At 38.7% G+C, this 72,089-nt stretch overlaps 1 protein-coding gene across 1 annotated transcript; it reads left to right on the forward strand.

The window, feature by feature from the left end:
* The first annotated feature begins 8,520 nt into the window (after window positions 1-8,520).
* Window positions 8,521-32,896, forward strand: HDAC2 (histone deacetylase 2). Its single transcript, XM_027692871.1, has 14 exons — window positions 8,521-8,674; window positions 15,888-16,000; window positions 16,331-16,448; window positions 17,377-17,451; window positions 17,765-17,903; window positions 19,810-19,951; window positions 24,265-24,357; window positions 24,458-24,566; window positions 26,014-26,154; window positions 27,932-28,040; window positions 30,347-30,477; window positions 31,364-31,519; window positions 32,261-32,318; window positions 32,516-32,896. The coding sequence occupies exons 1-14, from the start codon at window positions 8,623-8,625 to the stop codon at window positions 32,544-32,546; spliced, it is 1,467 nt and encodes a 488-aa protein (XP_027548672.1). The 5' UTR covers window positions 8,521-8,622; the 3' UTR covers window positions 32,547-32,896.
* The last annotated feature ends 39,193 nt before the right edge of the window (window positions 32,897-72,089 follow it).

A 72,089-nucleotide genomic window follows, 5' to 3' on the forward strand; every position in this document is an offset into this window, starting at 1 on the left:
CACCTAAAAATCTGAATCCATGGACACTTCACAGGCAGTCTTAAGTCCTGCTTTAATTCAGGATTCCATGAAGAAGTAAGTAGTGGAGAATTAGGCCATCAGGTTATGTATGATGAGTAAGCTCAAGTTTTCATCTTGTCCAGGATAGAGTATTAAATATCTGAGTTGAAAAAAAGATATGAGATTTAGTTCTGTTATTTGTTTTTCATGTTAGAATTAGAGCCTTTGGTTTTTACTATATATTGCTTTTAAAGTATTAGTTTCTTGGGAGACTAAATATATATTTGGAACTGTTAAAAACTTTTGACACAAATACACTAGCAGAAATAACTACTCAGTGCTCTCAAAATAGGTTTGGCTATTTAAGTAAACTGCAGTGAAAGTAGGTAGTTTAGGGATCACTTGGAATGTAACTTGTCCAGACCTTCAGCTGGTATAATTAGCTTAGGTGCTAAACCAGCTGTTTGCATAGGCTTAAGTAAACCAAGTTTGAAGAGAAGGTAAAAAAAGATGCTTGATAGAAGCTAGCTAAAGCTTAGAATTTAAGAATTTAGACCCTGAACCAGCATTCTCCCTCTGCATCTCTCATGCCCTCAACGCATTTTTTTGACTTGCCTCATCTCTTCAGGCAGAAGTATCATGGAAAACCTAAAATACAGACATGACTGCCTACCAGGAGACTGGAATTTGTGATGCTGGGAAGAGTGAGAGACCACAGTTGGTCTGTCATTGGAGACATGAAAGAATCAGGCTAGATTTAGAGTCTGGGTATATGTAAAATGCAACTAATCACAGCCTCTCAGCTATAATCTTGCTAATGCACACTTTTTCCTTGTCACTCCTGATCATTTTAGAGGTAGCACTTCTATTAGTCTTACATCATTCCATTTACTTTTTTTCTTAGCTTTCAGCTTGATGGACACTGACTATTATTGTAATATCATATAAGTACTCCGCAGATGTGACACCATGTTGTTCTTCTCCTTGGAGAACACTGGTCCCAACAGTCTTCTCACTGGTGAAGCAATCTGAGGCACTTCCCACACACCTGGCTATCTGATCTTTGTCCACAGTGGCATTCTGGTGGGTATGTCAAGAGATACACAGAAGATACAAGGAAGAGACTGAAGAGATGAGGATGGTGCATAAAGTAGACGCTTTTCTTGGTCCAGGTTTTTGAGGTGTACAGCCAAATCTGGAAATCGGAAAGTGCTGTACGGTTCAGTAAGATAGATTATGGCCATGCCAGCTGTCAGACAGCCTTCTAAGATATCTGTTTATTTGATGCCTGCTCAGCTGGTGCTACGAAAAAAATCTAGGAGCCGTTTAGCTGGGGTGAGATAAGAAAGGGTTTAATTATGCCAAGGCAAAAAGATGTTATACGGCGCGCGCCGGGCTGTGCCCGGGATGTTACATTTATAACAATATCTGGCCAATCCTAAGTGTGTCCACCCTATAACTTTTGGCCTGGTCCACCCCCTGGCCCGCCTCTTGGAATTGGGTCTGGGGTGCTTTTTGGGACCCCCTCTTCATCATCTTCATCATCTTCAGGGTACAGAGAGCAGGGTGACCCAGTTCTTTGACTCTGTCCTGCGGTTTAGGCCAAGATACAAGCGTTCTCCAAACAAGACAGGCTTGCCTTGACTAAGAGACTAAACATCTTCTACTAGATATGGGAATAGGGTTGATATGGGGGTATGGAATGGGGTGAAAGGATTAAGGAATGTATAAACTAAGGGATACTACGGGGAGGAGGGAGAAAGGGGTTTATTTCTAAAATCTACTTCTATTACCCATAAAACTTATAAGGTTTACAAAATTAGAAAAATAAAAAGACATTAGGGGTTTAAGGCATCAATTTAACCCTGATATTAAATATATCATGGGCTAAAAATTATTAAAAAGCAAATAAAATGGCATGGGAAATTTGATGGGCAATAAAAACGTAACAGGAACTTTCTCCTTCTTTCTTTTTTTTTAGTTTGCTCCTTGATCACTTCAAAGCCAAGAAACATCCTTCATCCTGCCCTTCAGATGCTTTGCTCTCCCAGATACCACCCGCATGAATATGATATTCCTGAAGAAATCTGCTTATCAAGTGGAGTGAGGTGAGGAAACAGGAATATTAGCAGAGATGTGAGAGTACAGCCAGCACATCAACTCTGATGGCTCCAGGAAAAATGATGGCAGAAAGGTGTAAAGAATTTGCTTCCTTTACTAAAGGCAGTGCTGCATGTAAAAGGACACAATATGCACGGTATATATGATGCAGTATTTTCATCTGGATACAATGTGACACAATGTTAGGGACGGCTACCAATAAAGCACAGGTCCTAAAATGGAAAATTTATGTGGTTTCTAGAATGTAATATTGAGTCAGTGGGATAGAATGTATATTTTGGTATTTGGGAGAGAGAATAATTTTTTTTCCACTGGGCTTCCTGAAAAAAAAATAATAGATGCTTAAAAACTTCTAAATTATGACCTTTTTTGACTAGATTAAGAGAAGTAACAAGAAACCTTTGCTTACCTTTATTTCTGTTCTTTGACACCCTGCTGCAAAGAAATGTTGTGGTACACTGCACCTGTGATATATTCACTCTAACAACGGATGAGGAGAGAAGGAACATTCATGACTTTGCAATAGTGAGATTGATGATCCACAACCTGCTGGTAATTCCCTCACAGTAGAAATAAAGCCCAATAGAATTGCCAAGGATCTCATCTGCATGCTGACAACTGCACATCTCCTCAGACATATCAATCCTCAGATCACTCTTTCTGGTTTTAAACCTTGTATTGGTATGGCTAAAGGAGTAATAAGCAGTCTTGTCCTCTGAGCAGTGAACTGCCTATGGACTCCAGAATTCCATTTATTTTATCTGGTTTTGTTCATCAGCAATTTTTTTCATTGCCAAGACTCAGTCAGATAGGAAATTCAAACTGATAGATACCATTTCTATGAGAAGTTTGCCCCTGTTTACCTTTAATTGTTTTCTAATTGATACAAATAACTAGGTGGATGCTGCTTTATATCAGTCTCCAAAGATTAGAGTCAGTTTATATTGAAGCTAACCCACCGCTGTCAAATTGAAATAGTGTTTATACATGCTTCACAACAGTATAAATTGATTTTAAATTGGATTTAAAATAAATTGGCACAATTTTCTTATGCAGATATATCTTTATTTGATAACACTTCATGTGGTACACCTAATATGCAAAAAATATTAGGTACACCTAATATGACAGGATGTTTGCAGAGGTGGCCAGTGCTCACTCGTTTTTGCTTGCTTGAGATTTCAATGGTTAATCAAGGAATCAGGAGGAAGAGTGAATCACGCACAGACCAGAATGTCTTATCAGCTGTGACCTGCTCAGCTCCTGAGGTAGAGAAGAAATAAGGAAGTGATTTATAGGTTATAGCAGTTCAAGGCTCACTTTTCAGGATTTGCTGGAGAACTGTGATACCCTGCACAGTGCTCATCCATGTCCTCTGGGGATTTTCTAACAGCAGACTGTTTCCCACTAGCATGGCACAAGTTTCCCATTACTTACTGAAAGCAAAAACTTACCTGCCTATGTCCATACCAATTTCTGTTAAGTTATACTGTTCTAAAAACAAACAAACAAAATCCTAACAGTTTGTAAGCATACAGAGCTATTAAAAAAAGACTTATAGGTGAGAATAAAGTTTACTTGCCACCCAACTTCAGTGTTTAGCTCAGAAGTTGATAGGATAAAACAAAGTAAAGCACACACCAGCAAGTCACAAGTACTGTGTTTGATATGGAGGTATGTGGCTCTGGGAAATTGTGATGGATAGTTACTTTTTTAATCTACATTTTTTGAATGTCAAAAATATCTGTCCGAGTTTCTCTTAAAAAAAAAAGTCTATATTTCTTCAGGCATTACCAGATATAGAGAATATCATTCAGTCAACTCACTGAAAGCTAGTGTAAGTTAAACTGATCTGTCTTTGCAAACAATGAGCATTGGAAGACCAGGCACTCTAGCAGTCACCAAGAAACAGTATTTAAACTGAAAAAGCTAGTGACAGACATCAAAGTTCTTGTGAAGCTGAATGTATACCATTTTCTTTAGGTCTGTCAAAATTTTCAATACAAATAGGAAAGGTTATTTATATTACTCTCATTATACTATACCTATAGTTGCAGTTTGCTTCTAATCCATCTTCCTACTCCTAACAAATCTTTAAAAAGTAAGTTTTTAAAAGAAAATATTTGAATATTGATGCTTATAGCCATTTTTTTAAAGACAAGAATTGGACCTATTGCATTATATTATGCCACTTTGAATAAAAACTGCATCTGCATTTACGTACTGCGCACTGAAGACAGACTTTTCCTGGCTATTGGACTGCCAGGCACACAGCTGCAGGAGCAGGGCAAGTTCCCTCAGCTCCCAGACTACTGTACAGTATTAAAACAAAACCACTATTAGTATTAGCACTTTCCAGTAATGAGTAAGAATATTCAGCAGTCTACCCTCTTAAAATTCAAAAGCAGTTAGCAGATAGCAATATTGCCAGTGCTTATTGCATAAATAAGCAAGGGAGAAAATTTGAACCTCACAGGTAATTTTCTGTTTTAGTTCCCTTTATTTGTTCTTTAATGACTTTGACATCTGCATAAAGTGATTTCATTAGCAGGACACCTGCATGAAGAAGCATGTTTCCTTCTCAGGAAAGTGACTCCAAATCCATGTTTACACTTAGCCTTTCTAGAATTCTTGCAAGGTCCATCAACAGACAATAGAACAAGTCAATAATATTGTCTGTGACTTTCTCCTTACATTTGTGTATGTGCGATTACAAGCTTACAGCTGTGAATACTGCTAATGGGTATCGCCTGAAAATGCTTACTTTCACAGATAAAAAGAGTAGGGGGCTGTAGGGAGAGGAGTAGGGTTAGGGATAAAGCAGAGGGAATTGAGTTGTACTTAATGGTGTATGGGATGACTCTTCTATGAGGAGGTGAAGTAATCAGTATATTCTGTATGTATTTTTAAGTTAGTTTAGTTTGGGGTTTTGAGTGTATGGTCTGCAATGAGGTAGTTTCTGACCTTTGCTGGTGAGGAGACTCATCAGTTTTTAGGTGAACAATTTCCTTTTCTTTTTAAAGGCTTTTATTTGGTTAATGTTAGTTGTTGGTTGGTTTGGTTTTGTTATGGATTTTATTTGGGGTTGGGTGTGTTTTGGGTTTTTTTTTTTGGGGGGGGTGTTTGTTAACTTGGTTGGTCATTAAATTCTGCTAAAGTGAACCGAGGTAGCTATACCTGTATAAGTGTGCATGGCATTGTACAGTTTGGGAAGTAATGAGCTAGGTGATGGCAAGCTTTCAAGCTGTATCTTTCTGCTTCGAGATAATGCAAGGAGAGACAAGGAAGGTGATCTGCATGTGATTTCTGTGGTGTGTAATGTCACTTTTCTATAGCAACTGCTAAGAGAAAAAAATAGGTGTTGTAGATCCTCCATTTAAGCCCTCTGTTTTGTGGGGGTGGGGTAGACCTTCTGGATTTAAGAATTCTAGATTGCTTTTTGATAAGAAAAATAAAGGGATAAATCTTTACTTGTAGAGCATTTTGCATTCACTATTTGCATAAGCATTTTCTGAGTTGTCACAATAGATGTGATTTAGGAGAAATATGTAAGAAATAGTAATGCTTTCTGTTGCAATGCTGGCTGCAAATGTTGAAGCTGAAAGTTACTCTTCTGTTTAAAAGATCCTTATTGCTGCTTTTTTTTCCCCTAAGCAAATACTGTCTGAAGCTCAACATAAATTCTGTGTGAAAGAATGAGCTAGTATAATGATGCAGAAATAATGTTAAATAAATTCATTCAGTAACAGCAACAAGCAATTACAGGAAGGTATAAAAAAATCTTCATTATCTTATAAAGTGTCTGTATGTTGCAACATAGTAAAATGGGATACTTTGTTATATGGTCTTTTCTGGTTTTGAACTGGTCTGGGACTCAAGTAGCTGATGTACATGCCTGTTTAGGATGGGAACTGATGCTCCAGAGTTTCTTCCATGTCATTACCTCTTGTGTAGCATGGCTGCTATGCTATTTCCTTAACAAACAGGTTTGAATGTATTTGCAAAACTTGCATTTCTGGAAGTGAAACTAGGCTAGGAAGTCACCCTTGCACGGATATCTGTGAAACTTCATATTTAAGCATTGCTAACCTTGAAATCTAATAGTGTCCTTACTGTCATTCTGAATTAACTGCAAATTTGGTGAATGAATTCTTATCTCTTTGGCTAAAGGATAACTTTGTATGCTTGTTGATGCTTGCTCAATTCAGGAATGAGTTAGTATTCAAGGAGTTTCCCTAAATGAGAACTACACTTCTTAAATTCAGGTGTTAGAAGAAAATGTCTAGTCACTTTTACCCCAAAGCAACACAGTTTTTCTTGATTTAGCCCATTTAAACCAAAGTAAGCTATTCTTATATGAAGTTGAGTACCCATCTGAAGCCAATGGTATAACTTACTAATGAAATTATGATTTTGTTTTCTTCATATGAAGTCCCTAATAAGAACTTGGACAACATATCACTGCTTTCCTTGAATTCCGTATGTGGTGCAATAAAGGTATTCCTGATATTGAGCCAGCTGATGTGCTATTATACTGTTTGAATAGCAATGTTTATCAGGCAACTACAAAATACTGAATAACTTCATAAACACATTGAATTTCAATGGCCAAAGAAGCATAAAATACATTGGTTACCTAATAAAAAATAATGTATGAAGCTTCTGAAGTCCAATCTAAGTGTGGTCATGGGGTGATAGCATTAAGCAGGCTGAGATTAAAAGGAATTTAGTGGTAAGTGAATAATGTCATGCCTGATATAGCTTATGTCAAGCAGGTATCTTGCTGCAGTTTGCACCAAGAAGCACCCATCAGCAGTATGTTAAGCTGTAGAAATCAATTTTGTATGTTATTTCTAAGAGACAATTTCCAAATGGAATATGACAAAAGCTTTTTAAAAATACTACACTACCTGGCTATATGATAATATAGTATCCTTTTGCTACAATGGGGGGGTGTGTGTGTAGGAGGTGAAATCCAGAACTTTTTTCTTTGTGTGTCCTAGGTTTATCCTCAGGCTGTTGTGTGCATACAAATTTATTTTACAGCTGGCTTTCTCTAACAATATGAAATAATATTTTTTTTTCATCTACAAGGACACAGATTCCTGTTAGGTATCTCCAGGACTAAAAATTGTCTAATTCTGTGAACAAAGATCTAACCTGTGTTAGGGCATGTACTGGTTTTGACGTGTGACATAAATTATCTAAATGTCTACTTGTTATCAAGTAAAAAGGTACATGTGGCAATAATGAGGGATTTTAAGTACTTTTAGAGACTCCCATGAATCAATAAAGGTTTGCTCAAGACTTCTATGAGTGCAAGTCCCTAAATGCAGGACTTTCCTGTCAGTTGAAGAAACAGTAACCTTTAGTGTAACTGATGCGCATCCCGAGACATAGCAGACCTCAAGTTTTAAGTGTGAAGCCCCGTATAAATGCAAATACACAAAAGCTGTAATTACTGGCCAAGTATAAATGCGATTGTGTTAACTTTCTATATTTCTTCCTCCTGTGACTGTACCTGAGCTGAGGGAAGGAGAGAAGACTGCTAGTAGATCTCAAATTGAAATGGCCAAGATGTTACACCTTTCTTGTGGAGTTGATTTTTGGAGAAATTACTATGTGTTACTATGGAGTGTGCTTTAAACTCCTTCTAGAATAAGAATACTGAGGAGCAACAGTTGTCAATAGGGCCCGAGTACTGACTGTAAAGAACACTGAAAAAAAAAAAAAAAACAAAGTAAATCCCAACCACCATCCAACAACAACAACAAAGAAAACCGGAAACTGGTTTTGTTGTGGAAAACAGCAGCCTGGGTGAGTTCTCACTTGGGGAGGGGACACGACGCGACGCACCGGCATGTCAACCATCCGTCCCCGCCCCGCCGGATGTACCGGCCCCAGCGCGGCGGAAAGCGCTGCCCGGTTACCGACAAGGTAGCCCGGCGGCTGAAGGGATCCGCTGTGGCTCTGGGGCCGAGTAGGGCCGTGCCCGCCGTTGCCTGGGCGCAGGGAGCTCCCAGTTCCCGCTCCCGCCGCAGCCGCCATGTGGGACAGGGTGCCCGCTGCGCGCACGCGCCAGATGGCCCCGCTGGGGGGCGGGGATACACCCCGAACGCCCGCGGGGGACCGTACCACTGAGCACCGTGGGGGTGGACGAGGAAAGAGCCGCCTCCAAGAGTTCGCTTATGAGGAATCCCCGCTAGCTTCTGTCCTCAGCTGTGCGTGTGTGTCTACCTAAAGGCAGCACGGAGAAGGCGGCGGGAGCCTGTACTCGCTCTTGTGCGTCCTCTTCGCAACCTTCTGTCCCTCGCCTACCCCCGTCGGCGGCGGATTGGGCGCGCCCCACCAGCGGCCCCTCCCGCCGGCCCGGCCCGCTCCCGCTGCTGGCGGTCCCGGCGCCGCAAGTTCCCGCTCTCCCGCCCCCTCCCACCCTCCGAGCCGGCTCCGCGCTCTCCTCGGCCTCCCGCTCCCTGCCCTCGGCCCCGGCGCGGCAGCCCTATGGCGTACAGTCAGGGCGGTGGCAAGAAGAAAGTCTGCTACTATTACGACGGTGAGCAGGGCCGGCGCGTGTGTAGGAGCGGGGGGCGCCCCTCTAATGGCCGCCCGGGGCGGGCTTTGCCCCCGGGCCCCGCCGGCACGGGCGGCCCTTCTCCATCGGGAGGAGGTCCCCCCGTCCCGGCACCGTGGCGGCTGGGGTTCCCCGCCGTGCCCCGCTCCCGAGCCCCGGGGCCGCCGGGCAGGGGGCAGCGGAGGGGGGGCTTTGGGTGTTGGTGCGAGTCGGGAGCTGCCGGGCCTGCCGGGCTCGGTGGTGAGTGCTGTGTCTATTGTTACACACCCCCCCGAGAAAAAAAAAAGAGGAAAAGTTGAGACACTCCCCTCCATCCGCTGAGCACGGAGGCGTTGGAGTAGCTGCCTTGTCTGGCTCCTCCCCTGCAAAGAAAGTCCAGGCCATGTGTAGCTCCGGCACCTGGTGATTGTTGGGCTGAGGCCTTTCCCTTTCTCTGGCTTTCAGACCGAAGGGTGGGGTGCGGAGGGGCAGGGGGACTCTGCTCCCACGAGTTCCCCAAACTGTGGTCGCATCGAAGCAGAGGTCTGGCTCCCACGAGCTTGCCTTCCTGAAAAACGCGAAAAGTTGTGTGCGTAGGTGTTTAATAGTAGTGAAATTTTAGTTGCTTGCAGGCCTTCTGAATTAGAACGCTTGTCTGGTGGGGACACAAGGGATTGTGATCTGCGTTGCCAGAAACGGCGAAAAAGTACGTGAAGCTTGTGCTTGGTTTCAGATTTTTGCAGCAACTTATTTGAGGTTTTCTCTGGCCAAAGCAGCAAGAACTTTTTGTTTTCTTCTTGAGCTTCAGTTGGTTTATCCCTTTTTATAAGCTCGTTGGTCAGATTAGTTAAGAGAGTTTATTTTATTTTTTTTTTAATTGCCTCCTATTGTAACAATTCTGTGCAATGGCATTTGAGACTGATTTTGATAGTAGCCAGGAAACGGAGGTTGAGGATGTTTGGCCGTAGCGCTGTGGTGTTTTCACCATTTTGGAAATGAAGATGAGTGGCTAAACCCACTAAGATATCAAAAATGTCTGTTGCTGTAGCAAATCTGCTATTCTTTAAAAATGGCAGATCTTGTGGGGCCTGTCTTGGCTTTTTTTTTTTTTTAACCACACTAAAGGAGGCAGAGTGGTGGTTGCCGCCCCCTTCTCTTTGTTGCTAGCTCTGGTTCTTTGTTCCGCCTAAAGGGGAAAGGAGGCCCCTGTTAGGGATAATTTTGGTGAAGCTGGGATCTTACTTTTCATAGGGAAGAGTAATCACTTTTCGCTTTCTTGAAAGAAAGACAGCAGTGGTAGTTTAGAGGCTTTCTCTCTGCAAATGTTAGCTTTCTTTTTTTTTATGAGTTTGCTCTTTTTTTTTTTTTAATTAAGTCAAGTGGCTGTAGTTTACTAGATATTGATATACTTAGTTTTCCTGTGATCCCTGAATTTTGATACTCGATGCTAGGATTAGATTCACATTAACAGCCAAAAAGCTGTGCTAGTGAAGAGAGGGGAGAAACTGGAAGAGGAAGTTTGGAGGTGGCAGGATAATGGCATCTTAAGGCAATTGAAGCTCATGTGTTGCTTGAATATGTAGACTAGGATAAAAGCAGTTAATAATGTAGAGAAAATAGGATCTGTTGTGAAAGTGACTTAAAATAAATGCTTTATATATGACAGAAACAGCTTTAGAATACTTTTGATATCTCATTTAATTGCCAAATCCAACAGTTATTTTACATGTCTTTTGGAAATAGAGTTGTTAGATGAAATTTTAGAGTTAATACGTGCAGTAAATATTCCTGATGCTAGTGTGGGGTTCATCTGGCAATTCTGAATGTTTTATAACTGTATTGTACCAGCAAAGTCATTGAATCACAGCAAAGGGAGTATTTGAAGTCTTAAATAACCCAAAACAAAAAAATGCAAAGGTACCTCAAGCACACAACTGAGATAGTGGTGTCTCTCTAAAGGAATGTTATAACTGAAGTAAAATACCATTTTTTGTCATAATTGACCCTCCACACATACTTTTACTCTCTTTATTGCTAAGTATACACTAAAAAGTGTTGAAAAGTTCTAGAAGCATATACCCTTAGCTTCTGAGATGCAATAAATTTCTCCGTGCTTTTTGTGAAACTCAGTGTGGTTGTCATCTAAGACTTTTTTTAAATTAGCCTGTGTGTACCAAGTTTAAAAAATGCCAAGTTTTCTCAGAGTGTATTGCTGTTAATGGTTTTTTGATAATTAATACTTTTAATAGCATTCATACTGTACTCAGAACAAATAAACTTTGAGTAGACAAAGCTTGATTTCATTACCCACAGTTTGCTTGTAATAGACAGCCAACCACATCCAGTTTCCGGAATCTTCTTTGCTTGTAGTTGTGTTCAAGTCAGGAATTTCATTTAAATTTGAGCCAGTATACTACAGGAAGAACTAAAAATCTACAAATTAAAATACTCTGGTGATCTTATTTGAAATATTTTTAATACATGCTTCTAGTCTTAGTATGTGTATGGCCTCAGCTTAGCGAAGTGTATTCCTCACACTGCCTAGAACCATGCTAGATACGGGAGGATATCATAGCTTTTATTTTAGTCTCTTACCAAGTACCTTCAGGTTGTTGTCACGGTCTTGCAACATTGTGGCTCAGGTAGCTCAGCTCTTCCAAGGTAGGTGTATGTATTGTGCAGTTGACCATAGCAAGGGACCCAGATGGTCTTTCCAACTCTGTGCTCCTGTACAGCAAAGCACGGTTCTAGAGAATCACGCAGCAACTCACGTGGTTACAGTGAGTGAACATATTTATTCCATGCTAGTGCACTAGCAGTATTGTTTAGATCTCTGCTTGTGCAGAAGTTAGTGTGGGTGTTCAAAAGGCTCTACCTTCATGAAAAATTTGAGAGATCTGCATCAGAGTGTGGTTGGTTCCACCCATAAAGACAAGACTAAACCTGTTTTAGGAGGGCAGTATGCTGCTATAGTTGGACATTGTTTAAGTAGCATTTCTAGTTAAAGCTTACATCTGCAGATAAAATTAACTTAAACTGAAGTGTTTTCTGGAAATTCATCAATACTTTGTGCAGTGGCTTCCAAACCAGGTAGTGATGTCCAGCCTCTGCTCAGGGCTCAAAAGTCAGAGCTTTGCTAGTCTTCTGCTGTTGGCTTAATTTTAAAAATAGAATAAAACGCCCAGCCTTTCAGATACTAGTGCAGTAATTTTAGGCCTGTTTGAATAGCTGTTTGTTGGACTGGTCAGTCATTGGTGGTCTTTTTTACATTCATCTTTACATGAGTTTACCTCTTACTATCGCTGAAGTCAATTCAATGTAACTACTGCTATTAAGATATTTTTTCCACGTGGTTTCCATTTTTGCAATTAGGTTTCTGCTCATAGTGCAGTTCTGAAATACCTCATCATTCATGGCAACTAAAAATAAGCAGCAATGTGGTTGTGTACATAACAGTTTATCTGTTCAAAGTTATGAAGTAATGTAGCTTGCAAGTTGCAAAGTAAAAGAACAAGCATAAATGTCATATCTTGCCTCTGTTCAGGCACTTAAGACTGCTTTGTAATGGGTAAATTTAGTGGTGTTATTTTTCTGTATATCATAGTAACTAGAGAGACTACTATACTCTTTGGGGCACGTAGCAGCACGTAATTGCTCAGTTGTGTGTTTTTGGACACAATTGAAGTTCCTTTTAGGACATGTAGCCTCTTGTATTTTTCTATGTGTTAGAATATTATCTCTAGGCCTTGCTAAAGTCTCAGATAGAGAAGTGGGTGTCTAAAACTTATGTTCATCGAAGGAATCATGGTTTATTTTTATTTGTTAGCGCTCTTCATTTTGGCATGTAACTTGTATGAATTGAGAAACAATTTTTTTAATATATATATATTTGAACTTAGAACGTGACAGTATATGTAACAGTCTTCAGGTGGGTCTTCTGGTCACCTGCTGGTATCATATTTTGCATCAGGTGCTGAACAGTACAGGGCAGTAAACTCATACTAGCATTAAATGAGCACTTGGTTTGTGTTTTTAATTAAGGACTCAACTTTTCAGAGATTATGTGTTGCTGCTTCTCAATGAGAGCCATTTAGCTGACATTTTTACTGATATAACAGTAAATTTCAGTCTTCAAAGCCTTGTTGTGAAAGACTAATAGATTTGCAAACTTTCTACATATACTACTTTGCATTTTTTCCTTCTGCTTCCTCATTCAGTTACGTTCTTTTCTTTTGCGCTTTCTGTGTGTGCCCTCACTGGTAAGTGATATAAATGTGCTCATAACGCTTCTGTATGATTTTTACCTTTGTATTAATAAGTTTAGGCTCAAGTACTCATGTTATCTGCAGTAATAGTCTTGTGTGCTTGGCCTCACCATTTCTCTTATATAAGCATACCTCAGTCAGAGTTAGGCTGGCACAATGTGCAGAGCTTTTTAGCTCCATTAGTGAGGGCAGTGTCCCATCCTCACACACACTAGCTCTTGGTACACATTACTTTTCTCCCCAAAGTGCTCCAATAAGGCTGTCGTATATGAAGAAGAGATACATAAATTTCAGGATCAGTGGATGAAGTGTTTGTACCAGGAAGCCATCTTCTTTTTCACTGAGTAGAGGAGAGACTTTTGACACCTTTGCCTTCATCACAGGATGATGAGTCCAAGATGGGTCCATTTCATTGTGTGATGTTAGTTGAAAATCAAGGTGCTAATGAAGAAAAAGGAACTTCTTGTATATCTTTTCCTTCCCCACCCCTGCCTACATAGACATCATTACAGTCCCTTGAAACTTGATGGACTTTTTGTCCATATGTTTGAATTCCTTTTTTTAACGAGGCTAATGCCAAAACCCTTTTTTGTTGGTGATGTTGAGACCTGAAAGATATAAATGGTATTGTATTGTTTGTTGCTAAAGTGTATTATATTGATATCTATTGCTAGTCAGTACTGCGGACCTCTAATCTGGAAGGATCAATAAGCTTCTGCCAGATACCCACAGATCTTCTATTTTATTAAATAAACTCCCATTAAATTTACCAATGTGCCAATTATTTTAAAGTTCTCTTTTCTGGTGAAAAATAAAGTGATAGCTAAAAAGTATGCTTAATTTATTGATTTGTTTATTTAAGTGTCTGCTGCAGTGTATGGTATATAGAATATGCATAAATTTGAATCGTTTTAGTTGAATAATTGCAGGATATTGAAGGATATGTTGCAAGTATATTTGGGAAACTTGTTAACTTTATTTTTTCTCTATTACATATGGGAAAAGTAATGGATTCTACATTATACGTAAGATACAAAATAATTCTTAATTGTCTGGTTCCCTATCCATCAGCATTCTGAGTAAAATGTCAGTGAGGACTATATAAGCTGAAGTAGTTAAAAATGAAGTGACCTGTAAAAAAACCCATTCCTTAAGCGACAAATGCATTTGGAATGAAGTTTCCTCAAAAGCATCATATTATTTATAGTCACTATTGTCTTAAAAATTTCAATTTAAGCTCTTACTAGCTTGAAGGTTTTTTAAAATCTGGAACTTAACAGTAACTTTAAAAAACAAAGTAGAGCTAGTGAATTGTTGGTTTTCATCTTCTAGGCATTAGTTTCAAAGAGCTGTGATAGATTTTTCCTAAACACTAAATATAAAAGGTATTCTTTCATAAAATGCTTGGAAACGTTTTTAGCGGAAGGAAGGAGTTTGTTAATATTCTTAATACCTTTTGCTCTTGATCTGCATGTGACCAAACCTGCAGGCTTGCAATAAGTACCTGCAGACTCCAGGTTTTAGTAACTAACAGAAAGTGCTAACCTTCTACTTACATATCCAAGTTAGAAGGTCCAAGCTCTTCCAAGTTCTTAATGCTGAAACTTGGTGTTTCTTTTGTTATGGGATGGCAAAGAGCTAGGTGTTGAGGGGTTGTTTTTCCAAATACCTTCTTGTTATGTTACATTAGGTTATATCTGTTTTCTTAAGTATTCTTACTCTCCTTGTCACTTTGAAAAGTGAAAGCTTGAAGGATTTTAGAATGCTTTGAGACTTATAATCTTACTGTAATACTTGTTTTTCTTGGTAGTTGATGATGCTACCTTAAGCTGACATTTACCCTTCCTCCACGAAGCTCATGTTGAAGAGGTGAAACTAAAGCTGTTTTTGTAGTGATGCTTCTTCTTGCCTCTGACTGACCAAATTTGTAAAATAGTATGACATTGTGAAAATAGTGTTTCTTTTGTTCCCAGTGGACAAGGCAGAGCATGTTGAAGGATGTGAAAGAAAGTAAAAAGTTCAAGAAGGTAAAGTTCAGTAATCCTATCGGGAAATTTGGTCAAAAAGAAGAGAGGTGCTGTTGTGAAGAGTTGTTATAGAGTTCTCCAGCTGAAAGCCATTGACAACTGGACATAATTTTTAGGCTCGTTTACGTTTCCAGAAACTGTTCTGTTTAAAATGGTTCATGTCTCAGGAATATCAGTGCTCAAAATGGGGTTGTCTATGTTCTAACAGTACCCAAGCTTGGAAGAAAACTTACTACTAGCCCATGACAGCAGACATTCTTTTCCTGGAAATGAGTGTCAAATTTGTTTTTTTAATTGCGTGTCTAGTTGCTCTCCAATTTGATGGAGCCAGGATAATCTGGATTACAAGGTTCTTGTTAAACTACTGTGGATCTGTAGCAGCAGGTGTCTGAGGAATGTTTGTGCATGTGGTTGCCACAATGGATCTGAAGCTGACTTCTGGAATGTTAACTGCTAGTATTAGTAGTTCAGGACAGGCTGAGGATCTTAAAATTAGCTCCTGCAAAATGGTAGGTTTTACTACAGCCTCTGTTGTGGCATTATGTGGCAATGTCATCAGTAGTTTCTACTTCCCTGTTAATTCCAGTTCTGTTTCCCATTATTTATTCTTCAGTTCTGGCCCATTATTGGGCCGGAACGTCACTCTTGATTTGAAACCATGTCTTGTAGTTGTCTTTGCTCTCTCACTACTTCTGCTTGTAGTGAAAGTGTTAGATTCAGGCTCTTTTTTGCCCTCTGTTTCTTGTTTCTGACATACAACCGTTTGTTTTCCTTGTGGCCTTTTTGAAATAGACTATACTCCCTATACGGGGTTTGTTTGTTTTCTGGAATTGTACCTGTTTACTTATCTTCTGAGAATGATTCCTCTAAGTGGCAGTGAAATCTTGTAATATGAATAGCTATTCTTTTGTGTAATATTGACAGGTGATATTGGAAACTATTACTATGGACAAGGGCATCCAATGAAACCTCACAGGATCCGAATGACCCATAACTTGCTGCTAAACTATGGCTTATACAGAAAAATGGAAATTTATGTAAGTATAAGCAATAGAATATCCATTGAAGTGTTTTTAGTTATTTTTAAAGATCTTCAAGTATTGTCACACAAATGAGAGAGGTGAAAGTGGAAACAGAGAATACTTAGTGTATTCAGAGTTCTTTTATTTAAAAGTAAAGCAGTATTTAATGAAGTTGTATATTCACAACAGAGTAGCCCTTGCTTTTTATGTAAAACAGCACTCTGTCATTTTAACTGTTTTCATTTCAAAGTAGGTGAGGTTTCTTTCAAGTTGCCTGTTTTAGCCAATTGTTAGCTGATTTTGCGGAGTGTTCTGATTATTTCTTTAATTTGTTCTTGTTATCAGCGACCCCACAAAGCAACTGCTGAGGAAATGACCAAGTACCATAGCGATGAATATATCAAATTTCTCCGATCAATAAGGCCTGACAATATGTCTGAGTACAGCAAGCAAATGCAGAGATGTAAGTGTCAACATTAGGCTAAATTTATGTGCATGTGCTTTGATGGTTAGCATTGTTTAAAGCTCAATATTCACCAGTACAGAAGTTAGAGAAATACTCTTAACCAGAGTAACATGTGCCTGCCTTTAGCTACGCTATTTTGGACTTTTCCATTAAAACCAGCCATCTTGGGAAAAAATGTTCTTTAAGCATATGTAAGAATTTTTGCCTCTCCTTTCACAGGATATATTCTAGATGTGAAATACTACTACTAATAATAAGGCTTAATGCATAGATTAAACTTTATCTGTGAGCTGTTTATGAAAGTGCCTTAAAATCTTTCTGAAAAAGAATGGCTTCTAGAATAGTAGAGAAGTAAAAATTAATGTGTGAAAATGTGTTTAAGTCAAGAAAAGAAGTTATTTATTTCTCTTGGAGGGAGATAGTAAGAATTGTACATTTTTCACTGTTCACCCTTTCTGTTCATTTATTTTTCTAATTATAAGAATAGGCTCAAAGTGCTGTTAGGAATGCAGTTGACAGCTGTTATATCAATTTTAAAGGCAATATTGTAACCTCTTTATGATGCCTTATTGTCAGCAAATTATTTTTCTAAGTAATTGTACATTTCTTAACATGACCTATGTTAATCAGCACTTCTTCAAAAACCTAAAAATCATCGAACTTCTTGTTAATGAGTAGACAAATCTTCCCACAGAAACTAAAAAGAATTAAAAAAAGAAAAAAAAAAGAAAAAAGAAGATAGTTTGAAGTCATCTTATACTATAAAGGCTCTACATTGCTTTCAGTGTTTGAAATTTAGCCTGGCAAACGAAGTGGGGTGGGGGGTAAGTAGTTAAAATGCTGAATGAACTATGCATCTGTTATCCATGTATATATCAATGCTGTTGGAATGGTGTTTTGAAAAAGTAATACATTTCTTACACAGTTAATGTTGGAGAAGATTGTCCTGTATTTGATGGCCTGTTTGAGTTTTGTCAGCTGTCAACTGGAGGCTCTGTTGGTAAGTCTAGGTTGTTTGCCAGCTCTTTTGTAGCTTTAGTAGGTTTATGTCAGCAACTTAAAATTTTGATAGCGTATTTAAAACTGAAGCAAGTATAAGGGTTTTTAAATATATTTATATATTATTTATATATTACTTATATCACTTACAGACTGTAAAATATGAGATGCATTAAGTATCTCAGTGTTAATAGGAGATCAGTTCTAAGATCAGTTTATTTAAAAAACAAAATATGATTTCATGTATCAGATTTAAAGGCTATCAGAAATTTCTGACTCCTTTTTCTTTCAATCTTCTATGTGTCTTTTTACAGCTGGGGCAGTAAAATTAAACAGACAACAAACAGACATGGCTGTCAATTGGGCTGGGGGACTTCACCATGCCAAGAAATCGGAGGCATCTGGTTTCTGTTATGTCAATGATATTGTGCTTGCCATCCTTGAGTTACTGAAGTAAGTTTGTGATGGGAACAAGATAAAATTATAGAAAGTGTCAAATTTAAATATTTAAATTAAGTATTTAAATGTTTGAAGATATGGATTGTAGTTATTTCAGTGAGTTTTCATAGCCCATGTTGAACTTCAACAGTTTCAATTAAGAAGGCTCCAATCTCTGCCTGGTTTGGCTTCATCAAGATGTTCAAACTTAAATACAGGCAAGCTGAAAAGTTAACTAGTAGGAGATAGGTTTAAAACAGATATTTAGAAATAATTCTTTATGCAGAGGAACTTGTTGCCACAGGAGGCTTAAGGAAGCAGACAGCAACGAGGTTCAAAAGGGATTAAACGTAATCATGGACAAGAGATCTGCAAATGGATGTTAAAGATCCAAGCAACAGCGCACCATGTAAAACAGCATGTGCTATAATTCTAGATGGTGGGGAAGTATTAGAGTAGCAGAATTCAGAAAATGGATAGGCTTACTTGCTTTCTGTAAATATTAATCTACTCAGGGGGACAGAATAGTGGGCTAGATGGATCACTACCCTGACCCCTTAGGGCAGTCATTGTGCTCATAATCTTACATCCATGTGGTTTCACAATATACCTGCTTGTTTCCTATCACTTGAGTTGTTACTAACCAAACAGGAATGTTCAGGGTAGATCATGCACTGAGCTTTCCTGGATTATTACATGAATTAATGTGGCTGTTATGAATAAATAGTGAAATAACAGCTGTGCTTCTGTGACTGCAAAATAAAAAATGAGGAGTAATGAAAAAGTGATCATATAATTAACTGCAGTCATGTTTCACTAAAATTCCAAATCCTGAATGTTACTTTTACCACTTCAGAAGACTGTATCCCTTCTAATAACACATAAATCTCATTTATTAGAAGAAATATTCTAGGTATTTGACTCTTGTGAATGGAACAGCTGAGTTTGCTGGTGAGGAATGGGGGAAGCAGCTGTAATCTGGAAGTTTAGAAATGGAAAAGGTTTCTAAAGAGACAAAAATATAGTTAATATTAACATATTAAGACAACCTTTTTAATGTTCGGGAGCTGTCTCTGCAGTCTGTGAAAAGTGATATGATCTTCTGTGGTCCAGTCCTGAATTTTTTAGCTTAATGTGAATGTGAAGGAAGGAATCTTGCAAATAGCTATAGGTTATGTAACCACAGGAGACTGTCCCCAAAATTATGGCTGCTCAGACTCATATTCTACAGTACTGCACAAAGCATGATGAAAATGCATCTTCTGATGTTGACAGACTTTGTTCTTTATTAGAAAACATAGAGTTTAAGGGCTGATACTGTTTTCAGTACTCTAAGGCTTCAAACCACTGGTTTCTTTATCCATCTCAAACTGACCTGAAATTTGCAGTATTTAAGGAAATATTAAACAGTAGTGTAATAAATTTTTGCAAATAGAAAGTGTGATACACTCAAAAGTAAGAATGTCCCTATCTTTACAAGCTGGAGAGGTGAAGAAGAAAAGTCAATGAAAAACAAGTATTTAAGTTTATTTTTGGGGGGCTTATGGAACACAGACTGTTGATAATTAATTATTGACAAGGCAGAAAGAAATGTCACATGAAAGGGGTGAATTCAGCAGATGTGAACAACAAATGCTGTGAGCAGAAGCACAAGGTATAGCTTCTACAGAGTGAGATGAGTTGGGGTAAATACTAGATACATTACTTATTTTGATTAAGATAAACTTATTAATGTTGCTATTCAAACTGGACTGAGAATTCTGAGAACATATGGTTGCCTCAACCAAAATCATCAACATGATTGTAATCTTGGATTTTTATGTCTGGTTGTGGGTTTTTCACTAGTTTTTTTTCTTGTTCGGTATCAGTCTATTATAAATTTAACAGATAATGATGATTTCTCATGTTATTTTCTTCCTAGGTATCACCAAAGAGTGTTGTATATTGATATTGATATCCATCATGGTGATGGTGTTGAAGAAGCATTTTATACCACAGATCGTGTCATGACAGTATCATTCCATAAGTATGGAGAATATTTTCCAGGCACAGGAGACCTTAGGGTAAGGTTGAATGTGAAGTTTCATTGGTGATAAATTCTCTCTTACTCTCTTCCTTGTAGATACTGTTGTAGCACTAGGCTACAATAACTATGTCCAATAATGGTATATAGCAGTAAGTTTTCAGAAAATATGTTGGTCTAGAGTGATAGATTTGTTAAGGAATCCTAGGAAAAATAATACAGGATAGTGGGGACTTCTAAGTGAAATCAGCACCTTAATTTCTGGATAAATTGGCTGAATTTTTTGTTCAAATATCATTAGTTTAATGCACTCAGATTTTGGAGATGTTTCTAAGAAGACAGTCTGGTATATTTATAATTATCTATACATTTCAGTTCTGCATCTACAGTGAAAAGTAGCTGTTTGGAGATCACATGCCTTCAAAACTTATTTCACATTTTAGAATAACACATTTCAGAATAACACATTTCACACCTTTAATAGTCACAAAACTTCAGTTGCAATTTAAATTTACTGTGTTCTATTTGCCTAGTAATATGAGTTGGCTCATTTTTGGAATATTATGTCATGAAGTTTGTTTTGAATTCTCGTGATGCTCACTACCTAAGAACTTTAGCAAGCCCCACAAGCAGTTATGTACTGAGCATTATAGCAGCATGAGGGAGGGAGCATTTGCCTGTGAAGACATCATTTGAGCTGTTGTAGAATCTCTGGCAAAGCTGAGAATGGAAACCCAATTTTCCTGGCCTTTCATATTAATTTTAAGTTAGTCATTATTCATGGTAGACTTTTATCTATTAGAAGAGGAAATTGTTTTACTTCACAACTTGAAAGAGTATTTCAAGTATTAGGATTAATATATTCCTAGATTCAAACTCATAAATTAAACCTGTTTTATCAGAGGTACTCTCAGGATAAGTTGCGCCTCTGGTGTTAGGAACTTTGCACATCAGTTTATACATAGAGTTAGAAAATTTTTTTAAAAATTGTAAACAGTTTTGAAAAGTTGGCCTACAAATGGTGTGCTGGAAACAATTCGCTGTTTTTCTACTATCTTTAAATTGATTCATGAGATGCAAATGTTTGTGTTTTGGCTACACTCCTGAATTGTGTGCTTTCCAGTGTGCTGATCATACCCAGAGGACACAGGAGTATGTGAAAGTTGAACTTTAACCCAATGGGATGCTAAGCATTCATTTCAGTGTGGTTATTGGAGCTGAATATTATTATGGCTGTTAGATTCTGTTAAACTGTGTTCTAAATTGATTTCAGTAGAAATCAGGTTAGAGTTTTTATCTGTGTGGTTTAACTTGACTGGCCACAAGGTGGTAGTGGTGCTTCAAACAAAAAGCAGCTCAGACCAGGATGTTTATCATGACAAGCTGTTGTTGCTGAATTTGGCTAGATTTTTTTTTTTTGAAGGGCTAGATATGTTGGCTTTTTAGAAGCAGCACTTCCCGTTGACAGAGAAGTTTATGGACTCTTTACCTCACCACACCCAGAACAAAGAATTTAAAGATAACACAATTGAAATAAATAGAAGAATATCGTATGTTATTGGTTTTTTTTATTTTTTGGCACAGTGTCCGTGACAAACAATACCTCAGGCATGGTAACTTTTATTCTGCACTGCTAGCTAGTATTTTGAAATGATTGTTTTCTGCGTATGGTCTTTAGCAGGCTTTATTGCAATAATTACATCCCTATAGGAAAAAAATAGCTTTTCCCTATGTCCAGAATTTGAAAAGCTAATAGAACGAAAGGGAGAACTAATTCTCTGAAAAGTCAGTATTCCTTCTGGAGGCCAATATTGTGCTGCTTGCTTCTGCCTAACTTGATCTGCCATTGGTGGTTATTTTTATCATCTTTAACAGCCAAATCTTATCTTTCTTTTGGTCGGTGGCGTGTATTCCAGCTTGTTTCTGTCATTCTTTAGTTGATCTAGATTGCTGATCAGGTTACACTTATTTGATTCAGGAACATCGTGTCTCAGGTAATGATTTTGTAATTGCTGCTCCATCAGCGTAGCTGAATCTCACTGAGATTTTCTAGTTCATCAGCATTCATCCATTTTCTACTGAAGGTATTGTTCAGTCTAAACTTCCAGTGTCCTTAGTAAGTTATTTGACCTTGTACACATCTTAGATGATAACACTAATTTTGTCATTTATATACATGGACAGATAAGTTGCTTTGCACAGAGGCCTGGGTCGAGTGAGTTAGCTTGATCTGTAGGTGAATGGGAAGCTACCAGAATGCTATATTGTTTCTTTAGTCTTTGTATCCAGTGCAAGTATCAGTTACAGAAAACATCTGTTGAGTAGCTCAAGCAACTACTCTGTTTAGTGAGAAATAGTGTGAAGATTTGACTTTGCTGTGTTTTAGGATAAGATCAATTTAATGATTTCTTTTTTTTTAATCTGTAAAGCAAGGCAAGGGGAGAAATAACCCCATGAACAGGTTAGGGGTTGACCTGCTGGAAAGCAGCTCTGTGGACCTGAGGTCCAGGTGGACAAGTTAACCATGATTCAGCAGTGTGCCCTTGTGGCCAAGAAGGCCAATGGTGTCCTGTAGTGCATCAGGAAGAGTGTGACCCAGCAGGTCAAAGGAAGTGATCCTTCCCCTTCTGAGCCCTGTTGAGGCCACATGTGGAGTGCTGTGTCCAGTTCTGGGCTCTCCAGTACAAGAGAGACATGGAACTCCTGGAGTGGGTCCAGTGGAGGTCAACAAAGATGATGGAGGGACTGGAGGATCTCTCTTATGAGGAAAGGTTAACAGAGTTGGCCCACTTTATCCTGGACAAAAGACAACTGAAAGAGGACCTCATCAATGCTTACAAAAATATCTCAAGGGCAGGTGTCAAAAGAATGGGACCAGTGAATGAATAAGAGGCAGTGGGCACAAACAGAAACACTTTGAGGGTGACAAGAGTGCTCTAGTAGTCCAACAAAGTTGTTGAGTCTCCTGGATATACTGAAAACCCACCTGGGTGTGATCCTGTGAAACCTCCGGTATCAGGGGGTTGGGCTAGATGAGTTTCAGAGGTCCCTTTGTCTGACCCTGACCATTCTGTGATTCTGTGATCACCTCAGAAAATTCAGCATCTTAAAGCCTAGATTATTCACTTTGGGAGACTGTGGATAATTTATGCTTCAAATCATCCAGAGTTGCGTTCAGCAGGGGTCTTCAGTGTCACTAGTCTTGCAATACTGTATGAAATATGAATAGTGTTCTGGTGGCAAAGAAAGTCAACTGTTAGCACTGTGTTTACACTTCATTGGGCCATTTGTTGCCCTCCCCATGTCCATCTGTTTCCCCTCACCCACCCCAGTTAAAAATATTTCCTGGAAGTGACACTTTACTGATGCATTTACTGCTAAGGAGGCGTTGCTCAGGAAGAGGGAAAAAGTCCATGACTCTTACAGTAGGTAGTGTTGAGAAATTTAGTATTTGTATTGCTGGGTTATCCTACATATGACTTGTAGCTTTTCAAGGATGTTGGACCTGAAATGCAGATCTTTCTGCAGAGCTGCTGTTTGATAATAGTTTACAGCCATACTGAACAGATCAATTCTCACTGCTCCACTACACCTTTATTAGTGGCAGAAAACTGCTCCGTAGACTGGAGTAGTTTTCTGTCACCAAGACAGACTTCTGTCTGTCTTGGTGATGAAATAAAGGGAAGAAATGCAAATGTGGGTCAAGCAGAGATCTTTGTGGGGATGGATTCAGGGTGTATTCACTTGATTATTTTTTTTGCAAAGAACTTTTTCTCTTAATGCATAGGTTATCTAGGAAAGCTGGTAGGATAAACTACTGAGGTTCCTGTCTTGTCACCTGATGGAACTGAGAATAATCTGCAAGTTCTTTTTTGTTCGTTTGTTTAAAAAGTCTCAGTTTCTTCAAGGGCACCTGTAAGTGGCCTCAGTTTGATTTTTCTTCACTCCCTTATGCTGCAGCTGCTTCCTCATCTTATGTTTGGGGCAAAATAATATGGTTTTAAAAACCTGTTTAACTCCAAATCTTCTATACAACACTGAAAACATGCTTATCACATTGCTCTTCTTGTTTTTCAGACTTGCTTTTGCTTAACTATTTTTACCAGAGTAAACAGTTATGATTTGTCTTTTTGTCTTAAATCTTTGAATTAAAAAATTGGGTGTGTTTTTGCTGTTTTAGGCTTGGTGTACAACTCCTGCACTCCAAACTGGTTTTATGGGAGAACGTGAACCAAGTAAACTTTGCTCTTATTCCTCACAGATACGCATAATGATAGCTCAGCAGACTTGTGTAGATTTTTTCCATGATAGCATTCTGTGTTTCTATTAAAGTATTGTCATCTTTGCTTATAGGACATTGGTGCCGGAAAAGGCAAATACTATGCTGTCAACTTCCCAATGAGGGATGGTATAGATGATGAATCATATGGGCAAATATTCAAACCAGTGAGTACTTTTTTTTGGTTTTAATCTCTCTGCAAAGATACTAGTTTAATTTTATTTTCATAATGTCAGTTAATGACTTGCTATTTTATATCAATTGTAGATTATATCCAAAGTAATGGAGATGTACCAGCCCAGTGCTGTAGTATTACAGTGTGGAGCAGATTCACTGTCTGGTGACAGGCTGGGATGCTTTAATCTTACTGTTAAAGGTAAACAGAAAAGTGTCTGTTTGTCGTCTGTAACTTTTTACTTATTAGAAACCTCTACCCCTCATACTGTTTCTCGAGACACTTGCATGATGAGGACTGGAGTCACAAAGATTTTGTTCATTACTGTGATTAATCACCTCTTTCTTTGCTATACAGGGGTGGCCAAAAGAAACCCAGAAGTTGCCTCTTTCTTTCTGTCCATCTAAAAAAGTTAAGAAGCTTGGTTTTCCATGTGCTTCCTAGCCACTCAAGTGATTCCCTTTTTTCTATGTACAGGCTTTCTATAGCTTTAAAGCAGCATCCTGGAATGACAGGACAACAGTCGTCTGCAACGCAGACAGTGATGGACAAATAACAAAACTAGTTAGTAGTCCACTTAGTCAGACTACAGATGTTAAACATCAAACACCTTGTTGGGTGTAAAATAGGTATTACTGAAATGAGAAGACTCTCTGCATTGTTAAATTTATAGTGGTGTTTGTTATACTGAGCCAAATGTTTACATTAATTTTTATTAATTTTCGTAGAATTACTCTATTTTAGGATTACTTAAATTTCTATCCAAAATTGTGATTCTCAAAATTGGGATAAGATGTTAATTTAGAAAATAACATAAATGTTACTGTTATTATTATTATTTTTTTATTATTTTATTATTATTTATTTAAGTGACAAAATGTTAGATGTATGTTGAACTTTTGCTAAGCCTTGAATCCAGCCTGTTGGAATCATTCATTTTCTGGGTTTTCTTGTTTTTACGGGGTTTCTTTAATGAGACAATTAGAGTTTTGTAGGCAACTAAATGCAGTATAGTATCTCTTGGGTCTGCAGTGTTTCAGGGTTCTTTTCTTGATTTGCACCAGGTGGCAAAGCTACTTCAGTTGCCCATACAGCTCAGATTTTTTTCCATCTTACATATCTTGGAAACCAAGAGAGCTGCTGCCTCCTACAGATGCCTTTCAGTATGCTGTATCTCCCTGGAGTGTGTACTGTCTTGGCACCAGTTCACTCTGTAAGCAAGACTTAGCAACCTCTAATACAGGTTCAAATTTAGAAGTAGAAAGGACCAAGTACTGATTTTGTTTTCCCTTCTTCCCCCATTGCATTTGATTGAGAAATTGTCCCTAGATTTGTCATTGTGTATGACATGATTTATGAAAAGACAAAACACTGAACATTCTAAGATCACTTCAGAGCAACAATAAACCATCATGCATCTCTGAAGACTGGGGTGGATGATGTTCGTTGTGTTTTGTACATTTCTCATCTGTAGGTCTTGACTTCTTGTGAGGTTGTGCTTAGCTCTAGGGGGAGACAGTTCTGTTTGAATCAATTCAGTCCTTATCTGTTGAGTGTGACTGCATATGTCTGATTAAATAGTTCATTATGTATTTTTCTGTTCAATAGATATTTTGCATATATTGTCAACTCCCTTTTTGCTTGACAGGTCATGCTAAATGTGTGGAAGTTGTAAAGACTTTTAACTTGCCATTGCTGATGTTAGGAGGAGGAGGCTATACAATTCGTAATGTTGCTCGATGCTGGACGTATGAAACTGCTGTTGCCTTAGATTGTGAAATTCCTAATGGTAAATATTAATATTCAAATTAATATTTTATTAAGAAATAATCATGGGACGTTTTAAGTGAAGAGATAGCAGATATGTCTCTAGATAGCTCTAATGCATCACTTTAGAATAAACTATGTAGAAAGTTATTGTTAGGATTTAGCCAATAAATTTTCAGTATCTTATGCACTAAATAAACATAAGTATTTGGGGCTTTTTTTATGCCTTAGCAAGAGCTTTAAATGAGTGGATCATTTTTTTAAAATTTGAAATATAAAACTTACGGAACCTTACTTGTAAGTATTTCTAGTATGAATATCATCAGTATGGTAGAATATATGCTGCTGCAACATGGACATGGTATTCATAAGCAATTAGCGAGTATACAAGTGTCCGCTTTACATAGTAAAACTACCGTTTCTTCATTGTATCTGACTTAAAAGTAGCTGTGAAAGTATATGGACTTCCACTCTTCCATTTCACTCAATTTTGGCTATACAAGCTATCTAAAAAAATTTAAAACCAGTAATTTCTCTGAGGAAGATCCCCAAAGATCCTGCACTCGCTTTGCTTCTGGCCAGATATGCTCCTGGACGTGTTTTTAGAATGCCTTTTATATAAAACTGCTATTTGGACTGGTTTGTTGCACATCAGTCACTGGCATTTTCCATGTTGGATTGCAGCTTTTGCTGATAAACTTCTGCTATTCATGTATCACTTGATAGATTCAGTGTTTCTGTCTCACTTGAGTGGAATGCTGCTGTCATTGAGAAAAGACTATTTGGACTGTGCCTTTCAAGATGTATATTTTCCATCTTTCTTGTCAACATATATTCTTTGTCAGTTGAAGCTTTTGAAAAGAAAGTAGTATTTCCTTATCTTGGGATATTTTTTCCATTAGCATGCCCCTTTATATATATGCATATAAAGTTTTTTTAATTTTTTTTAACATTCCTCTCAACTTTTTGTGTCCCTGTTATCTTTAATCTGTTCTGAGAAATAGCAGTGCATTTCTAAATGTTGTAATAGCAACTTAATCTTTCTATCTGCTTTCTGTCCACCTAACAAGATCTTTTATCCTGTAATAATCATAGATGAAGAAAGATAAAGGTTTCAATTAAAAATGGATTTCAGTGTCATATTTCTTAAGGGTTCTATGGGGTTTTTTAAATTTCTCTTAATTTATCTGGAAAGATACAGTCATATTCAATATAAAATATTACTCTTGTCCTGGCTATCAAATCTTCATCACCTTCATTTTGGTGATTCAGTGTTCCAGTCAGGGGACCATTATCTGTGAAAATATAAAAAGTGGGTTAAGGGGGAAAACCGACAGACATGGGTAGCACTGAACCACTGTACAGCCCTTACCAAGGATATTGAACTAGCTGTGATCTTCAACCTAGTAATAGGTATTAAAAGTTATACTGAAAGAATATTTTGAATTGTTCACTCAAACCTTTTAAACTGGACTAATTTTGAAAGCAGCTACAAGAAATCATCAGTTGATCTTCTTTCCTGCAGAAGTAGCATTTTTAATTATTTTATGAAGTTTGTTACTTATGTTGTTCTAATGTGTGATTACAGGAGATCTTTCGCTTTGTATTTTGCCAGCAAATTTAAGTTCATTTATTGAATAATTTAGAGGAAAAACACTGAACAGTTCAGGTAATGCTCAAGTATTGCTTACCTGAATGCTTCAGGTGTGATAGTTCTCTAAGTAAAATTCTGTCAAATCTACTGTTGTATTTAAAATCTTTTTTGGATTGCAAAGTTGTCTTGTTTTTTTGGTTTATAGAGTTGCCATATAACGACTACTTTGAATATTTTGGGCCAGACTTCAAGCTTCATATTAGTCCTTCAAATATGACTAATCAGAATACACCAGAATATATGGAGAAGATCAAGTAAGTAATGATTATTTTACCTATCAAGTAGGTCATGTGGATCATGCTTCTCCAGTAGTTTAATTGTTAGGCAGTTTTGAAAACAGAATGCCTTTCTCTGTTACACACTAAAAATAAGTACTGAATAGATTTGATGTGTTTTTCATTTCTATTAAAAGAGGGGTTTTTTGGAACTCTCTTCCTACAACAGTATGTATGCTTATGAAGTCCTATGACTATAAATATGAAAATTTATGATCCAGCTTGGATTTTTACTTTTTCCAGCAACTAAAAAGATGACTATTTTACTTGGGTTCCCATTCTAATTTTTTAGAAAGTTTATCCTGCCAGGAAAGAAGCTGGTGTGCCATGATGATTAGGATTTCTAATTCTCAGCCCTGTATCTAAATGTGAACTGGGGCTGTCATTATTTGTAGCTGTCAGCTGTAAAAATAAAACGTCATATGTGAGCTTGAACAGCCCAAGGTCTATCAACTAAAAGAATTAGCAAAGAATATCTTACTACTCTCCTTGGGATAACGGAGAGTCACGCTGGAGCGACTGCTGGCAGCCTCCGCCTCCCAAGGTCGACAAGGCCTTACCAGGCCTCGCTCTCCAACCCGACAGACTCAACAGCAGGGAAACCTGCACCTCCAAAGCCGCCGGAAGGAAAGAGGGCGAAGGCCTTTCCTCCCTTCTTCTTATACCCTGGCTTACTAGGGAATACTGGGTAAATCTGGGCACTTCCTTGGTTACAAACTGGTCACCAAGGAAGGCCTAGGCCAAGCTACCACAACCGGTGCCACTTTTGATACTCCTCACATCTTGAAGTTTTGATTGGAAACAAATATTTTACTTCAGGGATGGAGTAATGAATATGTACAATCAATTCTGTACTGACCAGACAGAAGATAATTCGTGAGCCTAAAGTACTCTTTGCTTACCATGGTTTGTCCTTGCTCTGGGTTTAAAAAAATAAACTGCCATCCCTGCCCCAAGTTTTAACAGGCTGTTAACAGTGCACAGGAATTCTTTTGGTTACCAAAAATAGATGAATAAAGATGTGAAATTACCTGTATGAGTTTGCCAGTACTACTATAACCTTTAAACTCTCAAATTGCAAAATTCACCAAAGTGGTTAAAATACTAATTTTCGAAGTGATTGGTGTATAGACTGTGATGGGTATTCATAGCACAAATATATAAATCTCAATCAAATAAAAGGGTTTAGTTTTTAATAATGTGCAAGAGGGGGGAAAAAAGCATACTTATTTTTCACTAGTATAATTGTATAAGATTTCTCTGTGGTAATGTAGTACTCCAGCTGGTGATCTGCCAGGCTCTTTGCTGTATGTTTTACATTGTTGAGCTTTTGTGGTACAAGTAGTCTGCAAAACTTGCTGCTGCATCGCTGGGTACAGATTATATCTCTGTCAATAGAAAACACACAATCTCACATTCTTATACTAGCACCCACAAGACCACTGACCCCTCATTTCAGAGGACTCTCCTTCAGTTTGTTGTGTGCTTTCATAGAGACCTGGCTTTAGGGAGCTCCCTGGATTGATGAAACTACTGTGCCAGGTCATGTGATTTAAACAGAGGCAAAGATTCCAAAAAAGCACTAGTTACCTCTTAGCTCTTCAAATTGTGCAGAAGGATACTGACATAATTGTTGCAAATGCTGATATTTGATGCTTGCCAAACCTTGCTTTCTACTTGCACTTTGGAATGATAATTTTGAGTCCCAGGAGAAGCCGAGTGTCTTTCCTGCTCCTGCACATGATGCTTGGAATGTGATGTCCATCACATCAGGTTGCTTAGACAGGACAGAACTTCTCTCTGTTCTCCCTAAAACAGACAGTAAGGAATCTTATCTGGATGGGTTACTTTTGACCCTGATGTCATTGCTGCACACAGCTGAGAAATCATCATGCTTCAAGTGTCTGACTTTCTTTCTAAGAAACTAGAGGGTAATATATTATCCAGGTTGATACTCTAGCTGATTATAAACAGAGAAATACTGTTGCCAGTTCAGCGCATGTAGTGGTACTTGTGCTGACCCTGTGGGGAATTGAAGATTGAATTAAAATAAGTATTTGAAAAGTACAAAGACAAAGATGTTCAGGTACACTGAGGACACTAATGATCTCATAGGGATGGAAAACTTTCTGAACTTGGCATGACATTTTTTTTAAATTGAAAAATGAAACTGACTCAAAAGCAAAGCAGGTTAAATTTGAATGCAGAGTTTCCAGAACTTAATACAAAATTCAAGGAAATGTTACTTCTGTGAAGTAATAACTTTTCTTGTCTGTTACTTGCAGGCAACGCTTATTTGAGAATTTGCGTATGTTACCTCATGCACCTGGTGTACAGATGCAGGCCATTCCTGAAGATGCTGTTCATGAAGACAGTGGAGATGAGGATGGAGAAGATCCAGACAAACGCATTTCTAGTAAGAAATATCATTTCATGATAGAACATGTTGAAATATAGTAATTTTAGATTTAATTGTTCAGAACCTTAGGCATAGCAATGTGCAGTATTGGAAGACTGGCAGTTTTGTTTCCAGCGTAAAACATTTTGCCACTAGTCTGCCAGTCTTGGTGGTTTTAAGGTGGTATCCGTCTGCAAATCTGAACCTGCTAAAGTGTCTAACGAAGCAGTGGAAGAGCATGTTTTTTTACATCTTCTGTAACAGTCTGGCAGTTTCAGACCTATAATAGATACTTCAGAAATCTCAATGAATTTTAATGAAAGAAATACAGTACTTTTTTGTGAATACCAAAAGACAGAAGCTATGTCCCCCTTCGATGTAAAGTGAGATACAGTGTTTAGGGAAAAAACCTTTTATTTCCTTTTTTTATATGAGACATTTTTCCACACTTGCAACACTACCGTTCACTTTGTTACCATAACCTTTCTAAGGACTTTGAGTTGTTCTTCAGCTATAGCCAAGGGTTTTCTGCTACATTTAACCTTTTTTGATGGTGATCAGAATAATTCTGTAACCTCTTATTGGTGCTCTGTCCATTTTCTGAACTGTTGAAACCATAGTGTTTTCTCCTGTGATTTAGTTTTCAGTATTTGAAGTTTATTTGATACATGTTAAAATATTCACCACTCTCACCCTGTGTCTCTGTAAAGCTATTTTCTGGAAGATATTGTTGAGAGACCCAGAGTATCTTGAAAAATAGTGTTTTAATCCATAATATAGTTCATCAGCATTAAATTACTTTAGTATATTATTACTCATTCTTAATTTGGTAGTTTTTTTTTTTTAATTAGGGCTGTTGTCATTGAACTTTATGATTAATTACTATCATAAATCTGAATCCTAGTTCGAGCATCTGATAAGCGCATAGCCTGTGATGAAGAATTTTCAGATTCTGAAGATGAAGGAGAAGGCGGGCGACGAAATGTTGCAGATCATAAGAAAGGAGCAAAGAAAGCCAGGATAGAGGAAGACAAAAAAGAGACTGAGGACAAAAAAGCAGGTAGGACTCTGATGTGATTTCATCCTGTATTTAGAACTGCAGATGTCAGTCCTACCAGAAGACAGATGTTTTATCTGTTAACGGTTGATTAGCTGTTGAGATGATATATTTTTTCCATCATATTTAAGGCCTCTATTTTAAATTAATCAGTTTCAAGATACAGCTATTCACACTAGAATAGTGTTTTCAGACAAGGAATATTGCTCCTTCCCTACAAGCTTGAAATCTTAGAGCCAGGGATCTGTATTGCTCAATGAAAATAGAGATAAGAAGGCTTCTCACTTTAAATACATTGGACGAAGTGTTTGTTCCTGTTTGCATTTGTGGGGTGAGCCAACTAACTTTCTCTGAAACAGAAGCTGGATAGAGTTCTAGGAACAGTTTATTTCCAAGGACTCTTGATTTTTCTAAGAACAGGATACATCTTAAGGTTACAAGACTACCACAAAGAGCTCATGGGAACTCCAGGTCTCATTACTGCATACTGTCATTATGGCCAGTCAAGAGAGACCTTTCCTTGAGGCATTTTGAGTCACTTGGCATTGTGCCCAGATCCCTCCTTTGGAGGGATGTATTTAACACTGTATGTTAATATGTAACTAGTGACTTCTTTTAAAAGGTAGTTCCCTCTGGCTAGAATTATATACAAAAAAAAAAAACTTTGGTCATGCTGTTTACTTCTTAAGTATTTTAAGGCTTTCTTGCATCTTTCGGTATATTTAAAATCTCATGATTTTTCAGATGTTAAGGAGGAGGATAAAGCCAAGGACAGCAGTGGTGAAAAGACAGACGCCAAAGGGTAAACACTAATTAATGAATGATGTAATCTTTTTGAAGAGTGTTTATTAATTAAATCCATACTTTATAATATTTTTAAATCTGTAGAGATCACTTTAAGTTCCTCATAATACTAAATATTTTAGAATCATGACTAGTTCAAAATTGCACTTCTAAAAAAGTAAAACAACTTAGCAGTTTATTTTTGCCTTTTTACAGAGCAAAATCAGAACAGCTCAGCAACCCTTGAACAAAAGATAGCCTCTCATCAGTTGCAGAACATAATACCGGAGTTGGAGAATACCTAAAAGGAGAAAAGTTTTTGTATGGAGAGAGACTGCTGATTTCATTTTGTACTATTTGGCATGGACTGTATTTATTTTCAAATGGCTTTGTTCTGTTTTTTGGCAAGTTGTATTGTGAGTTTTCTAATTATGAGGCAGAAATTCCTTTCTTCACCATGCTTTATGTAATAGTATTTAAAAATGGATGTGAGTTATTATGTTAAATGTCTAAACTGATCTATTAAAGTAATTTGCCTTTCCTGAGCTGATTTTACCTTTTTTGTAATTTTATCTTTATTAAAAAAAAAAAATTGTACTTGGTTGTCTTTTGTCCATCATTGAACTACAACAAGGAAAAACTCTATTTAATTAAGCAGACTTGTACTTATCTATGAGTACCTAGTGAATATAAATGGACAGCTGGTGAACATGCAAGTTGAACTGCGTTGCTTTCATTGGCTCCACACATTTTGGTGTCTTCTGCGGGAGATATAAACACATTTGAGATTTGAACAGGCTGAATAAATGGGTGAAGGGGTGTTGGAATAACATGGTTGCATGAACTCGAGTTTTAATGTGAACATTTAGAACTGCAGTTACATGCCTTGTACTTTCCAAGACCTTTTCCCACCATCAGTTTCTATCCAAAAGACTGATTCATTTGCTGTTTGTGAAGTCAGTATGTGGTCATATTCCAAAGCTTGCAAGATAGGAATTTAAAGTTTGGATTTAACTTGAAGCCCATTCCAATTTTTCTAAAACTATGAGCAACATAAAACTTTGTCCCCATTAAAAAGAAAGGATTTTATTGCCTGTCCCCTTCATTTATTCATTAGTTAGTTCTGGTACCTGAATTCAAACAGAGACCTGAGTGCACCCATTCCCTCTTTTTTTTCTCAAACTACAACAATTGTCTTACAGGTTGATATTTGATGAAATGTATAATCCTTGGTATCAAGATTTTGGAGCAGTGAGCACAGAAGTTAGCAGAACTTCAGTGCTACTCAATCTTTTTTCTTTTTTTCAAATAAAAATTATTCTTGCTACTTTTTTAACCTATTCTATCTCTGTGGCTGTGGTATATGTCCCATTGATTCATTCATGTTAAAATTCCAATGCACAGCTTTTTCTGCATTTCTTCTGTCCAAAAGGAATATTCACTGAAGAGTCTTCTGAAGGCATGTCATGTATTGAAGAATTAGACTTTTTTTCCAATGAGAATAACTTCCACTAAAACTAGGACTACTTGAATATTATAGGAGGGGAACAGTTTCTTAATGCCTTTTTAGTGTATGTTTTGGGGAGGTTTTTTAATCTCTAATGTTTCTGAACATTTTCGTTTGGACTCTTGGATTAACTTAATAAAGCTTAGATTCTTTAACGTGTAGGGAGAGATATACTGAGGTTTTTCAATACCCATGTACTTGTGCCGTGTTCTTTTTTCCAGGAAAGTACCTGTAAGATTCCCATTAGGGTTTGTCTGACTGCAGCAAGAAATTTAAGTCTGATTTTTTAATACAGTTTAGTTTAGCTGACAAGTGCTTCCCTGGTATTTGCATATTTATCTTTTAATAGTAAATTTGCCCAGTGATGTAAGTATTATGCTGGCTTATTCCTGTATGTGACTACGGAGAAGCCTTACAAGTAATTCAGTTTTACAAAGAGTGCTATGAACTCTTAATTGCCTGCTTCAAGTATTAGTTACCTTTTTGACTGGAGTTAAAAAAGAGGATGGTGATTCTTTTGTTTAAGATGCTGTTAGTTTTAAATATTTCGCGGATTAATTGCTGGTTCTGTTGGAAATTAAAACTAAATATAGGAGTAGAATTAGTGGACTGAAATACAGTATTTAAGGGGAAAAAAGAGTGCGGGGGATTATAGGAATTGAACTGTTGCTTGCAGTGGACTCTTTGACATGTTTCTGCTTAGACTGAGAACCTCCTCACTCCAATAGTACCCATATAGTGAAGTGTTTCTTTTTTGTTTTATTTGAGATAGCTAAAGTACAAATGGTCTGTTAGCCTTAGTCTCATGTTATCTCTCCCTGTATTGGATCAGCTCAATTTTTCCTTAAAAAAAAAGCAAACCACAAATGAAGAAAGAGAACAAACAAAACAAAACCCCCAACAAACAAACAAACAAAAACCCCACCTCCACCCTTGGAAAAAAAACCCAACCAAGCAAAACAAACCAAAGACCCAACTCACCTCAAGAAGAAAGCCGTTTCACTTAATGTTTCAAACATTCCCTCTGCAACCTTTGTGTGCTGTAAAAGGGTTGTCACCTGCACCTGACCTCCGTGAAGATTGGAGAAGTGTTTGGTCAGGGGAATGGGAGGTTGCTTTGAAAATTGACTTATTTAATCTTTCAGTAATTAACCCTCTCACAGTACCTGGAACTTCAGAGATGCTTTTTGTGACCTTAACAGTCTTGAGGAGGAATTGGTGCGTTTTTGTGACTGAATCATGGATTTGGAGACAGCATCTGGGAGCAGGCATGCAATCTCCTACATGAGTCTAATACCTGCCTACTCTGTAGCACAAAGAGAATGAAGGCTGGATTTGGGGAAGTGTTAGAAAAGCTGTAGAATTGCACCAAGAGGCTGGGGAGAGGTCAGTGACACCATAAGTGCACTGTTACTTGTAAGGAGTTTGGCACTCTAAATTATGTTACAGAAGTTGTCACTTTACAGAACTCAAGGCAATACATATGCTTGTATTTGCAGTGTATATACAAGTTAGTATTTTTTTCTTGTTCAAGTAACCTTTAACCTCTGCCACCATTACAAGTAGATCATACTTTTCATTAGCTACATTTTCCAGATCAAGGTGTTGAAAAGATTCAAGCTTGTGACTTTGGCCCGCTTCAGCACAAAGCAGCAGAGAGTAGAGACCTTAATATATGAATGAAATCCAAGAATGTATGCAAGTGATACCCTCAGCTCACTCAAGATAAGCATAAAGATTAACCTTTCTGCTTCATCCATTAATCATTGAAAACTGCAATGCTACTCATATCATGCTGAGGATTGATGAATATCTCCTCTATTATTAAAGGGAGGTGTAATATTTAAATGTATAACCTTATATAGCCTTGCTACTTAGGCAACTTTCCTTAACTGTGCAGATTCTCAGGACACAAACATTTTACTTCCCATCCTTAAAAAAACGCTCTCGCTCACACTTGTACAGCTTGTGCAGACTTACTGCACAAGATTCGATGATCTCTTGTGCCTTGTGTAAAGTTACTTTATCCTTAGTGTTTGTGACTGGAGAGAAGCTTCTTTCTTTTTTTCTTCAAGACCTGATCTGTATAATTTCTTTTTAGTTTTGCATATCGAAGAAAAGATTTTTTCTTATTCATAACACTGTCACCATCCAATTTTTAAAAACTCAAAAGGTAAAAATAACATTTTTTAAAAAATGTTTATGCTGGCTATCAATGCTGAACGATTTTTTATTCATTGCTTCTTGTATTTCATTGACTACTATCATCTCCATTATTTTATGAAGGATCTTGTAAAACATTTGATGTCACTTCATAAGGAGTTTGTGAATTATTTGTTTTGGGAGGAGCTTAAGATACTCAAGAGCGTTTCTAAAATGCAGTGTCATTGAGTATCAACAGCTCATTGAGTTGTGATTGAGTCATGGGTATCAACAGCTATTTCTTGGGGAGGAGTGAGAGATGGGTCAAGAATTTTTTCTTTTAATTTGGTTTCCATTTTCCATTCTTTTCCCTGAGTGACTGTGCAATGTTTGGCTCGTCTATCAGGGAGTACAGAAGTAACCAGAGAGAAGAAGCTCTTTCCTTCTAGCAAATCTTCTTCAAAATGAACTTGGAATTGTGGCCAAAATGATTTGAATTTATAACATGGTTTACATTCATGTGTTTGCAAGCTCCACTGAAAATGCATCTCAGGAATTCACAGCTTCCCATTCTTTCAATGAGTTTAATTTTGGGAACATGAGTTTGTGTGTGGGGAGGAAAAAAATCTAAAAGGGAATTGAGAGTCCAGAATTTTTTTTACCCAGAGCATAGTATTGCCTACTTCTGTACATATATATGCTAGTGGTTGAAGATGGATGATGTGGCTGCTCTTAGCCAAGTTTTCAGTGTGATTTAGAAATCTGTAAATTGAACCATATTAAAAAGGATTATTATTTATGGTTAATAGATGTTGCAAACCTACAGCCTGTAAGATAATATTCAGAACACAGCAGCAGAAATATTACCTATTATCAATACAGTTACCAACCACAGGTGGTTTTGTTATTTGTACTTTATTTTTTTTGTTTGTTTTTTGGTTCTTTAAAAAAAAAAACAACAAACTAATAATTTGTAATAATTATCTATTTGTGAGGAGAAGACATAACACATGGAAACTAATGTGCGACCTTTTTTGGTCATGTTATAATTCACTCCAAATATTTGAAAGTTTACTTCAATAAATGTAGTTGTAAATGCAAGTGTAAACATCTGTTCTTGGGTATGGTTGAAGCACTGGCATGAATGATGTATTTGCAGAGAGAGGAGATTTAGTAAACTACAGCCATCACCCTTGTTTCCTCAGCACCACCAAATATGTTCTTTGTTCCCCGTCCCATGACGAGAGAGTAGCTGCAGCCTCTTCCCCCTCTTTGGGTATGTCTCAATTTAACCACCTCTCTGTTAGTAATTTTCTTTTTTAAGTGAGATAATTTTGCAGTTTTGAAAATGTTTCTTTAGCTCACTAAAACTAGGAATGGTTGCAGACATTTGCAAACATTGTCTTCTAAGTGAAGAGTTTGCTACTTTTTGCTAGAAAAAAGAATCCTTCAAAATCTTTCTCTCTTTTTCTGGTTCACTTGTGTCAATTTGTTTAGTTTTATCACCTCTGCAAGAGTACACTCAACTGAAATGGGGAAATATATGAGTTTATTTAAAAAAAAAGGTATACCACACTCAGCAGTAAATTTAATGAAGTGTTCAATTCTTTTCAACTTACACTAGAGGATACCATATCTTTGAAATGGCATTACTTGTAAACAGATGCAAAACCATCTAATGAAGCTGGAAACCAGCAGGCAGAAATAAAGAATAACTTCCTAGGTTAGAAACTTGTATTAATAACAGTCTGAGCCTAACGTTTTCCATGGTCATGCTGCCAGAAGTAGAATCAGGAAAAAAAAAAAAAGGAAAGAAAAAAGCTGTGGGCAAGCTTTAAGTAATTCCATGTTGCATTTGCCAAACGAGCTCCACATGGGTAATGCATATGCTGAATTGCTCTTTGTTTTTTAAATCTATTTTAAAAACTTTCTTTATGTGATGCTCTTTTAACAATATTTCATTCCATATAATGCCCCAGAGACTTATCTGGTGGAGGAGAAAAAGTCTGTATCATTGCAGATTGTATCGTGCTGCTGTATTAAGCCTAGAACAAAGTGGACTCAATATTTTAAAAGCAGTCTTTTTCAGGCTAGTGAGCAATTGAAGACAGACAAATCGACATTTGGGATTAAAGTGGAGGGAAGATCAGAGTGAGGGAGAAGGGTTATGAGTCAGAAAACTGGTGTTTTGTGGCTGACTGAGACCTCATTTGATCAGGAAGGTTTTCAAACACGATAGCAACATACTTTTAAAGTGTCCACTTAGTACCTTTCTGTGGAGAATGAAAGTATGAGGGAGATTTCTGACAGCTCAGATTGGAAGAAAAATACTCAAACACCATGGATTTTAAAATGGAGTCCTTTTCTGTGCTAACAGTCTTCACGTTAACCTTTTCATTATGTGAATGAAAGGGCCGTGCCTCCCTACTTACATCACTGTGCAGGATTTTTTTAGTTGTTTGCCTTCCCTCCTTTTTTTTTTATTCCCCTACTTTTGGCAGTGTTTTTTCAGTCCGTGGTCAGTGAGTGGCAACACTAAAGGAATCCACTTCCTTTAGGGGAATAGGCAATGCTTCTGTAACTGCAGATGCATTTGTTACGAGTCTAAAGAATTGCGCTATGCACCTGAACATCAAAAACATAGATGCTCTCCTTTTTTCTTTTTTTTTTACCCTAAAGAAAAAAGTAGGGTATTTCTAGAATTGCCCTACAGAATTACATTCTTCTTCTACCTAGAGGGAAACATTAAAACCAGTTAAGGCGGTACATTCCCATCAGACCAGGTGTTGGCCTCAACCATTGACAACATGGGAATAATGCCTGATCTCTCTACCCACAGACAGGAGGAGCCCATGACACCATGTGTACACAGAGCACAAGAAAAACAGTCACTGCTTTCTGTTTTGCAGAAGTAAGGAATTGTGCAGTACGCGTTTGACTTACGAGATGAGGAAGAAGCACCACTGCAAGGCTGTGCTAGTCTGCAAACCCTAGTGAAGTTCTCCTGTATGTGATACCTTTAAAAGTGCTTGCTCAGCTTTCAACAGCAGTCCAAGGGGTTTGATATGGGTCTCTATTCAGCCTAATTTAAACTTTCTCCTGTTTACCCTTTACAGGCAGGTGTTGCTTAGCCTGGACTGCATTTGCGGGACAGTTCTAAGGCTCATGTAAGCTCTGAAACTGATTTAGTTTGGAAACCATCTTCATTCTTCATGCCTCCGCTTAAAGCTATGTCTGTTGTATCAGAGGGAAGTAAGCTTGGAGGAAGAAAAAAATTAGGGTAAAGTCTGACATAAGTGTTTCCTGTTCCGTTTACCTTAATAGATATTTCCTGTTCCCAGATGGATGATGCCTTAAGTCTGAAAACAATGAGTTAAATTTAAGATATGAGCTATTTTGAGTGCCTAATCTGAAAGAGTCATTTGGGATTGATGTTGAGAGGAAGATAAGCAGCTGTTCTGCAAGTCGGCACCTCCAAATGAAAGTTACTGTGGAGAGCCTGACATTTTGTAGTTTCTAAATTGATGAACTGAAATTTTGGAACATGAGTTAAGCATTTATGTGACAGCAACAATGATTACTTACTGCATACATGCCTCTCATGGTTCCTCTACACAATGACATGAAAAATTTCTTTACAAATTTCTATTTTAATATTAAAAATATTTCCAGTACTTTACAAATCCATTTTGGTTTGAGTTCATTGTTTGTTTTCTTTTCTCAGATTGCTAAATTGCCTTCTGAAAGCAGGCAAGGAGAATTGTAATGCAGGTCTTGGCACGTCCCTATCGGGTTCATTGTTAAGTGTGTGGTAAACATGCCTAGGCACGCCACAAAGGAGCAGCAGTGCATGATACCATGACTGGTTTGGCTCTTTGAAGCCCAGAGTAATGCAAACTTTGATGAGTGGTTGGGGTAGCTCTTGCAGGGACAAGTGTTGAGACAGACCACAAATAAAGGCGTGTCTCTTCTAACATGCTGCCTTGAAACGACTTTGCTCAGTTTTCAGTAACAGTCTTGCCAGGAGAGAGTTCAGCTCAGGTTGATTTAAAATTAGGTCTCAGGTAGGCTGAGCTTGTGTATAAATGAAACAATGCTTTTGAGGTGCTGGCTGAATGCATTCCAGCAGCAGGGCATTGAACTCTAGTGTTAAGACTGAAACTAAGATGTGTGATAAAAAGGAAACAGAAGGGAAATCTGTTGCTGTTGCCGGTCATATCAGAAGGTACAACAATGCGAGTTTCACTTTTAGTCCTGGAGACTTTGCTTCACCAGAGCTGCCTCAGTCTCCCCCACAGCAGCCTCGTCTGTGCTTGTCTAAAAACAAGTAGGTCCTGCCTGTGCAGGCCCAACCATGGTATTTATTTCCTGGCTACCAGGAGCACTGAACCCTGCGAGAGGGGCCTTTGGGTATAGGTATTTACAGAATTTCCGTCATTGCAGGTTAGTGAGGGCGCACTCCTCTCTTCCCTTTCTTCTGTTGGATCACTTCTGTTTATAAGGCACCACATAGCTTAGTTCTGCATGCACTCCTTGTGCCGTTAGAGCTTGTGGGAACAACCAGTTTTCTATGCCCCTCCAGAACCTGGAATCATTTCTGGGAAGCACAAATCTGTGCCTCTGAGGGGGTGGGAACCAGTGAAAGAGGAGTTGGGGGCTCCACCTCTTCCCTCTTCCCCATGCAGGAAGTTATATGGGAGTTTGCTAGGCTGTCACCCTGGTGGGGACACTGCTCTCCAGGACAAACAGAGGAGGTATGACCTCAGTCAGCTCTGTCCTTTGCAATGAAATGCTGTAAACAAGGGCTGCCTGCATGTAATAGTTCTTTGTTAATCTAAACACAACTAATATAAAAGATGTGCAAGGCCTTGAGAAACTGTTCAGCAAAACAACAGAGCCAAAACCCTCATTACCAAGCACTTAACTAACATGCTTCTGATTTCTTTGAAAAGAAGTTCAGAAAACACCCAGTGAAATCCTGCAGCCTTTTTCCTGAACTCCTGAATGGTCATTAAAATCACTGTTGCCCTGTTTAAGGAATTTGAAGTGTGATTCTTAAGGCCAAAAATGTGTTTAGAGTATCCCCATCTCACCCTGCTGCAATAAGACCCCAATTCCAGAGACTGAGAACACTGGATGAACTTTCGTCTCCATAGTGTCAGCTCAAGCATTGTTTTCTTTATTTCTCCTTTTTCTCTTGCCCTCACACTTCCTCAGCCTGTGCCAGTAACCTAGTCAAAGGTGACATAACAAGCTGCTTTGGGGAATTGTTCTGGGGCTCAGAATAACAGAGCAAAAAGGTTCTGTCCACTCATTTTCCTACAGGCTGGCACCACTGTAGTGTTGAAGGTAGGTGGGAAGAGGCAGAGGTCACTTAATGTGGTACCTGTACTGAAAGAAAGACTTATCAGTTTTTCTTTGGTGTTCCTTCTCCTTGTTACATATAGACCTCACTATCTGTACTGTACCTCACTAACTGTATTATTAGTACCTAACTGGTACTAATTGCACCAGTTTAAAAGCAGTATTACTGAAGTATTCTATATAGAAGGTGACCAGTCTTTTCAGTATTGATGTTCAAGTGGTGAGTAAATGAGTCCTTGCTTAACAAGAAAACTGGAAAATATTACCTGATTTTTAGAAGGATTTTCTCCTTCCAGTTTAAGGCAACCTTGAGCATTTGATGCTTAAACCCCATTGAGTTCCTAGGCTACTTCTCTAGCAAGGACATCTCGTTAAGTCAGTGATAAAAACTTGGCTAGTTTATCAGGGTAAAACCTTACATACTTCATCAAAAAAAAAAGTGAACTATCCACAAAATAAATTGTCTTGTTTGATCTTTTCACTATTTCAGCTTTTTCCTTCTGTCCACATTCTCCAGCCCCAGGTAGTAAGGCAGGGAAATGCTGATGCTGTTATGGGTGGAGCACTGAAGAGCTGTTACTAACACCTCTGTTGTGGTCCTACTACTATGCACAGTTCTGTTTGTTGTTTCACTTCTGCCTGAAGTTTTGTTATGGATGAAGGTTTTGTAAATTCCTTTGCAGTTTCTCTTGGTGAGTTCTGTAGGGGTGAGGGTTCCGTGTGTGATTGACAAAAATACTTGGATGCATCCTTCAAATATTTATTGCCTTAGGCTTCTTGTAGCTGCTTTTATGTTTTGGGTTTTTTCCTATTCCTACTTTTACTGCTGAGTTTTTTCTGATTCATCATAAAATCCCACTTTAACGGTCGTGGAGACTGTGCAGAATTATTTACTTACTAATTTAAGTCCCTTCTTACATTGCTTTATAAAACTTGTTGGGCTGATCTGGCACTTTGTGTACTTCTGAATGAGCCCTTATGAATTGACTTCTATTGCTTCCTCTTATTGATGGGAGCAAGGAGGCAACAGTTAGCAAGTATTAACCCAGTGCGAGTTGAAGACATTCTTTTATTGATTTTTTTCCTTCCATCCCATCTCTTAAGTTTTCATACCACCACTGAGTCTCCTTTTTACGATCTGAAGCAGACAATAGACAAAGATCTAGTGAAAATAGCTGCAAACATGACAAATGGCAGATATTGAAAAAGCATGTGTAGCACAGAGTAAAATATTAGCAACTCATACATTCATGCTGACCTTTCCCCTTTAATACCAGCATGCTTGTGCTCCTTGAAAGCAGAATATTGAGAAATAAATCAATTCTTATTAACCCCACCCTCACAAAATGAATAAGGCAGTTGTAGCTCACTGTCACTGTCCTGAAATGAAAACACATTATACACATAGGTGGGAATGTATTTTGGAGATTTTAAAAGGCCTGGTTTCAGCAGTCTGAACCCCCTTCCCCAAGCCCCAAAGTTTTTCTGGAAAACTGATATTGAAATAGCAGGCCAAATAACCTTAAGCAGAATGGTGATTGATTTGTGTGGTTTGGATCTATCCTTCGGAATGCTCTAGTGAAACGATTCCCTATAAAATTCTATAAAAATCTTTAGAAAGATTTTCCTTTTTTAATTATGTAGATTTCTATCAGGTAAACTTTTCCTTTCTGCTCAGCAGCCAAGAAAGTCTGCTCTGCATGGGGTAGCTGAGGGTTACACGGGTAACTGTATTTAAGTGTTGTGAATTTTAGCATGACTGTACCTAAATTTTGATTGCCCACAAGAATGCAGATTCTGAAATGTTGTACCTAAATTTTCTACAATGTAAGTGAGGTAATACCACTGGAAGCCTACTAAACAAATAGCCTTTAAAATAGGCCTTAAAAAAAGTTGATGTATGTTTTTAAACTACCTCGCAAACACCCCTTAGGTGACACAGAGAGATGCTCCATTTCCCTCCAATTTCTTCACTTTGGATCTCCTGAAAGTAGGTACACAAATCTCAGATTTTAAAAAACCAAAAATTGACTTACTTAATCTTCAGCATTGTGTATAAAGCGAACATTTTGGCCATGATTGCATTTCAGAAAATAAATCTGCCTAGACATGGAGGAGCGACAAGACATGGAAATTCTTGAAGGGTTTCTAGTTCAAGAAAAAAGTTTAGGGTATGTCAGCATCTCATCCCAGAGTGAGGATGGGGACATTCCTGATTTGTCTTTAGAGCTAGATGCAATATAATCATATTTGTTAATGTTCCCCTGAATTAAGTTCTGCTGAAGGACAGAACTTGCTTGGTGCAGAACCATATGGGCATGGCTGACCTGTATTTAGCTGATAAAACAGTATCTGTGCAATGCTGTAGATGTTCATCTCAGCTGGCATTCCATTGCACAGTTGATAGGATCTTTCAGTTCCTGTTTTAAACCAGAAAAATAGGTCTTAACAGGCTTAAAGAGACACTTTTAAAAATCAGTTTATGAAAATCATTGTATTAGTTCTGGTGATAAAATCAATAATTCCCTTTTCTCATCCCAGGAATGGCCACACTGAAGAAAAACACCTTTAAAAAAATTTAAAAATTCTAAACTTCATGTAGGATCAAGACAGAGAAACCAGTTAATTAAATTATCTGCACCAATCTGAGACTCAGGTTGAATTCACCCTGTATTATTTTAGCATCAGTTCTGCATTAACTGATCACAGTTTCCAAGTAACTATCCATAAAAAAGGGACAAATAATTCAAAATTAAGTATCTGTGTAATACAGAAGCTACAGAAAAACATCCTTTAAAAGGTCAAACAGAGACTATGAGGAAGTGCCTCATTTGGGAAGGGGTGGTAAAAGGGCTTTGTGGAGAATTCTCGGCTGATGCCTATAAACCCAGTCATACTGACAGTAGTAGGCCTGTTGAATCCTTGTTATCTTCACAGAACAAAAAAACATATTAACACATTTGCTCGCTAAATGGTTGTTTACTACCTTCAAATACACAGGTGTTTGCTACTTTGATAGCAGAGTGTGAGTGCATGGTTTTCCATAGAAGACAGTGAAGCTGCATTGTTCAGAATTTTGAATAGAGAGAGAGAATACTCTGCCACATATGTGTTTCAAAGTTGAGTTGAATGTTTTGAGGTTTTTTTCCACCCATGCATTATACACTAATTCTGCTCCATCAGTCAGCAGATGCATTTAATTCTAGGTATCAGTTCTGGTCTCTGTGTATTCACTCAGTATTATTTTATTAAGACTTTTTCTTCCGTGTGGGAATTGTGTGGGTGTCTGAGACCACTTGATCTTGAATTCACTGTGAATGTTTGGGCTTACTGTTTCTTTAAAAGGCTACTGTAGGTCAGGATTTTAAAGGCCTGGGTAAAAGCTTTAAGCATCTTATCAATCCACTCTCAGTGGTCTGTTTTAGCAGAATGTACAACAACCTGCCTATTTTTCTGGAATCACTGAGACATCATTTTTTTTTCTTCCCTTTGTAAGACCATATGGACATTACCGTTTTGAGGGAAAAAAAGATTTTTCTTAACAGAAGACTGCATTTGGATGCAAATGTCTTTTGAGATGCTGTCATGGGACTGATGTTTTCTCCAAGAAACACTCAGTACCTGCAACAGCTTGTATGTACAGATAACATTTTCATGTTGTACCAAAGCAAGGCTGTAAGGGTGAAACGTGTTGATTGTGAAGAGTGCCTCGCACTTGTCTTCATTCTGTTTTACACACAAGCTTGATCTAGGTAGGCACCGAAGAAATAATCCTCAGTCTAGAGAACAAGCATACTCTGTTTTAAGGAAGAATGATCCATGTTTGATTTTATACTAGTGCTTCACATAGAAATCACTGTATCTGTGGACAACACAATTGTTTCCACCACTGGTGCTGCTGGCGGGTTCCCTTCTTATTCCAGGAGTTTTGTAAATAACTTAAGGCTTTTCAAATGCCAAAGTCCTGCTTCTAGCCTTTGTCTCAATTCAGAAAATATGTTTCTCCCTCTTCCAAAACAATTTACTTTAGTAAATCCTAAAGTCCTGGCACAATCCTGAAAAACATCACTTCCCTTCTTTTTTTTTTTTGTCTTTTCTTTTGCTGACCATTGTAATTTTTAAACCTTTGGCATTTGGTGCTTTACCAATCTATCTGAGGCTCTCTGTTGTTCTCTGCCAAAACCCCACAATATCCTTCTTATAGACTGATGTCTTAGCAGATGGTGTATATTACCTTCTGCAGCCTTGCATGGGAAATGAAGATTTGTACATTTTTGGAAGGCATAAAGTTTTCTGTAACTTCATATGGTTGTATATACACACATATATGTTTGTTCTGATAGTGATGCTATGCCATTACTGAAACAGTACGTCCTTGATCAAGTTCATTTATTGAGCTTGGAATAAGGGAGTTAGTGGAGAAGCTACACAATTCTCTACCAGTTAATCTGTATTAGCAGGAGGATGTTTCTCTCTATGAAATAAAATGATAACTTTACTTTTTGGGCCAAGTGTCTCCACAATTTTGCTTCTTTTTGATGTTACAGTGTTTGTTTTTGAGAGGAAAGGCATTAGTGCTGAAAAAACTGTTTGACATAACAAAACCTGTGACCTGCATGTGCTCTTTATGTGATGTTTTCTTCTTGATATTTGATTATTTGCAGAGCACACCACACACAGCAAATGCAGCTTTCCAATATCTGTGTTGATAATCTTCACTTAAGGAACTAAGCCCAGAATTCTATGTTATGAAAAGTTTTCTGTTCTCTTTCATTTTTTTTTTGGAAAATCAAAAATATTTAGCAGTCCATTCCTGCCAATTCTTTTCAGGCTTTCTGCAATCTCAGCAAACCTTCTTCTTGCTATTTCAAGTGGACTGGTTAGACATGCAACAAGTTACAGATTTCAGTCCTCTGTACACAGGGAAGCTGCTCTCCCTTTCTCATTGCAGATACCATGACATGCTGGACTTATCCACTCTCACAGTCCTCACTTAAGCTCTTAGTCTTGTCAACTGTTTCCAGATTTTTAATTTATTTTTTTTAATCCTGGTTCCAGCTGTAAAGTAGGTCATTCAGAGTTAGAAAAAGATTAAGTTTTTCAGATCTTATTCCCAAAATATGTCGCTTAGTATTGACTGAAACCATTTTGAGAACTTACAAAAGCTAGAACTGTGCAGAATAGTAAAATATTTAATTTAAAAAATATTTTCTTTTTTTTAAGCTACTTTTTAACAAATAACTACCTCTAAGTAAATGTTGAATCTAGAAGTGAACTTGAATTAGTGGTGAGTACTAGCTTTATAACTTTCTAGTGTCAAGAAAAAGTGAAAAGCCAAACAAAACTCACCCCAGCTAATATTCACTTTGATCAGTGAGTGAAAAAGCAAACCCAGCAATCTTCAGCACAGCTCTGCTGCCACTTCTGGTGCTGGAGACTGCACAATTGTCTCACCCTTCTCCACAGAGCGGGGGTCACTCCTTATTTTGTTCTCTTAGTCAAAATTTGGACACGGTAGGCATATGAGGATCTATACAAGGGTAAATTGAAAGTAATATTATATGCAAGATGTGAGTATACGGGTAGTCACTATATGGGAATATCTGTGCAGCTGCATCTCATTCCCACGTTGCTGTCTTTATTAGCTGCATACAAATACACCAGCCCTCCAGATGCTGTTGAACTGGCCTGCCTCTTGAGTGGAAGGCAGACATATGAATAAATATGATAGGAATTCTAGATGTTATGTAACCTTTTGATTTGAGAGCTGAAAATCTGTGCCAGAATCTGTAATAGGATCTTTCCTTGAAGAGGGAAAGGAATGTTTTTATGGATAGGTGCATACTTTTACAGTGACATTTAGAATTATCTGCCTTGAAGAAATAGATACGAATTTCAGGGGAAGGGCAAAACTCTTTTGAAATTAGGTCTCTGGGAGAATCCTGGATAGTCTTCTGAGATCTGCTTAAAATGTGTTCATTTATCCTAATGATAATTTGTTGGATGGATTTAATATTTTTAAGTGTAGTGGGACTTCGGGTTTTGTAATGCTGAAACAGATCATACCATTTTTCTAGCCAAAGAAAGGGGAAGAGCCTGAATGTAAATCTCATCCTCCTCTTGAACATTAAAATATGGCTGGAAAACAGTAACTACCGAAGAAGTATTTTTTTCATTATCCTGCTTTTCATGCGAGTGTAATAGTAGAGTGGTACTTCTGGAAATATCCTAACTTTTTGGGATGGGAGGGTAAAGGATATTTAGAGTAAAGGATGCTTCATTAATACAAATATCAAAATAGTACAGGCAGCAATCTGAACATCCATTCTTATTGAAACTACCAACAGAGCACTACTTGACTAAGAAATGAAAATACTTTAACTGCTTTGAGAAAGTAGCAAGAAAGATGGATTTGAGCACATGCCAGGAGATGTGTAAATAATAACTATGATTATAGTAGCCTTCCTGCATAACTAAGGCCAAATGAAAAACATGCTTTAGCGATCTTTTCTGAGAATTTAACCCCTGAATGTGTAGGGTTGCAGCCTGGTCAATTCAGGCACCTATAATGGGGTGAATATTCTAAAATGAGACATAAAAAAAAAGATTAAAAGTTTGGCAGCACGGTCTTTTCTAGCTCCCTCCCATTACATTTTGTCTCCTTCTTCCAGGACAGAGTCTGGCACAGTGACTCTGAACACATGACAGTATGTTCTGCAGGAATACATCTAATTACTTAGACATGAGTAGCCTCATTTTTAAGGCTGAGCAGGGAACAGATCTGAGTACACATATATTATTACGACTGCACATATTTCTGCAAGAGAGCAGGCTGAGGTGAGCATTTGCAAAAGATTGCTTCTTTGTATAAAAACAATTAGTTTAAGTCTCTTAATTCTTAAATTTATTCCAGAAAAAAAATCCTAGCTGCCCCATTTCTGCTGAGGCAAAATTGTCAGCATTCAGCACCGCTAAGTAGCTTAATGATAACCATAAACCTATGCTTTAGAAAAGCCATTATCCTAGTCCAGGGGTGCTCAGAGTAAAGCTGTTCCCACACAAAGGAGTGAGAAATGAGTGGAATCGTGCATGCATCCTGCCAATATTTAGATGTTTCAAACCTTTCAATTGGGCATGTTGGATGTTGATGTCAACTCTCTTATTAGAACTGGAATATACTTATTTTCTCCTTTTGACGCTAGTCTACTAAACACAGAGTACTGAGTAGTAGGGTTTTTTTGCATGAGACTGAAATCTAAATTGTCCTGGTGAGTTCAGAAACCACCAGGCTCTCACTGAGCTCTTGAAGTTCACCTATGCGCATGGCCACATGTGACTCTCTCATCTGCTAAACAGGGACTCTAATGTTAGACACAAGCAATAACAAGGCTGGTCATTTAATGTCTACATGTGTTGAATTTAAAAAGAGTCTTTCACACATCATAAAGGCAGTGATCAAATTATCTATAGAGATATTCAAGCATAAACCAAGAGTATACATATGAGACTGAATGGGGAGCTACTGATAGATAAATCAGTATCAAAATTTATAAGCCCCATCCACTTCTTATACAGATTAAAATCTAGAAAACCAGTTTTAAAGTCTAATGTCTACTATTTGACATTATAATGGGGATGGCACATAACTGCAGGGAAACAACAATAACCATCGACTGGCTTTCAAACTGACCCAAAGGTGTGACAGAATCGATTCATTATTTTCTTTCCAAAAGCATAAAATATAACATATTATCACAGGGTCTCCCCTCAGGGATCAGAGTGCCATCTGCAGTCTTTATGGAGTAATACGGAGCTTGGAGAAAAGCTTACAACCTCAAAAGGTCTTTACATCATTCCAGGAGTGTACAATATTCATATTTTAAAGAGCTTGTCACAGTTCTCCTTTTACTTATGCAAACAGAAAAAAAATGCTTAAACTGTAGGCACAAACAACTCTGTTGTTTGCAGATTCCAACAGAGGATTTATTTTTATTGCTTCTTTAATTTTTTTTCCCTCTGCATAAAAGCTGTCTACATGTAGGTGACAGGAAACATTCCCTATCTCTGCAAAGACATGAGAGGAGAATTTCAAAGATAGCAGTAACCATGAAGTTTTACTTTGGCATTTCAAACTGCCTCTGATTTAGCTGAAAATGAAGAAGTCTGAGGCAGACTAAAGTTTCCTCCATTAAAGAGTCCTCATTCTGTTTTTCATGGTGGGATAGAGGAAGGTCACTCATATCTTAAAATATATGCTTCTGGATCAAAGCTGAATTGCTTTTGAGCCCCAGGAACTGTGTATTGCAGCTGACCAGCCTCTTAAGTGCCACGGCTTTTTCCTTAATCCCAACCATACCCACACAGCTAAAGCTTGCCCTATAAATTGAAGATACTCACTTGTTCAAGAATAAACATTAGTACAAGAAGCTTGGAAAATGTCATTTTGCTATGAAAAACTGCAGTTACACACATTGCAGCCCATTTTTTTTTTTACTTCTTCCTGCTTCTAATGTCATGAGGGATTCAATATTACCTGTGGCAGTAACATTTGCAGAAGGTCCCGGTGCTGCTTTTGTCCCACAGGTGTCCTCCATCATGCCCCAATGGGGAGCAATCCCTTCTGCAAAGCAACAAGCATTTTTTGAGCTGGATTTCTCCCCAGCAGAGTGCCAGGAGCTCAAAGAGGGAACTCACGGTGACTAAATAGTGTCAGCTTTCTAAAGTGCTCTCCTTACTAAAACAAAACAAATAAACTGGTAAAAAGAGTATGTTTTTCTTTCACTCCAAGAGCTCTGCCATGAGTAAGCCTTGTCCCCTATCAGCTGAAGCCATCCCCTGGCGCAGGTGAGACTCCATGTTTCAGGACCCCCTTGCACCCTGCCAGGTGCCTCCAAGTGCTCTCAGATGCACCCAGGCAGCCCAATCGAAGGCAGCTTTTGGGCTATCAACCAGGCAGCTGGGTAGTTAGGGTGCCTCAAAGCACACTGGGCTCAGTCCTGCTTGCACCCTCTCCCTTAGCTGCAGTGATGCTATAGCCTGAATGTGGGTTTTTAAAGCATGCAGCAGAGTTTTTGACTTTTACAGGAGTATTTCGGGATGGTTTGACCACACTGGTAGCTTCTGGTTCAGTTTGACAGAGCAGTGTGAAGAAGCAAACCATAAATGGGTTAAAAGCAAATAATCTGCCCCTGTATAACTTTTGTATTCTCCTGATTTCCTCTAGTGCTTTACCTACAGGAGAAAAAGGCCACAAACCTTGCAACCAGCCTTGTGAGCTCACAGCATTCCCATAATGGGATCCAAGTGTTTCCGAGGGTGTTTCAGGAGCCTTTGCTCAGAGGATGGTGCACTGTCACCATGTCCTGCATCAGAGCACTCTCTGTAGATGCCGAAGGCTGCTGCTTGTGTATCACCACGCATATGCCCAGTAGCCCCAGGAACTGCTCTGTGCTGTTTCCAGCTTCAGGCTAATTTTGATTTGAGATAATCTGGGGCACAGATACTCCAGTGAAGAAAATCTTCTACAGAAACAGTTACTATAGTAAATTTTGTGGATGAGTCATTTTCCAAAGTGGTTCAGTTAATGAAATTCTCTCAGGTACCCACAGGTATTAGAATTAATGATGGTTCCTATACTGTGTAACGATCGGGCCTTGAGCTAACAAACATCATGTATGAAATACAATTTTACCTAATTCAATTTTGCTAAGGGAGCGTTTAGTGGCCTGGTAGACTTGTAAACCCTAGAAACATTCTTTTAGTCTGAGGTAATACAAATTCTTTGCAATGAATAAGTTGAAAGACCCATAGTGACAGAGACCTAAATTATGAGCATGAGGAAATGCTCAAGAGAACTACAAATTAATGTACATACAAAATATAAAAGTAATGATCATTCAACCACAAGAGCTTGAGTTTCAGGGTAAAAATCTCTATGTCAGTGGTGGAGAAGGGATGGAAACCCAAGCATCTGAAGTAGACAGAGAAAGAATAAATTAATTTAGCCAAACCTAATTATGTGGGAAGGTAAGGTACTTCCCTCAGATGTTCATTCGCCTGAAAAACAAACCAGCTCAGACTTCCAGAGCTTTAAATTTCTTCCACCCTGAGAGGAAGTGGTAGGTGTTTTGCTGCTGAGGACAAATCACATTTGCAGGCAAGGGTGGAGAGATTGAAGGAAAACACCACATTGCTGAATTTACATTATTTAATAGTCTAGAGGGAGGTTGAAGGGTTTTTTTTATTCCCATCACAATAATAGTAAAACCAGTATTACGAATGAGATTTTAGTCATCCATATAAGTGTGTGTGTGTGCACCTATGCTGCTCTCCCAACCCAATCAATTTGAAAACGGTTGTTTCAGCCAGGACTGCATTGTTATGATAACCCTTTCAGATGGACAAGCTTACAGTTTAATTGCCTACAAGCCCAGTCAACGAATTGAGAAAGTATAAAACAGACAAAAGAAAACTGAAATGGAATAGACCTGTTGATATGACTCTTCAGCAGCACCCAGATTGACGAGAAAATCGCTTACTGACTGACAGCTTAACAGATTTGAACCTCTCCAACACTGTCAGCACTGGCATTTTATCCAGGTATATAGTAGTAATTGTAATAGTGAGACTGGAACTCAGGGAATGAAATATTACTTGCAAATCGTAAGAAACTGTACTTTTTCATGGTGTGAGGCTAATAAGTCTGTGCCACTGGAATTGGTATTTGTGCCTGCATTTACCTATTTGAGTGAACAATGTGGTTTTAATGTTTGTGAAATTACAGTTTCCGTTCTTCATCCAGGAGGTATTTGAAAGAAAACAATAGATATAAATCTGTATTTTGCATCACCATACTTGTGTTCTGCTTTCAACAGGCTGTGCTCAACACTAGTTACTTTGAGCTGCTTCAGCTTGTTTCAGAAAGCTGCTGCTCCTCTCTATGGGTTTGCGCATGAACAACCAGCCCTTAGGCAGCACAAGAACAGGATCACCCGCCCATCAAATTCCTGTACAGAAATTACAGCTGGAAGTAAAAACTTACAGCCCACTGTCCATCTGTGTTGAGTGAAGGAGTGAAAAGGAGTATGTGTTTCTCAGAGAGACATATTTCCCCTGGGCGTCAGGCTGAGCACATCCCACATATTTCACATAAGGTACTGAAGAACACTCATGTAGATAAGGGCTCTGAGTGGTTTGCCCAAGGTATAGGATCTTACTAGCCTGAATGTAGGAAGGCATCATACCCCATTCCTATCTCCCTGAGATTCCCCAGTCATCCCAACATTCACTTTTTAACATGCCTGAAACATCATTCTAAACTGGATTCAGGGGGGTCTATCTTCAGAGGCTAACATATCAAGACCAAAAGCCAAAAGAAGAGACTGGAAAATCTTCTAAACCTCCTTTCCAACCCAAAGAGCCTCCTCCAGGCCCACTAACACCAGCCTTCATGAAAACACAAACCCAGAACTAAACAATGATCACAAGTATGTTTTGTGCTTGATAAACCAGTTAGATAAGTGATACTTCTAAGAAGGTAAATTTTTCTATTAATGCTTGCTACAGACTTAAACTCTTTCTGAAATACAGTGGCTTGCAGCTGGAGAAAGAAAATGCCACAACATTTATGTGTAATCATTAAGAATTATGTTAAACAGAAGAAAGTACAGTTTTCCTGAAGAAAAATTTCGAAAGAAAGAACTCACAGATTTTAGAAATAAGACCCAATGTACCAGATGTCTTTGATAAGGCTAAGTAATTTCAAAACTTTCTTATTATTGTTACAACTTGTTCAGCTTTATAGGGTTCAGTAATAGTAAGCGCTTTTGCTCAGACAACTTTCACACAGCCCTTTGTATCTCCACTACAAGGTTGATCAAAAATCCGCTGAAATAAAATAACCAAACCACTTCTCATTTTCCAGTGGGACTGAGTTGGATGGAACATTTCATGCAACTGGAATAAACGGTTAAGATAGAAGTAAAGGATTATTGAGGATTTCTTAGGAACAAACTGCAAGACACCATTGATTCTTCACCATTAAGGAGTCAGCATCTTTTAGAAATCCAGGATGTGAGTTTTTTTAACCTGATATAACATTAGCTGCTCCAAGTTCTTGCATCCTTCTGATGCTATTACTCCACCCAGTCCTTGGAGTGATGCTATCAGATTCCCTTTTAGCTTCATTTCCCTTGCAAGGGACAGAGGAAAGAGGACAGAGATAGCAACAGAGAGTAAATAACATTAAAGGATGATATTAGTAAATATATTTGTTTCCTGTCAATCTCAGTACAAACTGGAGCAAGGTGATAAGAGGAACTACCACTCCTGACTTCTGGCAGGGCCATTTCTTCCAGCTGTGGCAGACCAAGGGAAAGAGCAGATGCCTCCTTGGGAACAGCAGAGATGGGACAGCTGACAGTTGCTTCTTCTTATGATGCATTTAATCAAAAACAGAGATTATTTTCTTTTGCAAAGCACATTGCCCTACATTTCTCTTCTGGCATGGGATCTTCCTGCTCAGCTTTGAGGTTTGTCACGCTTCACTTTTCCCAGCTTGGTAGCTACGACCAAAGATGCTAGTCAACAGAGTCTTAAGGCAGACTGATTTCAGATCCTGCAGATCCTGTTGGTGAATCCTATAAAGAATGAGAGAAATCTTCCTTTGACTGAGCCTGCTTGCTGATTGAACACACTATATTCATTCTCTCTCTGTAGGAGCTGACATAATTTTCTCTGGAAAAAACATGGGACAGACAGACACTTGTACAGATGTATCTGTCCCTACACCTTTAAGATGATTAAGTTTAGTCCTGGAACTTCTTGGCCTAAACTATCCTTTGGGGGAAGGGAAAGGAAAAAAAATTAATAAAGGAAATCTTGGGTAAAAGGATCCTTGAAAAAGAAAAGTTATTCAACAAAAGGATTTTATTCCTCATTTAGTACAGAGCAGAATCTGACATGCAGAACATCTGCTATTAAAACAGTCAAAATACAGTTTGATCAAGACAAAAATAAAGATGGGTTATGTACATGTTTTAAATACATATTACGTGGCATATCCTTTCAAAGAAAAAGACTGTCAGGCTATGACGGATAGATCAGCTGCATGAGACCTTTCATTACCAAAATGTAGCAGTGAAATAGTTAACAGGTCTGGCTTTTACACTGTCATAAGGAGACTTCATCGCTAGCATCCCACTGAGATGAATGAAGGCAGCTTATGTCTAGTGTTATTGTTTCCATGTGTTTGGCTCCAGACTCAAGCCAGCATTCCCCTCAGTTTATACTTGAAAGGTTATCTTCACAACCAGAAGAGACAGAAACTTTCTGTAAATATATGTATGTGTAAAGAGGAGGGCAAATACAGGTTAACTCCACTTACTCAGTTACAGTTTTCCCAAATTAATGTTTTGATAGTTATAGCAAAAAGAACTTTGTTTACAGAAGCTTCTGATTATCTGAGTGGCAGAAATGTCCCTTACAGCACATTTGCTCTGTTTTAAACATACAGGGTGATCTGATCAATACTAACACAATTTTACCTCGTGGTTGATAATTTTTAGTCTTTTAGGCTTTGCAATGAAGTACCAGCTAACAAAGAGCACAGGAAAGTATGCAACAAGGAATAGCAAATGGAAGAAAAAAATGTCTGAGTGTAATTGTGAAAGGGAAAGGCAAACAATCTGCATTTTTGTAAATGAAAATATACTGCTTGTAACAATAGTGGTCCAGAAGGAAAATGTCTGTAAAGACTGGAAATATTTCAGTTGGCTTCAGTTTTGCCATATGACTCTCTCTAAAGCCTGGGGTTTTTTTTCCACTTTCTCCATCTGTAATCTAACACCAAAGTTTCTGCACAGAAGAGTACCCGTAATTGTTCATTACCTGTGCTTCCCTGGAGACAAGAAGGGACCAGAAACAGCTCAGGCAAATTGGTATTTTTACTCTACCTTGAAAATTATCCTTCTTCTCTGAATGACAGGATTCTGATAAAGCATAATTATAAAAGTACTTCTCTTTGGGAACACTAAAATGTTTCCAGCAATATCTATTTTTGGTTTTTTGCTGAATCCAGAATTCTTCTGATACAGAGTCTCATAGGTATGCCCTAGCTATAATATGTTTTGATTTATTTTCTGTAGTACTAGTTAATAGCTCAGGATTTTTCCTCTTCAGAACACGAGATTCTTATTTTACTTTAAAACTGATCTAGGAGGATAACCTTCCTCAGACTATTCCATTAGACATCTGGCAAGAAAGGAGGTAATACATTGACGAGGGTGATGTAGTGCCTAACTTCTAGGCATTTCACCTTCTTTTAAGTTAGTAAGAGCCTCTTACAGAGAGCCACTGGTGGCCTCAATTTCAGCCTTGTGCTGAGCTCACAGTTTCTTGCCAACAAGAAACTGAGAGATTAACATTGCCATGAGAAAACACAGGTTTAGGTGGGATTTAGGATGTCTGAATATGGTCCTTGAGAGCTCAGAGAATCAGACCCAGAAAAGCAAGCAAGTGTGCAAACTGGGATGCAGACCTGTAAACCGATTGGCACCAGGAAACAGGGTTATGCCTTAAGTTTGGTCATTTCCAGAAGCAGATCCAGAACAGGACTTTAATACTTCTATTCTGTGGGAGGTCCTTCTTTAGGCACCTTAGTCCAAAGCTGAAGACAAGGTATCATTATTTGTGTGCCCAACAGCAAAGGAATAGTCTCCCTGAGGGGCTCTATAGTCCCCAAAAAAAGTGATTACTCAGATAAGTTAGGACTGTATAGATAATTTGGGAATTACAATTCTGCTACAGGCACCAAATATTCCCAGGAGAAGGAAGAAATCTCTTAAATATGTAAAATAAAATAAAATATAGAGCCCCGACTATTAATTATGGGTGGTTTTCCCTGTAAAATTCTCTTTTTCATGGATTTCTAGTTTCCACAATGGAATTTTCTAAACAACCAGTGACAAGGTAAATTTTTAAATGTTCTGATAAAAGAAGCCTTTGGCCACCTCAGTATTGAAAGCAGCAAGACCATTTCTCATTCAGCCTAAGGCAACACGAGGGCTACACTGACCTAGCCATGACCAACATAGCTACTCAAGTCAATTAGCAATGTCAGGCCTCTATTTCTCATATGACAAGCTTTAGCAATAGCTGTTCAATGAAACTCAAAGCTGTTCAAGACTCATTCAAAACTCCACCAGTTTTTCATTACAGACAGAAAAAATAATGACACTTGCTAAGGTTTGAAAAGTCTTGCAGAAAGCCTGCAAGTTCTGAACAGAGGATGCAGACAAGGTGTTCCAGAGAAGACAAGCCAAAACCTATGAGGATAGGATGATCTGGAAAGGTCCATCCTTTCAGTTGGTGACATATGGCTTGAGCAACCTTAACTGCCTCTTTATGAAGGTTTATTTTGATGGGGGGAGGAAGGAGTGAACATAATTGTTGATTTTTTTTTAAGAGATACTGAAACAACAGGCTACAATCAAACCCTTATTAGTTAATGGCAATAGAACAGAAGTAATGAGGTTAAAGCAGCAACAGAGAAAAATCAGCCTTCATGGAGAACTCCTCATTTGCAGGGTTACACAGAGATGAATTTTGTCATAGCAAGTTGTGTAAAAATTTTAATCAAAAATATAGAGGTTAGGGTTAGACTCAATACATTTCTGATGAACATGGTTCCCAGGATAACAAGTCTGAGATGCAGGATGGACTAAATTCTCTCTTCCTTTCAGCTAGGTCTCTATCCATTCTTTTTTATGCACATTATCCTCGTGTCCTTGAATGAGAAAGAAGAAAAACTACAACAATTCTTTGGGCTATTTTATGACCCAGCTTTTACTCTTTTGTTTCCATGACCATTCCTTCTCCATCCTCTGGGACCACAAACTGTCCCTCTTGACTGCAGAAACTTAATAAGAATCAAATTTTGATCTTGGTTGCATCTATTCACCTCCAGTCTAATAAACAGAATTATGTGAGTGAAATGGTAATTAGATAACACAGCTGAGGTTAAGTGTGAAGGGAATTGTTCAGTCCCTCTCACGCTCTTAGGGTTCAGGTTCTCCTTTATGGCTACATACCAAACAACGTTACATTTCCAACAGATCAGGGAAGGCAGTAATCTTCTCTGTGATGCAGAGTTGGAGCTCTTTCAGCTGCTGGGTGAGGAATGCAGTGGCTCAGCAGCATGGAGCCAGCACAGCAACAGTTTCAGCCTCATGACTTCTGTGAATATCAGCAAATTTATCCCTTCAGCTCCCAAACTTGAGAGGATCTGTTTCAGGAGAAACAAACTCACAGCAGAAGTGCATGCAAGAATGAAAATAATATTTTGGGAAGAAGAGAAGATGTTAGGAGCAGGTAACATTGCCTGAATATGTGAAGAGAGTTTCTACTATGCTTTTGCTTGTATTTGCATCTCATGTTGGCATTGAAAGGCATAATTATTTTGACCCTGTGCAGGGCTCACCTAACAGGTGAGGGACAGTCACTGAAACCAAGGGAATTAAAAGGCTCCTTAGCACTGCCTCCTAAGAGACATCACAATGATGAAGTAAACTGTAACAAAAAGCAAAAAATCAGGTTGCTCTACCTCAGTGGAGCAAGGAAGGGTGGACTGACCATAGAGTTTTACAGAGACACAGGCTTTCCATATGCATAGGACAACTGTGAAGACAGGATCCATTCTGTCTTGAGGTGTTAGTTAGGCAGGAGAAACCAATCAGAATGTTATTTCCATCATACTAGCATTGCACAGCAAACACCATTGAGGGCTCTTTTCTCCTTTCTTTCTTTCTTTGGCATTATATTAAAGTCATCAGTGCGACAGCTGCAGGGGCTCACACAAAGGACAACCTCAAGCCATTGCTGCAGGCAGACACTCATCCCAGTCAAAATTTGCATGCATAAAGCTACCAGCAGGAAACCAGAACAACGAACGCTTCACCATGGGGAAAGGGGACCGCTTCCAGCTTCCAGGAAGGGAGCAGACAACAGAGGTTGGGTCATACCTGTATGCAACAGTATGCTCTGCTGAAATGGCCCAAAACCAGTCCCAGATGCCCTTGAGACTGGAAAATTTCTACAAGGCAGCTACATCTGTGTTTTCTTCTTTAGTCATACAAATTTCATGGTATTACACTTCATCTTTAAAATCTCTCTCAGATGCATCTCCCTGTGAAGGCTTGCCCAGGGACCACACACAATTTATCTCAACTATATTACAGACTTAGCAGTTCTTATATTATGAATGAACACCCATATGGAACCTTATTTTTTAAGTCTTCTTATTTCTTGTGAAAACTTTGAGCAGTTATCATACAAGTCTAGTCTTCTTCCTCCTGGAAAGACAGATTTAATTTGTGGCTGCTTCCCTTCAGTTTGAAAACAGAATCCTGTTGACAGCTGGGAAGAAATACTTAAAGACTTAATTACCTTCCCCTTCTCTGACCAAATGACTACTTAAAAACAGCTGCAATGGAGGAAGTTGTGTGGTAGTGTGCTGCTTGCAAGAACCTTCAGGTCAAGCAAAATTGTGTAAACTAACAAGGAGAAAATAACTAAGCTGGAAAATCAGAAAATAGAAATATATGGTCATTTTCTGCTTGTCATTTAGCTACTGATTTGGAATCTATAGTGGAACTACAGTATTTCCAGACACAAAAAAAAAAGTTCTTTTAGGTACAATTTAAGATATCTTGTTTACTATTTAGGATTAATGAATATTTGCATCCAATTTGCATCCAATTTTCCTTGACAAATCACAGCTATGAAGAATGGTTTTCCTGACATGCAGGATTCAGGGATGGTTTTCCTGACATGCAGGATTCAGGGAGGCAATATGTATGGGGTATCTCTGTGAACTCAAAACCCTGTGTATGTGCTGTGTGGAGAAAGCACACGTGGTTTTGTGTGCAAAATTCTGGTTAAAATACAAAGATGACTACCTGACAGGGACTATGTGACTGGCTTACTCTAATTCTCCTTTCTGGTTGTAGGCAGTCAGGGCAGGTGGCGATGCTATTGGCAACTTTTGTATTTTATGTTCTTTGAGGCAGGAACAGGAGGGAGCTAAGCAATTTGGAGGACCTGTCCCTTCTCACTGTCCATTCTTTCCATGCAAGTCCTTGATGGTTCTGAGCAGAAGGGAGAGATAAATCTTCAGGGACCAAAGAAGAGCCTGATCCCATGGGACTGCAGAGCAGGGTAAAAAACAATGGTGACTTTATACGTTATGCATACGGCAAGGCAGGAAGAACTTCCCTACAGGTGTGGTTTTTTGTTAGGAAAATCAAGATTGTAGAGCTCTTGCATGGCCATTAAGAAAAGGTCAAGTTTAAAGTCTGTCATGTCGTTAATTTAACTGGTAGGCTAAAAGAAAAGAAAAGAGCTGTGGAAGGAAGAAAAGGACTCTGTGTGTGCCCCAAACTGCACATGTATGCTGCTAACAAGACACTAGTTTGAACCAGAATATTTCCAGTTGTTATATTTCATCCCCCTTTTTAAAGCTTTTTGACCTTAAAAGGAAAACAGCCTGAGAGAGAATTTTGTGACTGCCTGATGAATTTCCTACACTGTTTTGGAAGAAAAAAATTAAATCTGCAATTCCTTTATTTGTACGGAGAAAAACTGTATGGAGCATTTACAACTGTGAGAGTCTTCTGTTAAAATCATTGGAGATTTTTCTTCCTGTTGGCTGAACTCAAAGAGACCCATTAATGTGACTTGTACAAAATGGAGCAGTTAAGGAAGAAAGGTAAAATGGATTCTTTAGCCTCTTCCTTGTTTTGAGCCACCGAAGGCAAGTTCTCAGTGAGGCTGGCTGCTTTGAAGTGGCATTGCTGCAGCTCCTGCCTGCCTTCGCCACACTGACTGTGGGAGGGTGTGGTATGGAAGGAGCAAGAGGAGTCCTCCCTGACCCAAGGATGGGTCTGCTGAAGGCCAAGACAGCTTGACGCTGGGCAGTGACAGAAATCTTCTATGATGCACAGTAACATCTGGCCCATGTCATCTTTTTCTGGTTCAGCTGATGTCTTTTATCACCTGAAAATACTTGGATCCAAAGACTCCATAATTGAAGCCGTACCAGTTGTTTCTTTTTTTTATTACTATTTGAGAAAACCTTTATAACTCCCTTTAGATTTTGCAACTCATGGAATATAAATCTGCTCTGCAAAGTAGAGAAATGCAGCTTTCTGGATCTGGGAGCTGTCACATCTCCTGACTGCTCCAAGCTCTATAATTGCAACAGCTAAAAAAAGGATTTGCTTCTTTTTCCTTTCTAGATCACACAATATGAAGAAACAGACAAGCTGTCTTTATACCGTCCCTCAAAAACATATTTCCTTCTAGCTAATCCCATTTTTGTTGAATGAACAGAGCAAGGGTAGGAGCAGCTCAGACCTTGTCTTATTTGCTTTCTTTTCAGCAGAGCACTTCACGTATGTTGTCTCCAGAGCTCTTGTAGATGTTACATGTGTCTACAACCACTTTCTCCAGGCCCCTTGGAAGGTCAGGTTAAGTGGGAAGACTGTGACCTTAGCATCTAGTAATCACAGTGAGCAAGGAGGGGGGTGGTAACAGGGGTATTTTGAGGGTAGAGCACCACAGCTTTGCTACAAGGAGGGATCATCCTGCTGGATACCCCCAGCATATCCCCTTTGCAGCTGGTAAATGGCTGCAGTGGTGGGAATGCTTCTATGCTGCAGTCACTGGTGAGAGGCTGCAGATTCCTGAATGCTGGCAGTGTGTGCCTCTGTCCTGAGGGACATGAACCAGTAGCTCTAGAGAGCAAAGGAGCTCATGACTATGCAGGTCAAGAGAAGGGTGCTAGAGGATCACTGTGGGATGTAAAGTTCTCTTCCCGGGCTTCTTGCTTTTGCTTGCTTTCGTCTCCAGGGGCAGAGTGCCCTGTCTGTGTTATTAAAGCCTGTAATAACAGATACTTTTTAATGAGTGCATGGACAGACAGCCTGTTGACTGGGTTTGTGTCTCAGAACTGCATGGTGGGAAGGGCTATTGGCAGTTGACTTTGTTTACCATATTTCTACGGATGTGTGGTCATTAGAAGGATGGGGACCTTTCTGTCTTTCAGGTGTTTTTATGAGCTAGGCCAGAACATAGCCTGTTTATGTTATGTTTGCTTTTCTCAGAGTAACCCAACTCATGCCATGGCCTGAGAAGGACCTCTACATACATTTAACCTGAACAGATTCCAGGGATGTCCAAATGGCCCCAGTAAACAAGGGTGGCTTATCTGAAAATATTTTCTGGTTGTGAACACTGCAATGTAGGCTGAGAATAGTTAGAAAGCCTGGCTTGTGTATACATATTTTCTCTTCTTTTAGTGTCCCAGTGGGGCAGAGAGTCCCTGAAGGCTATGAAGCTTGGACTAGCTTTCAGAGCTAACTCCTTGCCAGCAGCTTCTCTGTGTGAGGCCAATAAAATTTGTTTGCACTTGACAACAATAGAGTATTTTTGCACTTCACAGTGTGTCTCCTCGGGAGTAACTGCTGTTTGAGAAGGCCTTTAGGTCTATCCCTCCCCTTTATACCATACAGGACGAAGACATCACCCTTTCATGCCCTGTCTCTAGAACATGGTTACTACTATAAACATTAAGGGAGGCTTACAGGCTGGGTGGAGAGGAGTTGCTTCCAAGCACTGACTTAGGAGAGGTCAAAGGAGAGATAAAAGCTGGGGCAGTAGAAACTGTCTCTGAAGTCAAATAACTCACATGGGTGAAGGGTGTTCTTTGAGGAACTATAGATATGAGGTAGGAATGGGAGGCAGATAGCTGTTCTTCCTGTGGGGCTAGGGACAGATCATCTGATACAATCTCCTTGCGTCCACTGCTTTTCCCACCCAGCCTCTGTCACCCACACCAAGAGGCCAAAATAAGAAGGTTGATTACTTGCCGGGGAGGAAGGGCATAGGGGAACTTCTAAGAGAATGTGAAGGGCAACTTAGAGTATAGCTACATCCAAGTGTCATCTCTGCTGATAAATAATGCTTGGAAAACTGTTTTTTTTGAGAGGTGGAGAGAGAATATGACGTGTCCCCACACAACATGATCATTTCTCTTCTACTCCCCTCCCTGACAGAGATTTTTTAAAAAATTGGCAAGCAGAGGACAAGTGTTTCTCGTTTGGTCAGTGTCTCTCTTTGAAATACACTAGTTTCAAAAACACTTGGGACATTAGCATATGACTAGGGTGCATTTGCAGCATGGAGCTGGACCGGTGATCAAAGAGGCATTTGAGGACACCATGCAGCCTTGCTGGGTCAGAAAGCAGTGCTCTGTTCTGCAGGGCTGGAGCTCACTTTGACACTGTGTCACAGAGAGGTCTTTTAGTTTTTGAAATGGTCAGCCCCAGGTCGACCACCTCACATCTGGAGGGCACTGTGTTCCCAGGAGCAGTGCTAACCCTGAGTGCCCAGGAGGCTGGGTCAGTACAGCAAAGGGTTTTTCACCAGTCCAGTGTAACACTGAGAGGGATCAGTCACTAAGCACTGCAAAAGCTTTTTCTCTCCCTCTCTGTGGCCATCAGGGAAACTTTTGGATCCTTTTCCTTTCTTTTCAGCCTCATGAGACAAGCATGGATGCTAAAAGAATCAGGATAGTAGGTCAAGGGTTATGCATGGGACTGATAGCCTACAGCAAATACAAAGAGGTAGAGCCTTTCTGAAGAATGCTGTAATGAGCTGGGGACAGATGTTTTCCTAGGGTGACCCAATTACTGTGCAGGAGGCTCTTGCCCATGGCAGTCAAGATACCCTATGAATTCATGAGAAAAGCTCCTTCACCGAGATGTGACATCCTTGCTGGCATAGCAATCCATGGAGCAGCTGGCAGATCCCACCATGAGGAAGAGACAAGCCTTACACTAGCTGGGATTGCTAACCTGACAGTTTGCTGACTGTAGCTCTTCTTTCTTCAGCGTCTTTGAAACGTCAGTCCACGCCTTTTGTTGTGCTAAGCATATCAGTTCTAAAGCCGTTATGAAATAAAATACTGGTCCTGAGAAGGATAATTATTACAGGTATTATGATCCAGAAAAAAATTTCTATTAACTCAGATCTATATTGCTTAAATTATTTTGAAAGAAAATGACAGCCTCTCTATTTCAAAAACAGTCAGAGATCATTATATTAAATAACAGTTGTCTAAAATACTACACTATACTTTACTACTGCGTAATAAAAAACCAAATAATCTGAGAGTTATATCTTCCTCAAGCTTAGCAGATCGTTCTTTTTTTTTAAATCCGAGGATCTTGATTTGCCCAGTTCTTGTAAGGGACAATTAAATTTAATGATCTACTCTTAGAAAAATGACCTGTGGTTCTGAGAATTTAATTTAATGGTTTCCCTACTTGAAATATGTCTGAAGTGCTTTATTGTTTAAAATAATCATGCTTGATGGTTCTTGAAAGTCAAAATGAAAACATCTCAAGGAGACAGAGCCAGTTTTTCCCATATAAAGGGCTGACATACTATACTAGGGCAAAGCTATTCTTATAGGCATTTGCCTTTTGGTCTGAACACATATAGCTAATTGCAAAAGCTGCTTTGTTGAGTTTTCAAACAAGAGAATATAAATTTTGGAGAAGAAATTAGAATTTTAGTTAGAAGGGAACTAAAATCAGTTTCTGATGATGCTTCCGAATTTGTATAATGGCATGACATGACATTTACATTGCAGCTCTTTCACTTCCATAGTAGACAATTTGTATGGTCAGTTTGATAAAAATTAAAATCTTAAATGAATTTTTCTGGGTCATTTATAATCTGATGGGGTTTTTTTAAGATTTAAAATTGCTGACAACATAGCAAATCTGAAGGGATAAAGGAGAAAAAGTAGCAGAAACCATCTTACATCTTATGGTTTCCATTGCACAGATATATTTCATAGCAGTTCATATACTTATTTAGTTTTGGAAATGAATACTTATTTGAAAGGGATACAGAACAGCTTTGGCTTCCTGTTACTGATAAATCAACTTTTCTGGACCCTCACTGACTCCTTTGGAGCTTTGAAATATGTTTTGTTAGACGAACAAGATAATGAAACCAACCAGTCTGGCCATTAATTATATCATTAGTTGTATTTAATTCAGCATTTATCACACCACAGTGCTGTAGATGAGAGTGAGTTCTTGATCCTGTCATATGCAGGGGCTCCATGTACTGTCACAGAAGTCAGTTACATGGGTTTCATGAAGCAAACACACAGAATTGGGTTTTTGACAGGGGGCAAAACTGAAGCCTTGCTGTTTATTTCAGGCCATGATAGCAAAAGCTGAATAAAGCACAGCAAGACAAAATCAATTAGCACACAAAATATTTTTATGCTAGCAATTTAGCGTAATGCTGTTTGTATAAAAGTCATGATTCGTTCCATTCTTTAATGCACTTAAACAATGGGTGTTCCTTCACAAGGGACATCCTTATACATGCTATTTTACGCAACTTGGTAAGTACAGGCAGCATTCACTCGACAGCTATAGATCACATTACAAACAAGTCACAGAGAAATATGTTTCTGTAGAGGAAACCCTTAGTCCCTTACTGGGCTCCTGTGAAAGAAGTGGCCAAAATCCAGCTGACTTTGCTCCCCAACTGCAAGGACCCAGACTGCATTACACTGCTGGCAGCATTCAGTATCCCCGAGGAGGTTTTTCTGAGCAGAGTCCAAATGCAGACACCACCCAGGATTGTACAGTCTGGTCCACAGCTGGAGGAAACTTGTGCTATAACTTGTGGCTGGGGTGGTGGCCAGGAGAAGACCCCTCCAGGGCTGCTGAAGCCTTACTTCCAGTCACCAGTGCTGCTCCTGCAGGACATGTAGGTGTCAGTGTGGGTGCCACCACATCCATGCCTGTCTACTCACGATTGCCCCCATGGGCTGGGGGAATATTTGATACAGGTGCTGCCTAGAGCATTGTCTTCAGGGTTACACCAGGTCAGAGGCACTGGCCTGCTCAGGGTGCAAGACCCTGGACACTTCTTTCCCCCTTCACTCCTTCCTGGAAGTATCTGGACTGATCATACAGAATATGCTGAGTTGGAAGGAACTCACAAGGATCACTGAGACCATCCCCAACAGTCACATCATGTGCCTGAGAGTATCATCCAAACACTTCTTGAACTCTGTCAGGCTTGGTGCTGTGACCACTTCCCTGTTCCAGCGCCCAACCACCTTCTGGGTGAAGAACCTTTTTCTAATATCCAACCCAAACCTCTCCCAGCACAGCTTCAGGACACTCCCTTGGGTCCTGTCGCTGGTCACCACAGAGAAGAGATCGGTGCCTGACCCTCCCCTTCCTCTCATGAGGAAGCTGTAGACTGCAGTGAGGTCTTCCCTCAGTCTCCTCTTCTCCAGGCTGAACAGACCAAGTGACCTCAGCCACTCCTCATATGGCTTCTCCTCAAGGCCCTTCATCATATTCATTGTCCTCCTTTGGATGCTCTCTAAGAGCTTAATATATTTCCTATACTGTTGTGACCAAAACTGCACACAATATTCAAGGTAAGGCTGCAAATGGGACCTTTCTGGGCCGCAGAAAGGTCCCTTTGCGGGGCACTGCTTTCCAGCATCTCATTCCCCAGTTTGTACGTACATCCATGTTTGCCCCATCCCAGGTGCAGAATTCATCACTTTCCCTTGTTAAACTTCATATGGTTGGTGATTGCCCAGTCCTCAAATTTGTTGAGATCTCTCTGCAGGGCCTCCCTGCCTTCAAGGGAGTCAACAGCTCCTCTCAATTTTTTTGTCTCTGCAAACTTGCTTAGTATCCCTTCCAGTCCTGCATCCAAGTAATTTATGAAGATGTTGAAGAGCACATGGAGCCCTGTGGAACCCCACTAGTGACAGGTCAGCAGTCTGATGTTCCCCCATTCACTACCACCCTCTGTGCTCAACCCATGAGCCAATTGCTCACCCACCACATGATGTGTTTATCCAGCTGTGGGCTGGATATTTTGTCCAGAAGGATCCTGGGAAAGGAAGTATCAAAAGCTTTACTGAAATCCAAAAAGATTACTTTATCTGGCTTTCCTTGATCACCTAGGTGGATTACCTTGTCATAGAAGGAAATCAGGTTTGATAAGCAGGACTTTCCACTCACGAAGCCGTGCTGTCTGTGACCAATGACTGTGTTGTCTTTCAGGTGTTTTTCAATACCTCCCAGAATAATCTTCTCCATAACTTTACCAGGCACTAAAGTGAGACTGACAGGCCTGTAGTTTCCGGGGTCCTCCTTCTTGCAAATCAGGCTAATATTCACCAGCTTCCAGTCAGCTGGAACCTCTCTGGATTCCCAAGACTGCTCAAAAATCATAGAGAGATCTTTTGCAATGACATCAAAGAGCTCTTTGAGGATTTTTGGATTAATCCCATCAGGCCCCATAGATTGTAGGGATCCAGCTGGAGCAGCAAGTTTCTGCACAGTTTCAGGGTCGACTGGGAGCTGATCATTCTCACGGTCATGGTCCTTCAGCTCAGGGCACTGAGACCCCCTTGGGCCATTATCCATGTTGAAGACAGAGGAAAAGAAAGCATTAAAACACCTCTGCCTTGTTTCTGTCCCTGTTTGTGAGATGATACAGTGATCCAGTGATACAGGATACAGAGCAAATATATAAATAAAATCTTTACTGTGTACAAATGATGAGGAGACTGTAGTATTATATAAGGCCATGATTTCAATAGGGATGGTGGGGGGATGCCTTTACCAATTTCTATTCTGACAGTTACCATTTACAATTACCATTGTTCACCAAAATGTTTACAGCCATGCTTAATATTGGTTTTCAAAATTGTGGTGGATGTTCATTTGTGTTGTATGCCAATACTCATCTCCTGCAAGACATATGGAGTTTTATATATGCAGTAAAAGTGGTATTTCTTTAAAGGCTTGGTGAAACATCTTAAATTCTAGTAACAGGTTTGGTAAGGCTGCCCTTTAAAAGATTCATGAGTGACAAGGGAGGATTTTTGTGGGGGGAGGTTCTTGGTTTTTTTTTCTTTCTTAACAAAGTGCCCAAGATGGCTGCAGATCTATTAAAACTCCATCTTAATGACTGTTTTGTTAGAGTACAGTGCCAACTTTCATTTTAACTTGAACTTAGCACCTCTTATTAATTTCTCACATTCCTCTGGAACTGGGGATTTCCATATTTGGTTTTACTCTTGAATTATGTCAGACAAGTTTGAACAAAGTCATTTCAGCTAAATGAATGTGAAAAAAATAATATCTTCCATATGTTGTTATCGAAATCTTCTGTAGTTGTTTAAGTAAAAAATGGCTGGCCAGAAATCTTTATGTTGGCTTGTGATATAGTTTCTTCAAGAAAATACTCAGGTTGAAGAAAATTGGTTAAGTAGTTTTAAATCAACTTGTCATTTTTCTGCATACTATGTAGACCTCTTTCATTTTCCCTTCTCCTTTTTTCTTAATTTAGTTTTAAACTCCTTGTTTAAAATGAATTTGCCAGGGATTCATTTACTAAGAATATCTTTAATGACATCTCAGTTATAGATATATTTGACAAGAACCCCAGCTGTTAAGACCAATTGATAAAAAAGTCAAAGTGGATGCCATTGCTTCAGCATATAAGGGATGAAAAATTTAGAGTCTACTGTCAGCTTTCTTTCCCAGTTCATACAATTTTACACATCAGACCTGATAATCTTATTTAGGTCAGTACAATGACAATTTTGCATGTATACAGTCAGACTGTTTCTTGCTGGTTTAACCTAAAAATAGAAATAACATACAAAACCTAGGCTAGAAAGAGAAGTTAACAATTACCCACTTAAAAATCAGGAAATCAGAGAGACTGAGGTTGCTACAACAATGCTAAGACCTCATGCTCTCTCTGTGTTCTTATGAAGCTTACAACCCACTTTGACAAAAGCCCATGTTTAGAAAAAGAATAAGCCTTTAAACTCAAGTATTTAATTACAGGAAAAAGTAAGATAAAGGTAGCTCATTCTCTGGTCCCCTAAGTATCCAATAATTTGGAGCCCAATGGGATGACCTCAGTGAGAGTGATATTAAACTCTCCCTTTCCTACTCCTTCCCTCCTTCAAGAGTGAATACAGTGGAGAGAGGGGGGAGGACTTCTTTGTGAGATAGGTATTCAAATCTCTTCAGCCAGGCACGGAAGCCTGCCAGCAGTTCCCGAGAGCATGCTAATGCTCAGTATAAAAACACATGTCAAAAGTCCCTTGCATTCTTCTTTTCTCCCCCTTTGCTGCATTTCCCCCTGGCTAAACAGGACAGCTGGGAGCAGGGCACTGGAACTGTCTTTCACAGGTAGCTAACTTTCTACAGACATTATAAAGGGACATCAAATCCCTGTGTGAAGTCAAGTAGTCATGGTATTCCCTCTAATACAGAGAGAACCATACTGCAGAATGATTAAAAACAAAATTTCTAGATGGTCCACTATAGCATGCCTCATTCTCATGCGAAAAACCTTAAATATCAAAGGACTGACTGTTCCCATTTGGTTAGGCTAGAGAGGTAAATAGTCACAGAATCTGGAAAAAAAATCCCCCAGAGAAAACTTCTAAAATATTGAACTAATCATTTGCCCAAGGTTGTATGGGAAACCAGAGGCAGAGACAGCAGTAGAGCACATATCCCTGGGACTCCAGTTCAGTGCTTTGACCCCACGGGAGCAGGGAAAGGAATCCTCTCCCTGAGAAGTGGCAGAAACAACAACTGACCATAACCCCCACTCCCTGTCCCCCTGCACTGCTGTCGGGGAGGAGGGAGAACATGGAAGGAAGGAAGAGTGGGGGGAAGGTGTTTTTAAGATTATTTTACTTCTCACTCTTTTGCTCTGACCCTGTTAGTAATAAATTTAATTAATATCCCCACTTTGAGTCTGTTTTGCCTGTGATGGTGATCAGTAAGTGACCTCTCTCAGCTCTTATCTCAACTCATGAATCCTTTGCTGGTTTTTTTTTTCTCCTCTGTCCAGTTGCAGAGGGGAGCGAGAGAGCAGCTGTAGTGAGTATCTGCTGTGCAGCCAGGGTCAACCTACTACTTGGGCTCATAACAGAGATCATTAAGTCATATTCCTGTATGTTATTTTAGTGGATAACTTAGAAATTTTGATACTTTAAAATAAAGAAAAGGAAAAACAAGTTTATTTTGAAGTGCTGAGACTGACAGGAGTCTGAGATCATCTGATGTAAGTCTTCACCTTGATCAAACCATGGTGATCACTGCTCATGGAGTGATGGAACTGCCCTGCTGGCACTTTGGTGATTAATAGAAATACATGTACAGCAGCAGGTGCCCGAATTTCCCTTGAAATAAGACCACTTACACTCAGAAGAGAGTGTTAAAATGTATACACTAGGAGAAAACATCAAATGAAGTAGTGTGTATCCTGGGTAGATATAATACGTAAAATGAAGTACTGACGAGACACCTAACAAAATGTAGGCCGAAACCCACAGCCTGTTCAAATCTGGTTAGTACAGTGAGGTAAGCAGGTTGATTGTAGACTCTCTTTATATGTGTATATATATATATATATATATCTGTAGGTTTTGTATACACACTATATTATATAGAGTTTATGTATAAGAGGGGTTATAGACGATGAAAAAGCGGATCAATTTTAGTACCCGAAGATCAGACCAAAAGGGAGAATTCAATGAAAAATGACAAGCATCTCTCTTTCTCGTTTAAAAGGGTTATTTTCTTATTAATCTCTGCTATTGGGCAACATGTTACGGACATGTTTGCCGCTGTGCACAGTTACACTCTACAATACCATTTAGGTATATAACACATTTACTGCACATCCATCATAGATTATAATATATATCTACACTTGTAGATTTGTAAACTGCTACATTTAGCAAACAGTCCTTGTACCTTTGGTCACCACAAAAAATTCAAATGGTTCAATGCCAGATGCTAAAGGACAGGGACATTCCTACTGGAAAACCAGCTCCTTCTCATGAAACCAGAATGGTAATACTTTGGTGCTGTTTTGCTTGCAACTTTTTTCTATATAGGCTATAGATTTTAAGGGGGTTCTAATTTTTGCTGTGAGTGTATAACACCTAACTCAATATAATCCACCTCTTAGACTGAATAGTTAACATGTAACGAAATATTATACTATAAAATAAATATTTTAAAAAATTGATTTATTTCCAGAATCTGTTTCTGCTTAGAGACCTTACTGATTACTGCATTAAGAAGAATATGTGGCTCTGTTAGTGCATGTGTATTTTTATTTAGTTGGATGTTTATACATATGTATCTCATGAGATAAATTCTGGACAACTGTTATTGTACCCTCCCTTTCCTGTACAACAGTTTAACTTCTACTGAAGCACAAGACAGAGCTTTCCCTGGTCTCTCAAGACCTTTTGGAAATCACTAGATTGAATTAAAATTCTAAAGCAAAGATATATAGGGAGGGAAGGGATCTTGAGCTATACGTTTTGACAACCACTGGCATTAATGTAGGATAAAGACAGACTGTACCTTTCAGATTATCTGTTCTAACCTCAAACCTCCACAGGGAAGAAGCTTTTCCACAACATTCCTATTGTGTAATCTGTTAGACCATTGAATTATACTTGTAGTCAGAAATCCTTTCCTAAAACTTAAGCAATATCCTCTTTCTTACAAACTATACTAATTATTTTTTGTCCTGCCTCCAGTTGACACAGAGAACAACAGATTTCTCTTTATTATAACCATTCACACGATGAAAAATCAACTAAATCCTAGCCCTCCAAACCTCTCCTTGCCTGTAGTACACAAAACCATCTCTTTTCCAGGTAAAGCCTGTGTGTTGCCTTAGGCAATTTCCATATTGCCCGAGATTGTTCTTAAGGTGTGCGTTTTTAAAAGATGCTCAAAACAACCCTATTGGGCCCTTGCCACTGCACTAATGCTTGACTGATATTGTCTGTGAACCCCTTGGCCCCAGGCTCCTTTCCTGTTGCCTGGGTAGTCCCTATGTTCTGTTTCTGAATTAGATTTCTTTTCCTGAAGCATAGTCCTTTGCTGAACTTCTGCTTGATTTTTGGATCATGTCTGTCTCATGTTTATTGCCATGTTAAGTCCAATAGTACTCTGGGTTCCCTTCTGTATGAACTTCCAGTCCTCCAGTATAGCAGCAAACCATTGACTGTTATATCTTGAGGTTATTTTTTTAGGTGTTGAATTTGCCCAGTATCTATCTTCTTAGATCTTATTTCCCTGTCTGTGTTTATGAGAATGTTGCACATGACAGCATAAAAAACATTACTGAAGTAAAGATCTATTACAGCTCCTGACTCCCACAGAAATACTAGGCTAGGTACACTGTCAGAAATGAAAATAACATTGAGTTGAAATAGTTTACCCTTGTGAAGCTGATCTTGACTATTTCTTACTATTTTATCAACCTAAAAATACATTTGCTCTAGTGTATTTTCAGTTACCTTAGTTGGCTGCTTTATCTGTAATTTTTCTAGTCCTTACTTTGGTGTTCTGGTTCCACTCAACACCCATGTCTCTTTGTCTTTCTGCTGGTCCCTCTCTTTTTGTTTTTACTCTCCTCAACCTTATTTTCTTGCTCCTCTATTTTTTGTCCCCAGATTTTTTGTGAAACCATATCTAAAACACGTATGGTATTTATTCTTCTCTAATTGTCCAGATTATCCTATTTCTTTTTGTTGTCAAAAGCTCTCACTAACGACTCAGAAATTGTTTGGCTAATTTCCTAAAGCTGTGTGAAACC

Source organism: Neopelma chrysocephalum, unplaced genomic scaffold, assembly GCF_003984885.1.
Source record: "Neopelma chrysocephalum unplaced genomic scaffold, ASM398488v2 Primary Assembly neopelma1_23, whole genome shotgun sequence".
Classification (NCBI taxonomy): domain Eukaryota; kingdom Metazoa; phylum Chordata; class Aves; order Passeriformes; family Pipridae; genus Neopelma; species Neopelma chrysocephalum.

Coding starts and splice junctions, on each gene's coding strand:
- HDAC2 (XM_027692871.1), top strand. CDS start 8,623: ATGGCGTACAGTCAGGGCGGTGGCAAGAAGAAAGTCTGCTACTATTAC. Junction 8,675..15,887: donor AGTCTGCTACTATTACGACG/GTGAGCAGGGCC, acceptor TAATATTGACAG/GTGATATTGGAAACTATTAC. Junction 24,358..24,457: donor ATGGGCAAATATTCAAACCA/GTGAGTACTTTT, acceptor TATCAATTGTAG/ATTATATCCAAAGTAATGGA.